General features: G+C 39.2%; 1 protein-coding gene across 9 annotated transcripts; it reads left to right on the top strand.

The window, feature by feature from the left end:
* The first annotated feature begins 60,564 nt into the window (after positions 1–60,564).
* Positions 60,565–69,985, top strand: LOC111905868 (uncharacterized). 9 transcript variants are annotated; one of them, XR_008227375.1, is made up of 6 exons: positions 60,565–60,739; positions 61,985–62,103; positions 66,583–66,703; positions 67,153–67,272; positions 67,360–67,405; positions 67,520–69,474. XR_008227375.1 is itself a non-coding variant. In XM_052767974.1 (4 exons), exons 1-4 carry the CDS (start codon positions 61,766–61,768, stop codon positions 69,925–69,927), a joined length of 321 nt encoding a protein of 106 aa, XP_052623934.1. In that variant the 5' UTR covers positions 60,746–61,765; the 3' UTR covers positions 69,928–69,985. The 9 variants fall into 9 exon arrangements, 1 of the variants encoding a protein (XP_052623934.1); XR_008227371.1 differs by having other exon boundaries at positions 67,156–67,272; positions 67,520–69,471; XR_008227372.1 differs by lacking the exons at positions 60,565–60,739; positions 61,985–62,103 and adding an exon at positions 65,378–66,344 and having other exon boundaries at positions 67,156–67,272; positions 67,520–69,471.
* The last annotated feature ends 2,104 nt before the right edge of the window (positions 69,986–72,089 follow it).

Here is a 72,089-nt window from a genome sequence, read left to right as displayed (position 1 = left end):
TTACGTAAACGACCAGTTTACAACTATACTAACGATCCCGTAGGCGTCGTCCGTACTATTCACGTAATCCAACCGCCCTGACTTCGAGTAATCCCACATCCGAAGAGAAAGAGGGCACGAAGACCTCGATAACTCCATTAGCCGGTTGAGGATAAAAAAAAAGAGTACGAGGGGCCTTTGACCCGCCTCGCATTAAAATAACCGACTTTACTAGCAGTACCAAAGGACCCTTGGGGACCAATAGTATAAAAGCCATTGAAAGTCCTTTTACGCTGTGTTAGATCATGTAAGACCCAACAACTCGTAAGGTAGAAGTCTTCGGGCCTAAAGATCAGGTCATTGGGCTAGCTAGGCCCAACAAACAAGATTTTACACTTTGGGGCCCAAAGATGGTGCGTAGACGTCTGTGCACTCTCACGTGTATATTAAATTCCCAAATGTTACTTGTGTGAATCGAGTTATCGTCGTGTTAGTAGTTTCGAGTTGTTATTGATTCGAGACCGAATCAATTCGTTTAACAACGATTTTTGGTATTGTTGTGTATTGTAGTTCGTCGGTAGTCGCGGTGCCAATATTTGATCACGTTGGGTGTATTGAATTAGCCTTGAAAATTTTCTGTTTTCAGCCCCTCTTTATTTTGTAAATTTACTTTTTCAACCCTTTAATTAAATAAATTTCCGGTTTGGTCCTTAAACCATTTTTCTTGACATTTTAACACCAAAACTTATTGAAATTGATATTTTTCAGCATATTTTAGGTTGAAAACAGTTTGAGTCCTTGAAAATACAGTTTTCTCGGTTATAACCCCTCTTTTTCGCAGTTTTTACAATTTTGGCCCAAATTGGAAATTTTTTGCAACTTTGGTCCTTTTTTAAATTTGAAAAGCATTTTAAACCTTAGAAAAGGTCTTGGAACACTAGTAGTCCACTGTTTTACAGAAAAACACAGTTTTGGCCCTTCAAAACAGAAAATTTCGCATATTGGGCCCTATTGGGCCGAAAATGTCATTTTTGGCCCATTAAGCTTGAAATTTATGTTTTTAATCCTCCAAAAGAGTATATTTTCAGAAAATACATTATGGAAACTGTTTTGACTCATCTCACCCATCAGAATTCGAAATATTTCATTTTGGGCCCTTTAACTTTATATTTTTAACATTTTATGTCCAAAAATTGAGTTTTTAGCCCAAAGAAAATGTTATTAAGCCATTTAGCTATTTTTCTTGGAACACTTTGTATGTAGAAATATATTTGATGCTAGTATCATTTAACATAAAGTATATCTCGATTTTTAGGGGTTTATGGCTAGATCCAACATTATGAACACACAAAAACACACATATAAGCATAGAAATCATACAAGGCATACAAAACACATATAGATCTACACTTTCACTTGTATTCCCCCCCCCCCCACTAAACTTATAAAACAGAAAAATAGGGAGTATGAAACTCACCTTAGGGTGTGGTTTCGGTTTTTGAAGAAAAGATGGAAGAAAGCTTGGTGATTTTTGGCCTTAGCACCCTTTTCTTGAAGATCTCGAGTTTGAGGTGATTCTAGGATGCAAGATCACGACTTTTGCATGGATTAGGAAGAGATTTTGATAAAACAAAGAGTCTAAGTCATAGATCCAAGCGTAACCTTACCTTAGATGAAGAGTTTGTGGAAATATCCTCTTGAAAGCCTCCTAATTTTCGAGATTTTTGAGTGGAGAGGAAGGATGTGTTCTTGAGTATTCTAGAGAGAATTTGTGAGAGATTTGTGTATGTGTGTGTTTGAAATGGCCGAGAGCAAGAGAGAGAGAAAGAAGAAATGATCTTTGAAGTGATGTGCATGGAAACATGGAATAACTTGCATGGAGATCCAAAAGACAATAATGAGGTGTCAATTGCAAGTCAACTCTCTTCATCTCTTCTTGGGTTTGGGCCTTGGGCCGAGAGTTTTGAAGGGAAAAGGAAAAATTTGGGCTTTTTGCCCCTAAGCCCAATATTAGAGTTTGTTTGGGTGAGTTTTAACCTAAAAGAAATATAACATGATTTTTACATTTTGTTGGACTAGTTTAGGTTATTCATGGATCAAAGCTTTTAATTCATTTCATTCTAGGCCCAATATGGCCCAAAATGTTGAAATAAATTAATGTGGGTCCAATTAGAGCCCAACTAGGGTTCTAAGCCCATGATAGTCAAATTGGAAGCTTATTGGTCCATTGAGTCCAATAAGGAAGTCCTAGTCCAAAATGGACCTAAACAAGAACTTCTAGGGTTTCCAATTGTTTGATGACCATTTGTAGTACTTGTATGATGTATTTAATTGAAGTTTTTGATGTCATAATAATAGGTATCACACATGCTCTTAAATTTTTGATTCAACATTTACTTGAGTGTATAGATTACATGACACAAAATTTCTAGTTGTGACATCATCCCCCCGTTAGAGGGAATTTCGTCCCGAAATTCTGATTGAAGCTAGGTTTGAGAAGGCTAGAATAGGTGAGGGTACTTTTGCTTCATTTGGTCTTCGCGTTCCCACGTGAATTCTGGCCCACGCTTTGCATTCCACCGTACTTTCACGATCGGGACGCGACTTTGCTTAGTACGCTTCACCTCCCTGTCCATGATTTCGATTGGTTCTTCAACGAACAGGAGATTCTCATTGATTTCGATCTCGTCAAGAGGAATGACGAGGGTTTCATCTGATAGGCACTTCTTCAGATTAGAGACATGAAACACGGGGTGTACACCGTTTAGCTCTGCGGGTAGTTGCAGTCTGTATGCTACCGGACCTATTCGGGCGACGATTTCAAAAGGTCCAATGTATCGTGGGTTTAGCTTTCCCCGTTTTCCGAAACGTATAACCCCTTTCCAGGGTGAGACTTTCAACAGTACTCGATCACCGACCTGAAATTCTAAGGGCTTTCGCCGTTTATCGGCGTAGCTCTTTTGTCGGTCACGCGATGCTTGCAATCGAGCTCTGATTTGAACGATCTTTTCCGTGGTTTCGCGAATGATCTCCGGTCCCGTTAGTGCCTTGTCCGACGTATGTGTTTTTGCTAGCTGGGTGTCACCTACTTCAGCCCAACATAACGGTGATCTACATTTACGCCCGTACAGTGCTTCGAAAGGAGCCACCTTGATGCTCGAATGATAACTATTGTTATATGAGAACTCGACCAGAGGTAGGTGGGTATCCCAAGACTTCCCAAAGTCTATCACGCATGCGCGGAGCATGTCTTCGAGCGTTTGGATGGTTCGTTCGCTTTGACCATCCGTTTGCGGATGATAAGCGGTGCTCATGTCGAGGTGAGTTCCCATTGCCTTGTGGAGTGATTGCCAAAAACGTGAAGTGAACCTACTGTCCCTATCCGAGATAATAGATTTTGGCACTCCATGGAGTCTCACGATTTCTCGTAGGTACAAACGCGTCAATCTCTCCATCTTGTAGGATTCCTTGATTGGTAGGAAATGGGCAGATTTCGTTAGTCGGTCGATTATTACCCATATGGTGTCTAGTCCGTCCGACGTCTTGGGTAGCTTGGTCACGAAATCCATAGAAATTCCCTCCCATTTCCACTCAGGGATTATTGGTTGCTGCAATAACCCTGAGGGCTTCTGGTATTCCACCTTTACCTTGGCACACGTAAGGCACTTACTAACGTAGGTAGCAATTTCTGCCTTCATGTTAGGCCACCAATAGTGTTGTTTAATATCCAAATACATCTTATCTGAACCAGGATGAATGGAGTATCGCGTCTTGTGGGCTTCCTTCATAACTACCTCCCTATATCCTCCGACCTTAGGGACCCAAATACAGTTCATGAAGTAGTATACCCCATTCTCCTTTGATTCTAGGTTCTTCTCCATCCCGCGCAATGCTTCGCTTGCCTTGTTTTCCGTTTTCATTGCCTCCGACTGGGCTACCGCAATTTGAGTGGCCAGATGAGTTTGAATGGTTATCGAGAGAGTTTTCGCGCGGCGATTAGAGTACTCCTTCCGACTTAACGCGTCAGCTACCACGTTGGCCTTGCCTGGGTGGTACTTGATCTCGCACTCATAATCGTTTAGCAATTCAACCCATCTTCGTTGCCTCATGTTCAGCTCCTTCTGGTTCAAGATGTGTTGGAGACTCTTGTGGTCCGTGAAGATGGTGCACTTCGTACCGTACAGGTAGTGCCTCCAAATTTTCAGAGCGAAGACCACGGCTCCTAATTCTAGGTCATGGGTCGTATAATTTACTTCGTGCGTCTTTAGTTGGCGGGATGCATATGCTATCACTCTTCCATGCTGCATGAGAATGCAACCTAAGCCCTGTTTTGACATGTCACAGTAGACTACAAAATCTTTCGTGTCTTCTGGTAGAGATAGTACAGGAGCACTACAGAGAGCTTGCTTCAAGGTCCGAAACGCAATCTCTTGTTTGTCTGTCCATTTGAATGGTACGCCCTTTTGCGTAAGCGAGGTAAGTGGCTTGGCGATCTTAGAGAAGTTTTGAATGAATCTCCTATAGTAGCCTGCCAGACCCAAGAATTGACGAATTTCAGTGAGCGTGGTCGGAGTTGCCCATCCTTCCACGGCTTTGACCTTAGAGGGATCCACATGAATTCCATCTTGGCTAACTACGTGACCTAGGAAGTTCACACTCCGGAGCCAGAACTCACACTTGGAGAGTTTGGCGTAAAGCTTTTCTGATCGCAGAGTTTCTAGGACTTGTCGGAGATGTTGGCCATGCTCTTCTTTGCTTCGAGAATAGACAAGGATGTCATCGATAAAAACAATGACGAAGTTGTTGGAATAGTGTCTAAGACTGCAACTATATTAGGCAAGTATTTGATCCGGTTGTGCATGGTCCTTTTGGGTTACCTTCACCATTGCAACTTGATAGGATGATTTATTAAGAGAGAGTAAATATTATTAATATATTATGGGAATAATATAATGAATAATATATTGTTATTTGATTAATATAAGTCATAAAATTAATTGGAATTAATTTGGTGACTTAAAGAGATTAATTAAATAAAGGGGTATAAACTGTCAATTGTTTGATAGTTAAGCTTTAGACTGTAAATCCATTAGGATATGCCTTGGACGAATTCTAAGAGCTTTAGGATAGCTAAAATCGTCCATATGCTTATCTATGGAATGGATTTGGATAGCCTTAAGAGAAGATTATCCAATTAGGGTTTAGGTTGTAACCCTTAAGGAGTCTACAAGTATAAATAGACCCCATGACATAGGGAATTCGACACCTCTGATAAAGTAAGGAACCTCTGGTCGAATTTCTCCCCTCTCCTCTCTCCTAAATCATTCTAATTGCTATTGGTGTTTGTAAGCCATTAGAGGAGTGACACTTGTGACTCTAGAAGCTCCAAGACCTCAAGATCAACAAGGAACTCAAAGGTATGATTCTAGATCTGCTTCAATGTTGTTATTTAACCTAATTAGTCATTAGAAGTCTTGGATTCAAAAGCATGTTTAGTAGAAAACCTAGATCCAAGCATTAGGGTTTTGCATGCGCACATAGGAAAGTTCTTATGGCTAAAACCCATCAGTGGTATCAGAGCCTAGCTTGGTTTTCTTTAAATTGTTGCTTGATTAACTGAAACAAACCTGCAAAATTCGATTTTTTGGTTTCTGAGTCACTGACTCGGCGAGTCCCAAGGTGGACTCGGCGAGTAGGCCTGACTCGGCGAGTTCCCTTGTGCACTCGGCGAGTCCAGGCGTCAGGAATGACCAGATTCGGGATTTCTTTGTGTTTATCTTATGGAAACTTACCTTAATGATAATAGATCAACCTAAATCCGATTTTATGATATATATGACTATTATCTTGATCTAGAAAAGGATATTTATCAACTAATTAAATATTTAATTATCTTATATGATAATTAATTAATTATTTAACTATTTTGGTAATTATCTTTCAAAGAAATCTTGAATAAATCAAATATAGATAATTAGGATATTAATTGTTAATTGGAATTATTTGTTATTTGATCCTCCATGTTTTAAATGTTTAAAACCTACCCTCATGTTTTGAAATTTACTTTTGTGATTAAAAGTTATAATTTAGACAACTTAAATTTCAAACCCTAGATTTTAAAAGTTTTAAAATACAACCCTATACTAATATGATATTACTAGAACAATATATATATATATATATATATATATATATATATATATATATATATGTATAACTAAATGCTAGTCTTACCGTTAGTAAGCCTCATTCACGAAGCCGATCTATAAGGTGGGTATAAGGCTGCGGCCTATAAAATGACGCTTAATGGGTGTACACTCACACCCACCGCTTGCTTGATTGGTGGAGGGTCGTTAGCCGAACGGGTAGGATAGGGCAACCTCATTCTCTCATTAAAAGTATAATAAGAAATACAAAGTAACTACACATATTTTCCAAAATTTCCCAATCCTAGTTACTTTAGGAAAAGTGAATTGATGCAATCCCATGAATTTACACTTTGCACCTTGCTAAGATGTTAGTGGAGCATGTGTGATTTACCGGCACACTAATTGGTTCTAAGCGAAGGTGGCAAAGGTTGATTCATTGTTTATCATAGTTCGATGGAGCGTGTGTGGTTTACCGGCACATCGAATAGGTGATTGTTACAATGAAGGCACCATGTGAATTTGCATGGTAATTCACACCCGCTTTGTGATCCTCGGCATCCCAGTCACAAACGAGAGGGGCATATCGAGATTTAAACATGCCATTGAATAGTTTCAATGAATCTCATCCGAACCTAGGAATTCTCAAAAAACACTTAGGACTAATAGTTTAAGTTTTGTGGTGGAGAATTAGTGAATCGTCATTCACTTACCTTCAATTTATTTGCATGTTAGATTACGGCATCCCTTTTCTAGTATGTAAATGTTATTGTTGGATCCTAGCCCTAATTTTCTTATTGGGTGATAATTAGGGATTCTTATTCTAATCTATCTTTGTCCTTTTCTAATTGTAGATGTCGAACGCAAACAACGCTGCTGCTAGTTCTTTCACGTTGATGAGCCTTTGCCAAAAGGTCACCTTCGATGGAACGAACTTTAGCGAATGGATTAGATACATTCGCACCATTGCTCGCTATGAGGATAAGGAGTATGTCCTCGATGAGAAGCTCGAGAAAATCAACCCCGAAATTGCTACTCCCGCCGAAATCACCGCCTTTGAAACTCATGCGCGAGATGCAACGAAGGTACATTGCATCATGATCGCCACCATGAACTCCGAATTCCAAAAGTCCTACGAGGACATGTACCCATACGAGATGCATCAAGACTTATTGGAGAGGTACCACCAAAACGCGAGACAAGAGAGGTACGAGATTTTCACTAACATGATTTCCGCGAAGATGGGTCATGGAGAATCTCTTACCGTGCACTTGCAAAAGATGCAAAGGTATGTCGACCGCCTTCGCAAGTTAAATGTTGACTTCGGTGAGGACTTGGCGATCGACATGGTGCTTCACTCTTTGCCTCCAATGTACAATCAATTTAGGATGACCTACCACATGAACAAAGAAGAGGTCACCCTAAGCAAGCTCCAAGGTCTCTTGAGGGTTGCTGAGAGCAACTTCAAAGACAAGTCTGTTGCACCTACTCCCAATCCGCCCGCTGCTCCTGTCTTGGCTATTGGACAAGGGAAGGGAAAGAAGAGGAAAGCTTCATCAAAGAACTATCGCAAGGTGAAAGCCCGAGATGGTGCCTCTTCTAGTGGGACCAAAGTTGATCCCGCTAAGCCCTGCTCTAACCCGAAGGAGGCAGAGTGCCACCACTGCCACAAGATAGGACATTGGAAGAGAAGCTGCCCGGATTACCTGCAAGCGATCAAAAAAGGAAAGATCAAGCCATCTTTCGCAGGTATATACACAATCAAATCTAACGATTCTAATCATGCTATTTCTTGGGTTCTTGATACCGGTTGTGGTTATCACATTTGTTCTAATGTGCAGGGACTAAGAAGAAGTAGGGATGTGAAGCAAGGAAGGATCAATCTAATCATGGGGAACAGAAGATCGTCGCCTGTGACCAAGATTGGAGTGTATTCTTTAGTGCTTAGAAATAGTTTAGTTTTGGATTTGAACAATTGTTGCTATTCGCCAGAAATGGCAAGAAACATCATTTCATTTCATGGTTTGTATAGACAAGGATTTAGATTTTCTTTTAATAATGAGAATGGTTCTATTTTGGCTTATCTAAATGGTGTCTTTTACTTTGAAGCTATACCATGCAATGGAATATATGAAACCGTTATGATTATTGATAACTTAGGAAATGATGTTTTGAATATTGATTCTTCCACTAGTATGGATAAAGCATCCTTGTGGCATTGTCGTCTTGGACATGTCAACAAGAAACGCATAGCCCAACTCCAAAAGGATGGAGTGTTGGAGTCATTCGACCTTAGGGAAGATGACACATGCGAGTCTTGTTTGCTTGGAAAGATGACTAAGTCGCCCTTCACGAGTACATGTGAAAGGGGCGAGGGTCTATTGGACCTAATACATACCGATGTGTGTGGACCGTTTAGATCAACCACGAAGGATGGGAACCGCTTCTATGTGACTTTTACCGATGACTATAGTAGATATGGGTATATCTACTTAATCAAGCAAAAGTCAGACACCTTTGAAAAGTTCAAAGAGTTCAAGAATGAAGTGGAGAATCAATTAGGCAGGAAAATCAAGATGCTTCGATCCGATCGAGGAGGAGAGTACCTAAGTCTTGAATTCCACGATTATCTCAAGGAGTGTGGAATAGTTTCACAATTGACGCCTCCTAGGACACCACAGTTGAATGGTGTGGCAGAAAGGCGTAATCGAACCTTATTGGATATGGTTCGCTCTATGATGAGTCGTGCTTCGCTATCAATCTCTTTTTGGGGGTATGCCTTAGAGACTGCCGCCCATATCCTTAACCGAGTCCCTACTAAGAAGGTTGCCAAAACACCTCACGAGATGTGGACAGGGAAAGCTCCTTCGTTGGCACATATCAAGGTTTGGGGTTGCGAGGCTTTCGTAAGACGAGATACTCACGACAAGCTTGAACCTCGAAGTGAGCGATGTATTTTCATTGGCTACCCGCAGACATCCTTTGGATATCTCTTCTATAGACCGAAGGACAATGTTGTCTTCGTTGCGAGGAGAGGAGTTTTCCGAGAGAGAGAACTCATAAGCCAAGGAGACAGTGGGAAACAGATCGAACTTGAAGAGATTCAAGAATCGATAGATGAAGGAACCTCTACCGCTGGCGTTCAACCCGAGGAGGAAACTCCGGTTGAACCGATTGACGAATCCTTACCTCTTAGACGTTCTGATAGAGTTAGAGTTCATCCCCAGTTTTATGGCTTTCATATAACTACCGAAGGGGACACGTATATTAGTGATGGTACACTAGTAAACCTTGATGAACCTAATAGCTATAAGGAAGCCATGGCAGGCCCGGAATCTGTAAAGTGGAAAGAGGCAATGGATAGCGAGATCCAATCCATGTATGATAACCAAGTTTGGAATTTGGTTGATTATGTGCCCGGACGTAAGACCGTTGGGTGCAAATGGATCTTCAAGAAGAAGACCGACGTGGATGGAAACGTGCACACATATAAAGCGCGATTGGTTGCGAAGGGCTTTACTCAAACTCCCGGAGTTGACTATGATGAGACCTTCTCACCAGTTGCGAAGATTAAATCTATAAGAGTGATGCTAGCAATTGCCGCGTTTCATGATTATGAGATTTGGCAAATGGATGTCAAGACCGCTTTCCTTAATGGAAAGTTGGCTGAGGATGTTTACATGGCTCAGCCAGAGGGGTTTGTGGATCCAAAGCATCCGGATAGAGTGTGTAAGCTTGAGAAGTCCATTTATGGACTTAAGCAAGCGTCTCGCAGATGGAATCTTTGCTTCGATGAGAAAGTCAAAGAGTTTGGATTTGTACGAAGCGAAGACGAATCTTGTGTATATGTCAAAGCCAGTGGGAGTATAGTAAGCTTCCTCGTTCTATATGTCGATGACATTTTACTCATGGGAAACGACGTCCCGACTCTGCAGGAAGTTAAGTCCTGGCTCGGGAAGTGCTTCGCTATGAAGGATCTCGGAGAGGCTTCTTACATTTTGGGAATAAGGATAGTAAGAGAAAGAAGTAAGAGATTAATTGGACTTAGTCAGAATACTTACTTAGAGAAAGTACTAAAACGCTTTAGTATGGAAAACTCAAAGAAGGGAGAACTACCAATACAAAGTAATGCCAAATTGAGTAAGACTCAAAGTCCGAGTACCGAAGCTGAAATAGCAGAAATGAGCCGAGTACCATACGCTTCCGCAGTTGGCTCAATCATGTACGCTATGAATTGTACTCGCCCTGATGTAGCCTTCGCTTTGAGCATGGTTAGCAGATATCAAGGGAATCCTGGCAAAGCACATTGGATAGCGGTGAAAAACATCCTTAAGTACCTTCGGAGGACGAAGGAATGGTTCTTAGTCCTCGGAGGGAGTGATGACTTGAAGGTGCGAGGGAATAGTGACGCCAGTTTTCAGACCGACAGGGACAACTACCGTTCGCAGTCGGGCTGGGTCTTTACCCTAAATGGAGGAGCGGTGACATGGAAAAGTTCTAAGCAGGAAACCGTAGCTGATTCAACGTGCGAATCAGAGTACATTGCAGCGAGCGAAGCGTCGAAGGAGGCAATATGGCTAAAGAACTTCATCGGTGATCTTGGAGTTGTACCCGCCATAAAGGAGCCAATGGAGATTTTCTGTGATAACGAAGGCGCGGTTGCCTTAACCAAGGAACCGAGGGATCATGGTAGATCAAGACATATCGACAGAAAGTATCACTTCATTAGACATCGTGTAGAAGAAGGACAACTCGTAGTGAAGAGGATATCATCAGAAGATAACCCAGCAGATCCGCTTACGAAGGGACTGAGTAGGGTTAAGCACTTGCAGCATGCTAGGAGTATTGGGCTGAAGGATGATATTAGCGTAGATTAGATAGTATTAGAAACGTGTAATAGATAAATGTAATTGACATTTGATGATTAAATAAAGGAGTTTTATTTATGAGTAATGTTACTATCTTATGTTAATCGTTTAGCTGTTGTTTCACTTTGCATGTTTTGACTTCCAGAATAATTGAGTTTATTAGGAATAATCGAATTGTTCAAATGGTCCACAATCGTTCATATGTTGGAGGTAGATATGAAAGAAGATTGTCATGAATTGGTGTGTAGAATGTCTAAATGGTGTTAGACATAGCAAAGGATTGCTGCAACGTTCATGAGTGCTTATGAACTAGTTTTGAGCATTGGAATAAACCCACGCTTGCTGGAATCACCTTATGGAATACGATATAAAAAGTGATCGCAAGACGATAATATCATATAGTCTTAAAACCTAGATATATGGTTTATTATTTTTTAATTGATTGTACATTGATAATACGAAAACGCATCAGTAACTTGGTGTTATAAAACGTATTGTTGTGTATAGTTGGTTAATGAATAAGTAAATGCATATAAGTCGAAGTTTATCTGTAACTTTTATCTAAGAAGGTAAAAGCGATATCTCGGCCGCTCGATGCTTTGATTTGACTTATGTGCCGGGCCCGATCAGAACTGAATTGATGTGTTCGATTAAGTTCTATGTCAAATAAATCAGAGATCGAGAAACCTAAATGCGTGACTAACCATTCCATAGGATTGTCAGCATGATATCTAACAGAGGACTGTACGTTCCCTTATCTAAAGGACAAGATTGATTAGATCAGAGTTGACAGCGTCTTTGAGAGCTATGATTGCAAACCGAATTGTACTTGTATAGTTACTAGACTTATCCAAGTGGGAGACTGTTGGAATAGTGTCTAAGACTGCAACTATATTAGGCAAGTATTTGATCCGGTTGTGCATGGTCCTTTTGGGTTGCCTTCACCATAGCAACTTGATAGGATGATTTATTAGGAGAGAGTAAATATTATTAATATATTATGGGAATAATATAATGAATAATATATTGTTATTTGATTAATATAAGTCATAGAATTAATTGGAATTAATTTGGTGACTTAAAGAGATTAATTAAATAAAGGGGTATAAACTGTCAATTGTTTGATAGTTAAGCTTTAGACTGTAAATCCATTAGAATATGCCTTGGACAAATTCTAAGAGCTTTAGGATAGCTAAAATCGTCCATATGCTTATCTATGGAATGGATTTGGATAGCCTTAAGAGAAGATTATCCAATTAGGGTTTAGGTTGTAACCCTTAAGGAGTCTACAAGTATAAATAGACCCCATGACATAGGGAATTCGACACCTCTGATAAAGTAAGGAACCTCTGGTCGAATTCCTCCCCTCTCCTCTCTCCTAAATCATTCTAATTGCTATTGGTGTTTGTAAGCCATTAGAGGAGTGACACTTGTGACTCTAGAAGCTCCAAGACCTCAAGATCAACAAGGAACTCAAAGATATGATTCTAGATCTGCTTCAATGTTGTTATTTAACCTAATTAGTCATTAGAAGTCTTGGATTCAAAAGCATGTTTAGTAGAAAACCTAGATCCAAGCATTAGGGTTTTGCATGCGCACATAGGAAAGTTCTTATGGCTAAAACCCATCAGAAGTTGTCGAGGAATGGTCGACAGATTCGGTTCATTAGGTCCATAAATGCGGCAGGAGCATTTGTCAGACCGAAGGGCATTACAACAAATTCATAATGTCCGTAGCGGGTTCGGAAAGCGGTTTTTGGAATGTCCTCTTCCCGGACTTTGAGTTGGTGGTATCCGGACCGTAGATCTATTTTAGAAAAATAACTAGCTCCTTGGAGCTGGTCAAATAGATCATCGATTCGTGGGAGTGGGTAGCGGTTCTTGACTGTGAGTTTATTTAACTCTCTGTAATCGATGCACATCCTAAAGGATCCGTCCTTCTTTTTGACAAAGAGTACTGGGGCTCCCCATGGCGAGTAACTAGGTCGGATAAATCCCTTGTCCAGAAGCTCACTAAGTTGGCTGGACGATTCCTGCATTTCAGCAGGAGCCAGCCGATAGGGTGATTTAGCGAGAGGAGTTGCTCCTGGAACGAGGTCGATTCGGAACTCAACCTGTCTCTCTGGGGGTACTCCCGGAAGATCTTCAGGAAACACGTCTGGAAATTCACACGCTACCGGGATATCTTGAATGTTAGTTTCTTCCTTTGTCTTATTCACTATGTGAGCCAGAAATGCCGAATCCTTCTTTCGTAGGTGCTTTTGTGCCTTAATGCACGAGATAAGGCGAAGGTTCATGCTGGGTTTGTCTCCGTAAATTACTAGGGTTTCGTGATTTGGAAGGCGAAGGCGAACAGCCTTCTCGTGACACATAATTTCAGCATGGTGGGGGCTTAACCAGTCCATGCCAATAATCACATCGAAACTCCTAATTGATACAGGCATCAAGTCTATTCGAAAGATGTGTTGATTGAGGGTTAGGGTACATCCGATGTAGATTTCCCCAGTGGATTCGGTTTTCCCATTGGCCATTTCCACCGTATAGATTTCATTTAGCTTTTGGGGTTGTTGTTTTAATAAATGTTTAAACTTATCGCTTACGAAACTTCGCTCCGCTCCGGTGTCAAATAAGATGTATGCATAAGTGTGGTTTAGGGGAAACGTACCGGTGACAACTGAGGGGTCCTGAATAGCCTCACCCTGACCCATGGTCAGCATCCTCCCTGTTCCTCCGTTTCCTAGATTGTTGTTGTTAGGGCAGTCTCGACGGAAATGCCCCGTCCTTCCACACCCTAGCAGGTGTGGCTAGGTCCTGCATTGTTGCCGCCGGTGATGATGTTGTTGTTGTTGCGATGGTTGTTATTGTTGTTTCCCTGATTTTGGTTCTGGGGAGGATAAGTCCTGCAGTACCTTGCAGTGTGTCCCCTTCGATTGCAACTGGTGCACTGAAAATCCCTGCATTCTCCGTTATGATGGAGACCGCACTTATTGCATTTGGGAAGATTACCAGAATAGGGTCTTGAAGCATTTGGAGCAGCTGAGGCTGGAACCGGTGCGGTGACAGCGTTACTGCCACTGTCTGCTGCTTTTTAGAGGTCTCGGGGCCCTGGCGCCCCTTCCTCTTATTATTCTTTCCCTTCTTGCCATCACCTTCCTTTTCAGCCTCCACTGGCTTCTCGCCCTTCTTGTTGTTATGGTCATACAGCCTCTTTGCCAATCTTTTTGCACTATCAAACGTTTCAGGTTTCGCAGCTATCACATTCCCTTGAATTGGTGCTCTTAGTCCCCAGATGAATCGCTCAATCTTCTTTCCTTCTGAGGTGATCATACCTAGGCACAGCAGAGATAGTTCACTAAATCTCGATATGTAGGCATCGATATTCGCATTCTGCACAGTGAGGTTCCATATCTCTTGCTCCATCTTCTGTATTTCGCCTCGCGGGCAGTATTCAGCCATTAACATTTCTTTCATCTCTGCCCACGGCATAGAGTTGGCTACAAGGAGCGTCATGGCTTCCACATGTCCATTCCACCAAGTGAGTGCTTGGTCCACAAAAGTGCAGGCCGCGAACTTCACCTTCATCTGCTCGGGGCATTCGCATATCTCGAATACCGATTCCACCTTCTCGATCCATCGCTTCAGAGTGATCACCCCTCCAGTGCCGTTAAAAGTTCGTGGTTTGGCGTTCGTGAATTCCTTGTAGGTACATGTTTTGGTAGGTCCTTGATTCATCCCGTTGTTCGAACTTCCGGCTCCTTGCCCATTGACACCTCCATTGTTCCCTTGATGAATTTGCGCAATCGCTGCAGTGACCGCAGCAGATACAGCTGCCTGGAACGCGGCTGAGTCAATTTCGGGTGGAGTTGGTCGTGGGTTTCCGCGAGTAGGTCGGAGAGGCATCTTTCTGTCACGAAACGGAAAAATGTTGAGTGTATGTGGTTTCTGTGAGGTTGTGATCCTACTAACTAGGTGCATGGTACGAACTTGAACACTACTACCCTTGAACATTCAATCATAATTTCTCAACACATAGCAATTTGTAATATCATAACAAAGCACATAAAAGTTTATTAGTATTATCCGCGTTTGATACAAGAAAATTTTGCTCGTAAGAGCATACATGAGTGACACTAATTCGACAGCATAACGGCTCTATGAGTAGTGTAGTCACTTAAACATAGAGTCGGGGTACATAACATAGTTCCTAACGATCTACTAAGATAAGTCTATCCCTAACCACGATGAGCTGCGTCCGGAGGTGGTGCCGAGGATGTGGATGCTCCCTGAAGACGAGCCAGCAAGCGTTATGCGTCCTGAAGTCGAGACTCCCACCTTACCTGCCTCATTTGAAACTCCCGAAGGACGTCACGCGTCTCCTGTTCCGCACGCTCGACCCTAGTCCACAGCTGGCGTACCTGATCAGCAGTGCCCTGAGCAAGGTCGCCGGTGTCCCGTAATCGTCTCACCATGAATGGTAGGGCTCGGTCGGCCGGTCCTCCGTCCCTCAGGTCAAAGAACTCACGTGACATGCCGAACGGAGGTCGCTGTCCCTGATGTCTGCTCCATCTCCAAAGATCAATGCCCCAAGGAGGGGTAGGACCAGTGGGGCCCACACGGTAAGCAGGCACCCTGATCGGGTAAGGGGGGTTAATGACCTCGGACTCTGTGTCCGAATCACCCCCTTCGCTGTCATCGGGTTCCTCTTCGAAGTTCTCTTCGTCTTCTTCGGGTTCGGCAGGCTCGCCCTCGACTTCTGCCTCTGGTTCCCCGTCAGATTCCTCTTCGGGGTCTTCCTCAGGTTCCTCTTCAGGCTCTTCCTCCTCTAGCCATCCGTTGTTTCCCTGGTGTGTGTACATACGCTAACGTTATTCCTAAGGCGCTACGGCTATTGCATAAGCTTAAACAGGCGTTCTCTTTTTGGTGCTAAAAGGGTATAGTTTTAGGTTCCCTAGCTATCCCGATCTCATCAGGACGTGTGTTAGTTTTACTTTGGAGAGAATGTAGTTGATCAGGCTACATCCACTCCTTGGTATCACTAAGAACAGTCCCGAATTAACCGAGATACTAGCATTATTGTGTTTGGTTCGGCGTTATGTTCCTATTCCTAATGCAAGCAAGGGTGTTTTATTTACTTGTTTTGTTCAGAGTTATGTTAGTCCCTCTTTTTGGTTTATAGTTGCATACCAATGTGTGGCTAGACATGCTAGTTCACTATAAACAAAGCTCTGATACCAACCTGTCACACCCCCGAACCAAACGGCGGAAACGTCCGAGGGCTGTTGTGACTTAATTGAATACCATAACATTGAATATATATGAAACATAACATCATTCGTCACCATGCATTAATATAGTACAACCGATAAAGTTTACATTGAGTACATTGTTTAAACATTACATTCCCAAAAATAAATTGTTCGATTCATAAATAAACGAACTGCAAGCCATCACTGAGTACATTTTCCTTTGGTTCACTTGTTACCTGAGAATACAAGTATTTTGAAAAACGTCAACATATGAAATGTTGGTGAGTTCATAAGCGGTATTTGAAAAGCAACGTTTTGTATTATTTTGAAAATCACCAGAAAATCCGATATTTTCTGAAAAGAGTTTTTGAGTAAAAAGAAGTTTGTGAAGATCCATAAGTATGCTTGTTTGTTTCTATAGTGGTAAAAAAATGTTCATTATGCTTGTGTACATTTCGAAACTATATGTATTGTAAAACCCTAGGAAAACCCGATGTTTTCCTAATTCTTTGAATTCCATGAAGTTGAAAATAAAACCATCATGGCGTGTGAAGTCATTAATTCCAGGCGACGTCGGATTATTGCGCATGGTGAATTGCTATAAACACGCGTTACGTAAACGACCAGTTTACAACTATACTAACGATCCCGTAGGCGTCGTCCGTACTATTCACGTAATCCAACCGCCCTGACTTCGAGTAATCCCACATCCGAAGAGAAAGAGGGCACGAAGACCTCGATAACTCCATTAGCCGGTTGGGGATAAAAAAAAGAGTACGAGGGGCCCTTGACCCGCCTCGCATTAAAATAACCGACTTTACTAGCAGTACCAAAGGACCCTTGGGGACCAATAGTATAAAAGCCATTGAAAGTCCTTTTACGCTGTGTGAGATCATGTAAGACCCAACAACTCGTAAGGTAGAAGTCTTCGGGCATAAAAGATCAGGTCATTGGGCTAGCTAGGCCCAACAAACAAGATTTTACACTTTGGGGCCCAAAGATGGTGCGTAGACGTCTGTGCACTCTCACGTGTGTATTAAATTCCCAAATGTTATTTGTGTGAATCGAGTTATCGTCGTGTTAGTAGTTTCGGGTTGTTATTGATTCGAGACCGAATCAATTCGTTTAACAACGATTTTTGGTATTGTTGTGTATTGTAGTTCGTCGGTAGTCGCGGTGCCAATATTTGATCACGTTGGGTGTATTGAATTAGCCTTGAAAATTTTCTGTTTTCAGCCCCTCTTTATTTTGTAAATTTACTTTTTCAACCCTTTAATTAAATAAGTTTCCGGTTTGGTCCTTAAACCATTTTTCTTGACATTTTAACACCAAAACTTATTGAAATTGATATTTTTCAGCATATTTTAGGTTGAAAACAGTTTGAGTCCCTGAAAATACAGTTTTCTCGGTTATAACCCCTCTTTTTCGCAGTTTTTACAATTTTGGCCCAAATTGGAAAATTTTTGCAACTTTGGTCCTTTTTTTAACTTGAAAAGCATTTTAAACCTTAGAAAAGGTCTTGGATCACTAGTATTCCACTGTTTTACAGAAAAACACAGTTTTGGCCCTTCAAAACAGAAAATTTCGCATATTGGGCCTTATTGGGCCGAAAATGTCATTTTTAGCCCATTAAGCTTGAAATTTATGTTTTTAATCCTCCAAAAGAGTATATTTTCAGAAAATACATTATGGAAACTGTTTTGACTCATCTCACCCATCAGAATTCGAAATATTTCATTTTGGGCCCTTTAACTTTATATTTTTAACATTTTATGTCCAAAAATTGAGTTTTTATCCCAAAGAAAATGTTATTAAGCCATTTAGCTATTTTTCTTGGAACACTTTGTATGTAGAAATATATTTGATGCTAGTATCATTTAACATAAAGTATATCTCGATTTTTAGGGGTTTATGGCTAGATCCAACATTATGAACACACAAAAACACACATATAAGCATAGAAATCATACAAGGCATACAAAACACATATAGATCTACACTTTCACTTGTATTCCCCCCCCCCCACAAAACTTATAAAACAGAAAAATAGGGAGTATGAAACTCACCTTAGGGTGTGGTTTCGGTTTTTGAAGAAAAGATGGAAGAAAGCTTGGTGATTTTTGGCCTTAGCACCCTTTTCTTGAAGATCTCGAGTTTGAGGTGATTCTAGGATGCAAGATCATGATTTTTGCATGGATTAGGAAGAGATTTTGATAAAACAAAGAGTCTAAGTCATAGATCCAAGCGTAACCTTACCTTAGATGAAGAGTTTGTGGAAATATCCTCTTGAAAGCCTCCTAATTTTCGAGATTTTTGAGTGGAGAGGAAGGATGTGTTCTTGAGTATTCTAGAGAGAATTTGTGAGAGATTTGTGTATGTGTGTGTTTGAAATGGCCGAGAGCAAGAGAGAGAGAAAGAAGAAATGATCTTTGAAGTGATGTGCATGGAAACATGGAATAACTTGCATGGAGATCCAAAAGACAATAATGAGGTGTCAATTGCAAGTCAACTCTCTTCATCTCTTCTTGGGTTTGGGCCTTGGGCCGAGAGTTTTGAAGGGAAAAGGAAAAATTTGGGCTTTTTGCCCCTAAGCCCAATATTAGAGTTTGTTTGGGTGAGTTTTAACCTAAAAGAAATATAACATGATTTTTACATTTTGTTGGACTAGTTTAGGTTATTCATGGATCAAAGCTTTTAATTCATTTCATTCTAGGCCCAATATGGCCCAAAATGTTGAAATAAATTAATGTGGGTCCAATTAGAGCCCAACTAGGGTTCTAAGCCCATGATAGTCAAATTGGAAGCTTATTGGTCCATTGAGTCCAATAAGGAAGTCCTAGTCCAAAATGGACCTAAACAAGAACTTCTAGAGTTTCCAATTGTTTGATGACCATTTGTAGTACTTGTATGATGTATTTAATTGAAGTTTTTGATGTCATAATAATAGGTATCACACATGCTCTTAAATTTTTGATTCAACATTTACTTGAGTGTATAGATTACATGACACAAAATTTCTAGTTGTGACATCATCCCCCCGTTAGAGGGAATTTCGTCCCGAAATTCTGATTGAAGCTAGGTTTGAGAAGGCTAGAATAGGTGAGGGTACTTTTGCTTCATTTGGTCTTCGCGTTCCCACGTGAATTCTGGCCCACGCTTTGCATTCCACCGTACTTTCACGATCGGGACGCGACTTTGCTTAGTACGCTTCACCTCCCTGTCCATGATTTCGATTGGTTCTTCAACGAACAGGAGATTCTCATTGATTTCGATCTCGTCAAGAGGAATGACGAGGGTTTCATCTGATAGGCACTTCTTCAGATTAGAGACATGAAACACGGGGTGTACACCGTTTAGCTCTGCGGGTAGTTGCAGTCTGTATGCTACCGGACCTATTCGGGCGACGATTTCAAAAGGTCCAATGTATCGTGGGTTTAGCTTTCCCCGTTTTCCGAAACGTATAACCCCTTTCCAGGGTGAGACTTTCAACAGTACTCGATCACCGACCTGAAATTCTAAGGGCTTTCGCCGTTTATCGGCGTAGCTCTTTTGTCGGTCACGCGATGCTTGCAATCGAGCTCTGATTTGAACGATCTTTTCCGTGGTTTCGCGAATGATCTCCGGTCCCGTTAGTGCCTTGTCCGACGTATGTGTTTTTGCTAGCTGGGTGTCACCTACTTCAGCCCAACATAACGGTGATCTACATTTACGCCCGTACAGTGCTTCGAAAGGAGCCACCTTGATGCTCGAATGATAACTATTGTTATATGAGAACTCGACCAGAGGTAGGTGGGTATCCCAAGACTTCCCAAAGTCTATCACGCATGTGCGGAGCATGTCTTCGAGCGTTTGGATGGTTCGTTTGCTTTGACCATCCGTTTGCGGATGATAAGCGGTGCTCATGTCGAGGTGAGTTCCCATTGCCTTGTGGAGTGATTGCCAAAAACGTGAAGTGAACCTACTGTCCCTATCCGAGATAATAGATTTTGGCACTCCATGGAGTCTCACGATTTCTCGTAGGTACAAACGCGTCAATCTCTCCATCTTGTAGGATTCCTTGATTGGTAGGAAATGGGCAGATTTCGTTAGTCGGTCGATTATTACCCATATGGTGTCTAGTCTGTCCGACGTCTTGGGTAGCTTGGTCACGAAATCCATAGAAATTTCCTCCCATTTCCACTCAGGGATTATTGGTTGCTGCAATAACCCTGAGGGCTTCTGGTATTCCACCTTTACCTTGGCACACGTAAGGCACTTACTAACGTAGGTAGCAATTTCTGCCTTCATGTTAGGCCACCAATAGTGTTGTTTAATATCCAAATACATCTTGTCTGAACCAGGATGAATGGAGTATCGCGTCTTGTGGGCTTCCTTCATAACTACCTCCCTTTATCCTCCGACCTTAGGGACCCAAATATGGTTCATGAATTAGTATACCCCATTCTCCTTTGCTTCTAGGTTCTTCTCCATCCCGCGCAATGCTTCGCTTGCCTTGTTTTCCGTTTTCATTGCCTCCGACTGGGCTACCGCAATTTGAGTGGCCAGATGAGTTTGAATGGTTATCAAGAGAGTTTTCGCGCGGCGATTAGAGTACTCCTTCCGACTTAACGCGTCAACTACCACGTTGGCCTTGCCTGGGTGGTACTTGATCTCGCACTCATAATCGTTTAGCAATTCAACCCATCTTCGTTGCCTCATGTTCAGCTCCTTCTGGTTCAAGATGTGTTGGAGACTCTTGTGGTCCGTGAAGATGGTGCACTTCGTACCGTACAGGTAGTGCCTCCAAATTTTCAGAGCGAAGACCACGGCTCCTAATTCTAGGTCATGGGTCATATAATTTACTTCGTGTGTCTTTAGTTGGCGGGATGCGTATGCTATCACTCTTCCACGCTGCATGAGAACGCAACCTAAGCCCTGATTTGACACGTCATAGTAGACTACAAAATCTTTCGTGCCTTCTGGTAGAGATAGTACAGGAGCACTACAGAGAGCTTGCTTCAAGGTCCGAAACGCAATCTCTTGCTTGTCTGTCCATTTGAATGGTACGCCCTTCTGCGTAAGCGAGGTAAGTGGCTTGGCGATCTTAGAGAAGTTTTGAATGAATCTCCTATAGTAGCCTGCCAGACCCAAGAATTGACGAATTTCAGTGAGCGTGGTCGGAGTTGCCCATCCTTCCACGGCTTTGACCTTAGAGGGATCCACATGAATTCCATCTTGGCTAACTACGTGACCTAGGAAGTTCACACTCCGGAGCCAGAAGTCACACTTGGAGAGTTTGGCGTAAAGCTTTTCTGATCGCAGAGTTTCTAGGACTTGTCGGAGATGTTGGCCATGCTCTTCTTTGCTTCGAGAATAGACAAGGATGTCATCGATAAAAACAATGACGAAGTTGTCGAGGAATGGTCGACAGATTCGGTTCATTAGGTCCATAAATGCAGCAGGAGCATTTGTCAGACCGAAGGGCATTACAACAAATTCATAATGTCCGTAGCGGGTTCGGAAAGCGGTTTTTGGAATGTCCTCTTCCCGGACTTTGAGTTGGTGGTATCCGGACCGTAGATCTATTTTAGAAAAATAACTAGCTCCTTGGAGCTGGTCAAATAGATCATCGATTCGTGGGAGTGGGTAGCGGTTCTTGACTGTGAGTTTATTTAACTCTCTGTAATCGATGCACATCCTAAAGGATCCGTCCTTCTTTTTGACAAAGAGTACTGGGGCTCCCCATGGCGAGTAACTAGGTCGGATAAATCCCTTGTCCAGAAGCTCACTAAGTTGGCTGGACGATTCCTGCATTTCAGCAGGAGCCAGCCGATAGGGTGATTTAGCGAGAGGAGTTGCTCCTGGAACGAGGTCGATTCGGAACTCAACTTGTCTCTCTGGGGGTACTCCCGGAAGATCTTCAGGAAACACGTCTGGAAATTCACACGCTACCGGGATATCTTGAATGTTAGTTTCTTCCTTGGTCTTATTCACTATGTGAGCCAGAAATGCCGAATCCTTCTTTCGTAGGTGCTTTTGTGCCTTAATGCACGAGATAAGGCGAAGGTTCATGCTGGGTTTGTCTCCGTAAATTACTAGGGTTTCGTGATTTGGAAGGCGAAGGCGAACAGCCTTCTCGTGACACATAATTTCAGCATGGTGGGGGCTTAACCAGTCCATGCCAATAATCACATCGAAACTCCTAATTGATACAGGCATCAAGTCTATTCGAAATATGTGTTGATTGAGGGTTGGGGTACATCCGATGTAGATTTCCCCAGTGGATTCGGTTTTCCCATTGGCCATTTCCACCGTATAGGTTTCATTTAGCTTTTGGGGTTGTTGTTTTAATAAATGTTTAAACTTATCGCTTACGAAACTTCGCTCCGCTCCGGTGTCAAATAAGATGCATGCATAAGAGGGTGTTTGGCTTAGCTTTTGTGGGGCAAAAGTCCTTTTTGTAAAAGGACTTTTTGGAAAAGAACTTTTTATAAAAGTTATTTTTTAAAATGTGTTTGGATTAGCTTTTGAAGGGAAAAGTCAAAAGTTAAAGTGTTTGGTTTAACTTTTACATGTAAAATGACAAAAAAGGACATGTTTTCATATCACAAAATTAATATCACAGATTGTTAATTCACAGCATATCATTAGCTTCATATTAATTTCACAGCATATCACAAAATTAATATGCAGTGATTTCATTAGCTTCATATCACAAAATTAATATCATCACCTTCATATTAATTTCACAGCATATCACAAAATTAAATGATTTCATTAATTTATCAAAATTCTAATCAAAACAAAACAAAAAAAGAATATCACAGCATATCATCAAGTTCAAAGAATTGTTAATTCATATTTCATCATGTTCACAGATTGTTAATTCACAGCATATCATCTTCATATTAATTATATCATCTTCATATTAATTTCACAGCATATCACAAAACTGTTTTTTTTTCACAGCATATTAATTTAGAAATCGGGAGGAACATCACTATTAGAGATGCTAGAAAATCACAAATAGACAGGAATATCAATTCAATCTGAAAATATTTCATCAATTTCACAGCACATCAATTTTACAGCATATCAATTTCATAAAATCGGGGTTCATATTTCATCAATTTCAGAAAATCGGAAAATATTTCATCAATTTCAGAACTAGGGAAATATTTCATCAATTTCACAGCATATCATTGCTACTGAAAATCGGAAATAGACAGGAGGTTTGAAATCGACTGAAAAAAAAAACTGATCGGAGATGGAGAAGGCCGGCGTTGCAGATCGTCGGTGTCTCTGGTGCTGCTGCAGGTCGCCGGTGTCGTCGGTGCTGCAAGTCGCCGATGTCGTCGGTTGATGTTGCAGATCTGGAGATGCGATGCGAGAGAGAAGAGGGTGAGCAGTGAACGAGAATGAGGGAATAGATAATGAATGGGAGATGGGGGTAAAATGGTAATTCAATATTTTTAGCTGTGAAAAGTTAAGAAAAGTCACGGAAGTGTGACTTTTTAAAAAGACTTAAATTACACTAAAGGAAAAGTCATTTTCAAAAGTTTTTTTTTTTCCATTCCCAAACATCTTTTTGACTTTTTGCAAAAGAAAAAGTCAAAAGTCATTTTAAAAGTTTATCCAAACACCCTCTAAGTGTGGTTTAGGGGAAACGTACCGGTGACAACTGAGGGGTCCTGAATAGCCTCACCCTGACCCATGGTCAGCATCCTCCCTGTTCCTCCGTTTCCTGAATTGTTGTTGTTAGGGCAGTCTCGGCGGAAATGCCTCGTCCTTCCACACCCGTAGCAGGTGTGGCTAGGTCCTGCATTGCTGCCGCCGCCGGTGATGATGTTGTTGTTGTTGCGATGGTTGTTATTGTTGTTTCCCTGATTTTGGTTCTGGGGAGGATAAGTCTTGCAGTACCTTGCAGTGTGTCCCCTTCGATTGCAACTGGTGCACTGAAAATCCCTGCATTCTCCGTTATGATGGAGACCGCACTTATTGCATTTGGGAAGATTACCGGAATAGGGTCTTGAAGCATTTGGAGCAGCTGAGGCTGGAGCATGTGGTGCGGCTAGAACCGGTGCGGTGACAGCGTTACTGCCACTGTCTGCTGCTTTTTAGAGGTCTCGGGGCCCTGGCGCCCCTTCCTCTTATTATTCTTTCCCTTCTTGCCATCACCTTCCTTCTTCTTCTCAGCCTCCACTGGCTTCTCGCCCTTCTTGTTGTTATGGTCATACAGCCTCTTTGCCAATCTTTTTGCACTATCAAACGTTTCAGGTTTCGCAGCTATCACATTCCCTTGAATTGGTGTTGTTAGTCCCCAGATGAATCACTCAATCTTCTTTCCTTCCTAGGTGATCATACCCGGGCACAGCAGAGATAGTTCACTAAATCTCGATATGTAGGCATCGATATTCGCATTCTACACAGTGAGGTTCCATAGCTCTTGCTCCATCTTCTGTATTTCGCCTCGCGGGCAGTATTCAGCCATTAACATTTATTTCATCTCTGCCCACGACATAGAGTTGGCTACAAGGAGCGTCATGGCTTCCACATGTCCATTCCACCAAGTGAGTGCTTGGTCCACAAAAGTGCAGGCCGCGAACTTCACCTTCATCTGCTCGGGGCATTCGCATATCTCGAATACCGATTCCACCTTCTCGATCCATCGCTTCAGAGTGATCACCCCTCCAGTGCCGTTAAAAGTTCGTGGTTTGGCGTTCGTGAAGTCCTTGTAGGTACATGTTTTGGTAGGTCCTTGATTCATCCCGTTGTTCGAACTTTCGACTCCTTGCCCACTGACTCCTCCATTGTTCCCTTGATGAATTTGCGCAATCGCTGCAGTGACCGCAGCAAATACAGCTGCCTGGAACGCGGCTGAGTCAATTTCGGGTGGAGTTGGTCCTGGGTTTCCGCGAGTAGGTCGGAGAGGCATCTTTCTGTCACGAAACGGAAAAATGTTGAGTGTATGTGGTTTTTGTGAGGTTGTGATCCTACTAACTAGGTGCATGGTACGAACTTGAACACTACTACCCTTGAACATTCAATCATAATTTCTCAACACATAGCAATTTGTAATATCATAACAAAGCACATAAAAGTTTATTAATATTATCCGTGTTTGATACAAGAAAATTTTGCTCGTAAGAGCATACATGAGTGACACTAATTCGACAGCATAACGGCTCTATGAGTAGTGTAGTCACTTAAACATAGAGTCGGGGTACATAGCATAGTTCCTAACGATCTACTAAGATAAGTCTATCCCTAACCGCGATGAGCTGCGTCCGGAGGTGGTGCCGAGGATGTGGATGCTCCCTGAAGACGAGCCACCAAGCGTTATGCGTCCTGAAGTCGAGACTCCCACCTTACCTGCCTCATGTGAAACTCCCGAAGGACGTCACGCGTCTCCTGTTCCGCACGCTCGACCCTAGTCCACAGCTGGCGTACCTGATCAACAGTGCCCTGAGCAAGGTCGCCGATGTCCCGTAATCGTCTCACCATGAACAGTAGGGCTCGGTCGGCCGGTCCTCCGTCCCTCAGGTCAAAGAACTCACGTGACATGCCGAACGGAGGTCGCTGTCCCTGATGTCTGCTCCATCTCCAAAGATCAATGCCCCAAGGAGGGGTAGGACCAGTGGGGCCCACACGGTAAGCAGGCACCCTGATCGGGTAAGGGGGGTTGATGACCTCGGACTCTGCGTCCGAATCACCCCCTTCGCTGTCATCGGGTTCCTCTTTGAAGTTCTCTTCGTCTTTTTCGGGTTCGGCAGGCTCGCCCTCGACTTCTGCCTCTGGTTCCCCGTCAGATTCCTCTTCGGGGTCTTCCTCAGGTTCCTCTTCAGGCTCTTCCTCCTCTAGCCATCCGTTGTTTCCCTGGTTAGGGAAGTAGGGATCCCCGGGTGTAACACCGTAATTTCCAAAAATAAAATTTTCATTTAAATAATCAATTTAATATTAAAACACTTGTTTAAAATCTTATTCGCATTCGAATTACAAAACATAGTTTCATTTTCGATTTAATAGAAGACCAGGATCCTCCAAGACACAACTCTTTCTTCGGTGTGTACAATCGAACCGTTGCCATCCCGCGTTACTGTAAGAACCTGAAACAACATAACATAAACAACGTAAGCACGAAGCTTAGTGAGTTCCCCAATATACCTTACGCACATACGCCTTCCGGCCCGAACCTTCCGGTCCACATAATATTGCCTTCCGGCCCGGACCTTTCGGTCCACATAATATTGCCTTCCGGCCCGGATCTTTCGATCCACATAACATTGCCTTCCGGCCCGGATCTTTCGATCCACATAATATTGCCTTCCGGCCCGGATCTTTCGATCCACATAATATTGCCTTCCGGCCCGGATCTTTCGATCCACATAATATTTGCCTTCCGGCCCATAACAGTATAAACATAACACATGTAACATAACGCACATAACACATAAGTCATACATCATACCGTTCTTCCTATCACATGAAGTCTCGCCTTCCGGCCCGTATAAGTATACATCATATATAAGCATACATCACATATAAAGCATCTATCTCTCTAGCCATAGCATAAAATAACACATACGACCTTCCGGTCTCACAATCAACCCTTCCGGGTGAGGTATAGTGAGAAGACTCACCTCGCAGACACTGGAAGATAGCAACTCCTGAAATCCCTTGCACTTGATCCTCCGAGCTACAAGCTCCCTGAAACATCATATATCCCTTATTAACTCTTCTATCTCCCACGTTAACTGACCCTAAGAAATCACATCGGTCAACTCTGGTCAACAGACCATTGTCAGCTCGACTGGACTCGGCGAGTTCCCTGGCGACTCGGCGAGTCTGGTCGTCCTTCAATCCTCTAAGAGTCCCCTTCTACTCGTCGAGTATCCTCTTTGACTCGACGAGTTACTCCTGGAAGAATCGCGGGGCCACCCCGACTCCACTCGCCGAGTCTGAAGAACAACTCGGCGAGTCCCAGTGAATCTTCAAGCTACTCGCCGAGTCTGATCATCCGACTCGGCGAGTCCACGCCATGCAGTCGATCAAACTGCTTCCTGAGATACATATTTTCCGAATATACAACCATAGGACCTTCTGAACCTCTAAGGGGTACTAATACAAGGTTATAAACATTAGGTAACGACACAACAATCCATCTAATCTCCAAATGGGTTTCATAAACCCTAAATTCGTGCACACTTCAATATAGCAGAAATGATCCGAAATATTACCTGAATAACACCCTCTCTGTGTCTCCAAACCTCAGAACTCGATCCCCTTGATATTCCTTTGGCCAAAACTCTTCTTCTTCTTGCCTAACAAATTCTTCAAGGTTCCAAAAGCTTCCTCTCCTGCTCTAGACGTCCACAACGATTAGGGTTCTTCTCCATCGGCCAAAAGACGGACAATGACGGCCTAAGAGGCATTATATACGATCCAAAACCAAACGGCTAGGGTTTCTGCTGAACAGCGTCGACTCGCCGAGTCCATAACTGGACTCGTCGAGTCCAGTCGCGAACCCGCGACCAAATCTGCGACCCTACTCGGCGAGTCTTGCTCCAACTCGCCGAGTCTCCCCTTTAAAACACCCCAAAATGCAATTTAACAATACTTGAGATTTTGGACTGTTACACCGGGATGATGAAAACCAGCCATGCTGTCTGCGAGAGTGTGTACATACGCTAACGTTATTCCTAAGGCGCTACGGTTATTGCATAAGCTTAAACAGGCGTTCTCTTTTTGGTGCTAAAAGGGTATAGTTTTAGGTTCCCTAGCTATCCCGATCTCATCAGGACGTGTGTTAGTTTTACTTTGGAGAGAATGTAGTTGATCAGGCTACATCCACTCCTTGGTATCACTAAGAACAGTCCCGAATTAACCGAGATACTAGCATTATTGTGTTTGGTTCGGCGTTATGTTCCTATTCCTAATGCAAGCAAGGGTGTTTTATTTACTTGTTTTGTTCATAGTTATGTTAGTCCCTCTTTTTGGTTTATAGTTGCATACCAATGTGTGGCTAGACATGCTAGTTCACTATAAACAAAGCTCTGATACCAACCTGTCACACCCCCGAACCAGACGGCGGAAACGTCCGAGGGCTGTTGTGACTTAATTGAATACCATAACATTGAATATATATGAAACATAACATCATTCGTCACCATGCATTAATATAGTACAACCGATAAAGTTTACATTGAGTACATTGTTTAAACATTACATTCCCAAAAATAAATTGTTCGATTCATAAATAAACGAACTGCAAGCCATCACTGAGTACATTTTCCTTTGGTTCACTTGTTACCTGAGAATAAACGTATTTTGAAAAACGTCAACATATGAAATGTTGGTGAGTTCATAAGCGGTATTTGAAAAGCAACGTTTTGTATTATTTTGAAAATCACCAGAAAATCCGATATTTCTGAAAAGAGTTTTTGAGTAAAAAGAAGTTTGTGAAGCTCCATAAGTATGCTTGTTTGTTTCTATAGTTGTAAAAAAAATGTTCATTATGCTTGTGTACATTTCGAAACTGTATGTATTGTAAAACCCTAGGAAAACCCGATGTTTTCCTAATTCTTTGAATTCCATGAAGTTGAAAATAAAACCATCGTGGCGTGTGAAGTCATTAATTCCAGGCGACGTCGGATTATTGCGCATGGTGAATTGCTATAAACACGCGTTACGTAAACGACCAGTTTACAACTATACTAACGATCCCGTAGGCGTCGTCCGTACTATTCACGTAATCCAACTGCCCTGACTTCGAGTAATCCCACATCCGAAGAGAAAGAGGGCACGAAGACCTCGATAACTCCATTAGCCGGTTGGGGATAAAAAAAAGAGTACGAGGGGCCCTTGACCCGCCTCGCATTAAAATAACCGACTTTACTAGCAGTACCAAAGGACCCTTGGGGACCAATAGTATAAAAGCCATTGAAAGTCCTTTTACGCTGTGTGAGATCATGTAAGACCCAACAACTCGTAAGGTAGAAGTCTTCGGGCATAAAAGATCAGGTCATTGGGCTAGCTAGGCCCAACAAACAAGATTTTACACTTTGGGGCCCAAAGATGGTGCGTAGACGTCTGTGCACTCTCACGTGTGTATTAAATTCCCAAATGTTACTTGTGTGAATCGAGTTATCGTCGTGTTAGTAGTTTCGGGTTGTTATTGATTCGAGACCGAATCAATTCGTTTAACAACGATTTTTGGTATTGTTGTGTATTGTAGTTCGTCGGTAGTCGCGGTGCCAATATTTGATCACGTTGGGTGTATTGAATTAGCCTTGAAAATTTTCTGTTTTCAGCCCCTCTTTATTTTGTAAATTTACTTTTTCAACCCTTTAATTAAATAAATTTCCGGTTTGGTCCTTAAACCATTTTTCTTGACATTTTAACACCAAAACTTATTGACATTGATATTTTTCAGCATATTTTAGGTTGAAAACAGTTTGAGTCCCTGAAAATACAGTTTTCTCGGTTATAACCCCTCTTTTTCGTAGTTTTTACAATTTTGGCCCAAATTGGAAAATTGTTGCAACTTTGGTCCTTTTTTAAATTTGAAAAGCATTTTAAACCTTAGAAAAGGTCTTGGAACACTAGTAGTCGACTATTTTACAGAAAAACACAGTTTTGGCCCTTCAAAACAGAAAATTTCGCATATTGGGCCCTATTGGGCCGAAAATGTCATTTTTGGCCCATTAAGCTTGAAATTTATGTTTTTAATCCTCCAAAAGAGTATATTTTCAGAAAATACATTATGGAAACTGTTTTGACTCATCTCACCCATCAGAATTTGAAATATTTAATTTTGGGCCCTTTAACTTTATATTTTTAACATTTTATGTCCAAAAATTGAGTTTTTAGCCCAAAGAAAATGTTATTAAGCCATTTAGCTATTTTTCTTGGAACACTTTGTATGTAGAAATATATTTGATGCTAGTATCATTTAACATAAAGTATATCTCGATTTTTAGGGGTTTATGGCTAGATCCAACATTATAAACACACAAAAACACACATATAAGCATAGAAATCATACAAGGCATACAAAACACATATAGATCTACACTTTCACTTGTATTCCCCCCCCCCCCAAAAAAAAACTTATAAAACAGAAAAATAGGGAGTATGAAACTCACCTTAGGGTGTGGTTTCGATTTTTGAAGAAAAGATGGAAGAAAGCTTGGTGATTTTTGGCCTTAGCACCCTTTTCTTGAAGATCTCGAGTTTGAGGTGATTCTAGGATGCAAGATCACGATTTTTGCATGGATTAGGAAGAGATTTTGATAAAACAAAGAGTCTAAGTCATAGATCCAAGCATAACCTTACCTTAGATGAAGAGTTTGTGGAAATATCCTCTTGAAAGCCTCCTAATTTTCGAGATTTTTGAGTGGAGAGGAAGGATGTGTTCTTGAGTATTCTAGAGAGAATTTGTGAGAGATTTGTGTATGTGTGTGTTTGAAATGGCCGAGAGCAAGAGAGAGAGAAAGAAGAAATGATCTTTGAAGTGATGTGCATGGAAACATGGAATAACTTGCATGAAGATCCAAAAGACAATAATGAGGTGTCAATTGCAAGTCAACTCTCTTCATCTCTTCTTGGGTTTGGGCCTTGGGCCGAGAGTTTTGAAGGGAAAAGGAAAAATTTGGGCTTTTTGCCCCTAAGCCCAATATTAGAGTTTGTTTGGGTGAGTTTTAACCCAAAAGAAATATAACATGATTTTTACATTTTGTTGGACTAGTTTAGGTTATTCATGGATCAAAGCTTTTAATTCATTTCATTCTAGGCCCAATATGGCCCAAAATGTTGAAATAAATTAATGTGGGTCCAATTAGAGCCCAACTAGGGTTCTAAGCCCATGATAGTCAAATTGGAAGCTTATTGGTCCATTGAGTCCAATAAGGAAGTCCTAGTCCAAAATGGACCTAAACAAGAACTTCTAGGGTTTCCAATTGTTTGATGACCATTTGTAGTACTTGTATGATGTAATTAATTGAAGTTTTTGATGTCATAATAATAGGTATCACACATGCTCTTAAATTTTTGATTCAACATTTACTTGAGTGTATAGATTACATGACACAAAATTTCTAGTTGTGACATTTTAAGACCCTAGTAACATATGAGATATATGTTTTACAAGTAATTAGTCACTTATACTTTTATTAAAACATTTACATATACTAAATTGATTAAAGGTCTTATGGATTAGAAGTGATTCTCGGGAATTATACAAAACCAAAAGGGGGTAACTAAGGGTCCAAGTGCTTACTCCCTTGGAGTTTACAGCCCAAAGGCCACTCCTTGGGAGTTTACGGTCGTAAGCCCCATGGCTTGGGCCGTGAACTCTTTTGTACTCCCCAAATTTTGATTTGAAGGTCCTTGTTTCAATCCCAATAATGTTTAGTGAAGGTATAGGGCCATTTAGGGGGCTTAAGCCCTCATTTGACAAGTTTTGGGAGAGTTTACGGTCTAAGCTTATGCTTGGGCCGTAAACTCTAGTTTACCCCTCAAATCATTTTGTATAATTGTCCCAAACTCGAAATGGAAATTCCCTAAGCGATATCTCAAGTCTAAACATGTTTTGGAAGGGTTTTTGGGGCATTTTGCATGGATAAGGGGTGTCTACGGCCTAAGCATGTGCTTGGGCCGTAAACCCTCTTTTATGCCCTCAAAATTATTGTTTTGATGCTTAAACACTCCTAGATAAATTCCCCAACTAGTATTTAAGCTCAAAGGAAGGAAAATCGGGACTTTTGGCACCCTTTTAGGTGTTTACGGCCTAAGGAGATTCTTTGGCCGTAAACTTCCTTTTGATGGCTATTTTGTCTAATTTTTGAGATAATGCAACAATAAATAATGTTTAGAATGAGTTAGGGCAGAAGATCTTACGTTTTGAAGGCGAAATTTGCGGTTTTTGGAGTCGGTTACGAGCTAGAGAGAGAAAGTAGTGAGAGAGAGGAGCTTGAGTGGTAAAAAGCTTCTAAGAGGTGTTCCACCTTCTTTTTATAGGTCTCGGGTGTTGCACCCGGTATACGACTACCCGATGCTAAAGCTTAACGGGGTTTAAACTTTTTACCCGGGTTAAATGGTTGAAAATAATATAACTTTATTTCGTTAAATGGAAATAACATTAACGAGTTATATTTATTTTACTAAGATAATAATCACTTGAAATATAAATAAATAAATAAATATTTATTTATTAGACGATTCGAAATTACGGAACTTTTTATGAAATGACATATTCCGTTAGCGGATAGGGATTTATATAACGGAATAAATGTTGGGTTGTCACATCATCCCCCCGTTAGGGGAATTTTGTCCAGAAATTTAGAATTCAAACAGTTAGGTTATTACAGTACTACCAAGCAAAGAGATGGGGATATTTGAGTTTCATTTGATCCTCGCGCTCCCAGGTGAATTCCGGTCCTCGCTTGGCGTTCCACCGAACCTTCACAATTGGGATGCGGCTCTGTTTCGTTCGTTTTACTTCTCGATCCATAATCTCCGCAGGCTCTTCCACGAAGTTGAGGCTCTCGTTGACCTCGATCTCATCAAGCGGAATCACAAGAGTCTCGTCGGACAGGCATTTCTTCAAGTTTGTGACATGGAAGGTAGGATGTATGTTACTTAGCTCGTGGGGTAGGTGGAGTTTGTAAGCTATAGAGCCGATTCTAGCGAGAATCTCAAAGGCCTTATATTCCTTGGGTTCAGCTTTCCACGCTTTCCGAAGCATATCGTGCCCTTCCAGGGCGAGACCTTCAAAAGGACTCGGTCTCCCACCTGGAATTCCAAGGGTTTTCTTCGTTTCTCGAATGATCTCCGGACCCGTGAGAGCGCTGCCAGGAACTCGTCCTTTAGCTAACCGAGTGTCACCCACCTCAGCCCAACACAGAGGGGATATGCACTTTCGGCCGTAGAGGGCTTCGAATGGAGCTGCCTTGATGCTCGTATGATAACTATTGTTGTAGGAAAACTCCACAAGGGGTAAGTGTGTATCCCACGATTTACCGAAGTCAATCACACAAGCTTGCGTCATATCTTCTAAGGTTTGGATCGTCCTCTCACTTTGTCTGTCAGTCTGCGGATGGTAGGCTGTACTCATGTCCAACCTCGTCCCTAATTTCTTTTGTACTAATTGCCAAAATCTCGAAGTAAACCTACTATCTCTATCTGAGATAATAGATATAGGGACGCCATGCAGCCGAACTATTTCCTTAATGTATGTTCTTGTGAGTTTCTCCATCTTGTCTGTTTCCTTGATGGGTAGGAAGTGTGCAGACTTGGTCAATCTGTCGACGATGACCCAAATTGTATCCAAACCGCTCGTTGTCTTGGACAGCTTGGTTATGAAATCCATTGTGATCCGCTCCCACTTCCATTTCGGTATCTCCGGTTGTTGGAGGAGACCCGGCGGCTTCTGGTATTCGACCTTGATCTTTGCGCAAGTAAGGCACTTACTCACGAAGGTAGCAATTTATGCTTTCATATTAGGCCACCAGTAAAGCTTTTTGAGATCCAGATACATCTTATCTGAACTAAGGTGAACGGAGTATCGAGTGTTGTGCGCTTCCTTCATGACTAGGTCTCTAAAACCTCCATGGAGCGGAGTCCAGATTCGGTCCATGAGATAATAGGCTCCGTCACCCTTGACCTCCAAACTCTTATCCATTCCACGCAGGGATTCTCCCATCACATTCTCAGGATTTAGGGCTTCAAGCTGAGCCTCCCTAATCTGTGCGGATAGATGCAAATGGATAGTCATTGTTAACGACTTGGTTCTTCGACCAGAATACTCTTTTCTACTTAGGGCGTCTGCTACCACGTTGGCTTTCCCCAGGTGATAACGAATTTCATAGTCGTAATCATTGAGTAGTTCGATCCACCGGCGTTGTCTCATGTTGAGCTCTTTCTGGTTCAATATGTGCTGGAGGCTTTTATGATCAGTGTACACTATGCTCTTCGTTCCATACAAGTAATGTCTCCAGATTTTTAGTGCGAACACGACCGCTCCTAACTTGAGGTCTTGAGTAGTGTAGTTTACCTCATGTGTCTTTAGCTGTCTTGAGGCATAGGCGATGGCCTTACCTCGTTGCATCAAGACACAACCGAGCCCCTGATTTGATGCATCGCAGTATACAACAAAATATTATGTTCCTTCGGGAAGGGATAACACCGGTGCGGTGCATAGGGCTCGCTTCAGGGTCTGGAATGCCTTCTCCTGCTTCTCTTCCCAATCGAATGTTACGCCCTTCTGTGTCAACATGGTGAGAGGTTTCGCAATCCAAGAGAAGTTTTGAATGAATCTGTGGTAGTAGCCAGCGAGGCCTAGAAATTGACGAATTTTTGTAGGCGTCTTTGGTGCTGACCAGTTCTCGATAGCTTTAATTTTGGAGGGATCCACGTGGATTCCTTCTTCACTAACCACGTGTCCTAAGAATTCAACTCTTCGGATCCAAAATTCGCACTTAGAGAACTTTGCATAGAACTTCTCTGATCGTAGGGTTTCTAGGACTCGTCGTAGATGATCCCTGTGTTCTTCCTCGCTCCGAGAGTAGACGAGTATATCGTCAATAAAGACGATGAAAAATTGATCCAAGTATGGACGACACACCCTATTCATCAGGTCCATGAACACTGCGGGTGCGTTAGTCGGTCCAAAGGGCATCACCACGAACTCGAAGTGCCCGTAACGGGTTCGGAAAGCTGTCTTCAGAACATCCTCCTCAAGAACCTGTAACTGGTGGTACCCGGACCTAAGATCGATCTTGGAAAAATAACTCGCCCCTTGTAGTTGATCGAATAGGTCGTCGATACGAGGGAGAGGGTAGCGATTTTTGACCGTGAGTTTGTTGAGTTCCCTATAATCGATGCACATACGGAACGATCTGTCCTTCTTCTTTATGAACAAGACTGGAGCTCCCCAAGGTGAGAAGCTCGGTATTATGAAGCCCTTGCTGAGCAGCTCGTTAAGTTGACCGGATAGTTCTTTCATCTCGGCAGGCGCTAAACGGTAGGGCGACTTAGCTACGGGGGTATCTCCTAGGACTAAGTCGATTCTGAACTCAACCTGATGTTTGGGAGGTAGACCTGGAAGATCCTCTGGAAAGACATCAGGGAAATCGCATACAACAGGGATGTCTTTTGGATCTTTCACTTTCTGACTTGTGTCAACGACGTGAGCAAGGAAGGCGTGATATTCTTTACGCAAGTATTTCTGGGCCTGAATACTGGAGATGATACGAAGGCTCGTACCTGGTTTATCTCCGTAGACGAATAGAGTTTCGTGGTTCGGAAGATTCAGGCGAATGGCTTTGTCGAAGCATAGGATATCGGCGCGATGCAGACTCAACCAGTCTATACCAATAATGACATCGAAACTCTTGATTGAGACTGGTATGAGGTCGATTGGAAATGAGTGATCGTCTAACGTGAGGGTACAACCTATGTAGATTTCATTAGAGCTTTCGGTCTTCCCATTAGCCATTTCTACGACGAATGTTTCTTTTAGTGGTTGCGGGGATTGTTTAAGTAAGTGTTTAAAGTTTTGGTTTATGAAGCTTCTTTTTGCACCATTATCGAATAAGACACAGGCATAAGAGTTGTTGAGAAGAAATGTACCTGTGACTACTGTGGGATCTGCCACTGCTTCGTTGTGACCAATAGCGAGTAGTCTTCCGGTTCCTCCTGTACTCCCAGCCTTCGGGCAGTTTTTCTTGAAATGGCCAGCTTCACCGCAGCCATAACAAGTCTGGGTCACTCCCGAACCGGGAACTTGCAAGATAGGTTTGGGTGGGGCCCTGCAAAACCAGACAGTATGGCCCTTCCGGCCGTAGTTAGAACACTGCAATTCATGGAAGGGGCCGTTGTGGTGGAAAGGGCACTTGGGACACTTGGGCAGGTTCCCAACATAAGCTTTTGGCGGTGCAGGAGTGGCTAGAGTGGTGGCAGCATGGACAGCCAAAATTTGTTGATCCTTGGAGGAGGTTTGAGTTTTCTTACCCTTTTTCTTATCCCAACGCTTTCTCTTTCTGTCAGTTGAATCAGGTGGTGCAGTGGCAATTGCAGTTGTTGTTGCTGGAGTAGAAGAGACTTCATGATTGATTAGACTCTGGGCCAACTCCTTGGCGCTGTCGAAGGTGGTAGGGCGTGAGGCTAGAATGTTTCCCCGATACGGAGGCATTAGACCCCAAATGTATCGTTCGATCTTCTTATTTTCAGAAGGGATCATGTTGGCACACATAGCCGCCAAGTCGTAGAACCTGGTCGTGTAAGCTGTTATGTCGGTCCCTTTCATCTTGAGGTTCCAGAGTTCCTCCTCAAGTTTTTGAATTTCGCCCCTAGGGCAGTACTCCCTTCTCATGAGGTCTTTCAGAGTGTCCCAACCCATGGCATTGGCTGTTACCAAGGAGAGTGCACTGACATGGCCGTTCCACCATGTCAAGGCCCTGTTAGTGCGGGTGGCAGTAGCGAACTTGATTTTGCTCTCTTCGGGGCAAGAGCACATTTCAAAGACAGCTTCGGTTCCTTCGAACCACTGAGACAACGCTAAAATTCCTCTGGTACCATAGAAGACGGTAGGCTTGCAGTTCATGAAGTCCTTATAAGTGCATCCCTACACTCTTTGATGGACTTCACCAAATCTAGAGTTGCCACCGCTCGCATCACCAGAGTTCATTTGAGCCATGGCTGCTGTCACAGCTGCAGTCACAGCCGTTTGGAACAGCACTGGATCGAACTGCAGAGGAAGAGGTGGTTGAGGAGGGGTTTGAGTTGCTGGTCTTCCTCTGCTTGGATGCTTTCGTGGAGGCATCTTTCACTGGAAGATCATAGAAATGATAGTAATAGTAAGAGTCTATTGCGAATATGAATAGAGTGTTTCATGGATTAAATCAACATAATCCAAAGATCATAATGAGAGTCATAGCAATAGAGTAGTTAACTGCCAATCTACTGGTATTAATGATGTGATACAAGTTCATGAAAAGTGACCTAATAGTAGGTCTTACATCAAACCATAAGGAAAATGTTGGCAGTCTATAGGCCTAATTAGAGTACTTTCAAAGCTAGGAATGTTTACAGACAAGTGATCTACGGAACATAGAAAGGAAAGGCTAGTCCTTTAAAAAAAGAGTGAGGTAATTAGACATCTTCTACGGGCAACGGTTACTTGTTGGGCGAACCCTTAGATCTGCTAGTCGACGCATAACTTCATGAAGATGTTGTTCATGGGCCCTTTGACGTGCTCGAAGTTCCCTACCTTCGGCTCGGGATGCAGCTAGCTGTTGCTATAGAGCCTCGTTGGTCCTCCTTGTCCTGTCCATGGCTTCTTCAAGTTGGCGGATGCGAACAGTGTTGAGATTCAAATTGGCATCCACTTCTACAACTCGACCAACAGCTGCTTGACCCTGCTCGACATTCCTAGCAATCCTTCGGACCATGATGGGCAGAACTCGGTCCGCTGATCCTCCTTTGCTTATGTTGTAGAAGCTTCGGTCTCCATTGTAAGGTAAAGGTTGGCCCTGCTCCTCGCTCCATCGGTTCAAGTATATTGCCCACATGGGAGTGGGACCCTGAAATGCCGGACGGGGGTTGGGGTTCGGAGCTTCAGGAGGTAGGTTGTTAACTTCTGGTTCAGATTCGGAGCTATCCGAAAAGCCTTCTGCTCGGTGATCGTCCAGAGGGATCTGGTGATCATCGTCCGAATCTTCGTCGAGCCATCCTTCATTGCCCTGGTTTGGGTAGTACGCATCGCCGGGAAGGTGGAAGCCAGCCATGCTATCTACGCGAGAAAGGGGAAAGGAGATTAATAGACGTACTAATCTAAAATACTTATAAGATGATCGTCACGAGTTAGACCAATACTTGCATAATGCATACTAATTACATGTGACCGAGGCAGGATAGTCCGTCGAATAAGTGACCCTAACTCTAAATCCACAACCAAACAAGGAACAGGAAGTAAAGCAAAGATCACATATTCTAAGCCTATAACACCCTAATCACAGGTAACTGGAAAGTATCCATTTAGCAACTATTACTCCACTAGTAACGACCCTTTTTAGTTCTCACATATGTATATTTTAGCGGCACATAATACTCCTATAGTATTCTTATTCTAACGTTATTGTGGTAGTGTTGGTAAGTTTTTGACTTGTTGCAACACCACAACCAAACTTAGGCACATGCTAGTCACTCCCAGGAAAAATGTAGTTGATCAGGCTACATCCCCCCCCCCCCCGATGTGACTATATGTCTCTAAGCCCAATTGTGTTGTCCAACAATCTTAATACTTTTATTCTGTTCTAGTGCGATACTGACTTCCGAATTTTATAGAGATGTGTATATACATACTTAGTTAAATATTTTAGTACTTAACAGTATATATTCTTGGTCAGAGTGTTTTAGTCCCGAAGTGTTTATAGTTCGTATATCTTTTATAGGTTGATATACTTGATTCACTATAAACAATGATCTGATACCAATCTGTCACACCCCAAAACCGATAACGGCGGAATACGTTTCGGGGTGGAGGACGTCATGTACAGTATCATCACAATTGCATAATAGTAAAAACAAGAAACATACAACCATTTCATTTCCATAGTGAGTTTAATTACAAACATGTTCTGTAAAGTTTCAATAGACACCAAAATATAACAAAAATAAGAGATGAATCTCGTATGCTCCATCTTCTCCAAAATGCGGCACCTGTACCTATCTATCTTTGACCTGAGGATACAAGTTATTTTAAAAACGAGTATCAGCATAAAGCTGGTGAGTTCATAAGAATTTAGTGTGGTTCATGTATAAAATGGGTTAAAACTTATAGTGTTAAAAGCTGCAATTTATTTTTATAAGTAGTAGAAAACCCTAGAAAATCCTATATTTTCCAGAAAATACATCGTAAGTGAAAACCTTTAAATTACATGTAAGTCTTATCATTGAAGACTGTTCGTTGTAAAAGTATAGTAGTAAATCTCCAGTAGGTAGTATAGATAAAGAAAAGTTATGCCTGATGACAGTAATAGTGGTGCGAACTTTCATTAGTAATAGATACTTACTTACTTCGGGATATTAGCTTAGACTTTAGTCTTAGTGTTTTAGTGTGAAATTAGTATATTCCTTTTATGTGACCAATAGTGTGAGAAATAGAGGGTCCGATGACCTTCCCGGTCATCCGTAGCGTAGTGAAGTAGTGCCATCCCTGGGCCTGCTCGGCTCGGAATGAAATTAACAGTCGGGATATAATAGTGTCTGCCCTGTATAGATCTATACATGTAGCGTCTCCTTCCTTCCGGAAAACCCTGGTTACAGTATGTAAGCGCGTAGAGTGTCTTGTAGAGGATTAGTGTGTTATACTCTGGATTAGTGCTTTCTCTTGTATTATAGTGTAGTAGTCTTTTGTATAGTTCATAGAGTGTTCTCTTATTCATGTATCATCTTGTAATAGTAAGAATTATAGAGTATATAGTAGTAGAAGTAACGAGTAGTAGTAGCCTTAACTATACCTATTATAGCTAACTTAGTGTGTACGGTTCTTGGCAATTATATGACAGGGATATCGAATGAGATGAAAATGTTCGTATCTAACACCAATATACATGATATATAACTAAGAAATCAACGACAGTCGGACGGATAACATATACCCTAAGCCCACATCAAACAAGAACAGGAAATAAGGCGAACTATCGGTCCTAAGTCCTTCAAGTCTTACTTATATAAATATATTAGTGTAGATACATTTTACAAGAAAAGTAATTTAATAAAAATCTTAACAAAAAGAATGCATTTAGAAAATAGTTTATTTTTCCAAAGTAGTTTTTAAAAAACGTAGAATTCTTTTATAAAGCATAGTGATAAATCACATGTGATTTGAACTATAGATGGTAAATCACATGTGATTGATTTCCATAAAATGTACATTTGAATTGTATCCCCCCACCCCCTAAAACATGTAAAAACAGTGAAAAAGGTTCATTATGGGGTATGAACTCACCTAAAATCGGGTAAATCGGGTGAAAGTGTCGGTTGAGCTTTGGTGTCAAAGTAAGGACTTGTACACCTTTTAAGACCCTAGTAACACATGAGATATATGTTTTACAAGTAATTAGTCACTTATACTTTTATTAAAGCATTTACATATCCTAAATTGATTAAAGGTCTTATGGATTAGAAGTGATTCTCGGGAATTATACAAAACCAAAAGGGGGTAACTAAGGGTCCAAGAGCTTACTCCCTTGGAGTTTACAACCCAAAGGCCACTCCTTGGGAGTTTACAGCCATAAGCCCCATGGCTTGGGCCGTGAACTCTTGTGTACTCCCCAAATTTTGATTTTAAGGTCCTTGTTTCAATCCCAATAATGTCTAGTAAAGGTATAGGGCCATTTAGGGGGCTTAAGCCCTCATTTGACAAGTTTTGGGGGAGTTTACGGTCTAAGCTTATGCTTGGGCCGTAAACTCTAGTTTACCCCTCAAATCATTATGTATAATTGTCCCAAACTCAAAATGGAAATTCCCTAAGCCATATATCACGTCTAAACATGTTTTGGAAGGGTTTTTGAGGCATTTTGCATGGATAAGGGATGTCTACGGCCTAAGCATGTGCTTGGGCTGTAAACCCTCTTTTATGCCCTCAAAATTATTGTTTTGATGCTTAAAGACTCCTAGATAAATTCCCCAACTAGTATTTAAGCTCAAAGGAAGGAAAATCGGGACTTTTGGCACCCTTTTAGGTGTTTACGGCCTAAGGAGATTCTTTGGCCGTAAACTTCCTTTTGATGGCTATTTTGTCTGATTTTTGAGATAATGCAACAATAAATAATGTTTAGAACGAGTTAGGGAAGAAGATCTTACGTTTTGAAGGCGGAATTTGCGGTTTTTGGAGTCGGTTATGAGCTAGAGAGAGAAAGTAGTGAGAGAGAGGAGCTTGAGTGGTAAAAAGCTTCTAAGAGGTGTTCCACCTTCTTTTTATAAGTCTCGGGTGTTGCACCCGGTATACGACTACCCGATGCTAAAGCTTAACGGGGTTTAAAATTTTTACCCAGGTTAAATGGTTGAAAATAATATAACTTTATTTCGTTAAATGGAAATAACATTAACGAGTTATATTTATTTTACTAAGATAATAATCACCTGAAATATAAATAAATAAATAAATATTTATTTATTAGATGATTCCAAATTACGGAACTTTTTATGAAATGACATATTCCGTTAGCGGATAGGGATTTATATAACGGAATAAACGTTGGGTTGTCACAGGCAGCCTTCGAGGCTCTTAGACAGCGGTTGTGCGAGGCACCGATTCTCACTCTGCCATAGGGTGTAGATGATTTTGTGGTTTACTGTGACGCTTTGATCACGGGAATGGGTGCGGTACTGATGCAGTGGGGTCACATGATAGCAGGTTTTGGGAACCAGGTTAGAGTTCCGGCTAGGACTCAAGTTCAGTGGTGTGTTAGGTCGAGTGCATGTTCGACCTGGGTTGGAAAGTGTTGTAAGACTGCGGGGGTAGCCGTAGCATTCACTGACGATCAGGTAGTATGGAAAGTGTTGTAAGACTATGGGGGTAGCCGTAGCATTTACTAGCGATCAGTTAGTATGGGAGGTGTTGTAAGACTGCGGGGGTATCCGTAGCATTCACCAGTAGGGGTAGCCGTAGCATTCACTAGCGGTCAGATAGTGATAGAGTGTCGTGAGACTGCGGGTGTAGCCGTAACATTCACTAGGTTGGTAGATGGCACGAGCGCGTTGTTAGAACGCGGAAGGAACAATAGTACCCACCAGTTCGGGTGCAGCAGTGAGGATACGGAAATCCACTGATTGGATTACGGATTTACCCAGATGGATTAGCTATGGTTGAGCCAGTGATAAGACTGTAGGAACGTCACTACAGGTATGAGATTAGGGAAGTAATGGACTGCTTAAGGGCGTTTTTGATGTAAGGCTACCATTAGTTAGGTGGCAATCACTTTTAGCCTTGGACTTGATGATGATAGGATTCGACGTATGGACCCGATCAGTTAGATCAAGTGGTTGTTAGAACCTCAGTGGCATGCTAACTAGTCGTAAGTAGTTTCAGAGAAGGATCACGTTTAGAAGTCATGTGAGACGACTAAGTGGGAGTCCTTTGGCCCCACAGCCGTGCAGAAACCCGATATTTTAGATGATGGGCGAGCGAATTGAGACCCAGGAGGCCTCGATAGATTTTGGGAAGCAGCTATGTAGCAACATACTGCTTCAGGCAGTTCAGTGTTTGAGCAGCTTTAGCGTTTGGGCAGTATTAGTATTTGTGTTTTGGGTTGCAAATACGAACGGAATAGTTGGTTGATTGAGAATTGACAAGTCACTCGCAACGGGATTAGCTGAGTCTTGGCCAAGTATAAATGACATGCAGAGATAATTAGGATTATGACCCTGAATTATAGTGGAAACCTCGAGTTATTGAAAGTTGAGTAGTCAGTTGAGGGATAAACAGACTAGATTCAACGATAATGATTCAATATGAGTGGTCTGTTAGGGATTCAGATCATCTCGAGACAGCAGACTTCAGACGGAGTAGACGAGATCTAGTTGCGAGGAATTCGTTCACCTACGGATTTAAGGCTATATGAGGATTGGTCATGGCTACCTTGGGAAGGCTAGGGTGTGCCCAGGTTGGTGACCACACTACTTGAGTAGCTGGGCGAGTAAGGAATGGTATGGAATTATTTCGGGGACGAAATATAATTTAAGCGGGGGAGAGTTGTAACACCCTGTTTATTTATTAAATAAATAAACAAATTAATGAACGAATGGACGCCCCAAAATAAATAATTATATATCAAATGATGGTCTCGTAGAACTATATCAAATGATGGTCACACTCTAAGAGATTGGAGGTTAAAGGTGTAAAATCCGGACTTAATTTGTAAGTATTATGGGAGGCAGGGACTAATTGGTAATATTGGGACTTCATTGAAGAGATTTTGGAGGTTTAGGGGCTGAATGGTAACATATGGAGCTAAATTGTAATGAATTCCGAAGTCAGGGGCTGTTTTGTAATATAATGGACGTAATTTGAAAGGAGTTTAGATGGCAGGGGTTAAAAAGGTAAAATTTGGATCTATTTTGAAGAAGTGGGGGCCAGAGGGACCATATTGGTCATTATGGAAAAGATGGAATGAAGGATGGGATATATAAACCCGTTAGCCTTTTTACCCTGACCCTAATGGTATGTTGCAGCCACCGTCTCACCCCCTTATACCTCCCTTCAGCCGCCACATTGCATGACACTCCCAACCGCACCATTTTCCTCATTCGTTTTCCGATCAGACCAGGTAGCCAAGCCGCTACTCCGCCATCGGATGCAACGCTGCTGCCGGAGACGTTGTGGGCAGCCGGCGAGTCGCCGAATCAGAGTGGAATTGGGTCATTGTGCGCGGGTCGTAAGCCGTCGAAGACACTCGGTAAGATAGCTACACTACAATTCTACTTCTCCTCCGTTTTGTTTAGCGGTTCGACGTCAGGGTATGTCGGTTGTGGCTGGCGCCGTCCATTGGCCGCCATTTCTGCTATACTCCGGCGACGTCAACCGCTTGGGAGGCCACCAGATGTTATATGCTTGAGTATTCATGTGTTGTTGTTGTGCTTGATGGTTGTAGTTCTTCTTAGTGATTTCGATGTGGATTCGCATGCGTTGGGCTCTCTGTCGAGTGAAGTTGTGAAGAACCACCATGGCAGCCGGCCATGGTGCCTATTGTCGTCACTGCCCACCGCAGGTGGAAGATTTGGGTCCGTTTCTCGAGCAAAGGAGTGTACTTCTGTTAAGTGTGTGTTTTGTGTGGGTGTATGGTTGGAGTCCTCGGAAAAGGCAATACCACCACCATAGGGTGGTGGCTGCCACTATCTGCCGCTGCCGGCCACCACAAGGTGGCTGCGTGTGTGTACTTGTTTTGTGTGTTTATTTTGATATTTAGCATTGTATAATGTAAATCACAGCATAGAATAATAAAAGAAATTGAAAACCACCACCTTAGGGTGGTGGCTGCCGCCTCCTGCCGCCACCAGCCGTCGTGTCGGGTGGCGGTGTGCTTACTTGGGTTGGGATTGCTAGATTGGGGATGTTTGGTCAAGGGACTAAAACCCTAATGGGCCTTGAAACCCTAATGGGCCCAATGAGGCTTAATGGGCATAAAAGCCCAAACATGTGTCTAATGGGCTTAATGGACCCTAATGGATCCAAGGACTTAACTAATGGGCCTATTGGGCTAAGATGGGTTAGAAAGCCTAATGAGGGTTTAGAAAACCCTAATATTGGATTTATGGGCTTGGACTTATTGAGACCCACTTGTGGGCTATAGGAATAATAGAATTGTGTGATTAAGCCCAATCACACCATATGAATTATTTAGAAGAATGATGGACTTAATGGCTTAAGTCCTTAATGGATTAAGTCCTTAATGGGTTAAGTGAGAAACACTTAACCCTAATCATCATTTTATGTGAAACCCTAATTTCACTTGGGTTTATTGTTGGGCCTTGATGATTGCGTTATTAATGGGCCATCCAAAGTCAAACAATTGGACTAGAATATTTAATGGGCCTAGTGCAAGGCCCATGTAAGGAGTTTGGCCCCAATTTGGAAATTTGGGCCATAGATGGGCCATTGTTTGGGCCTTAATGATTATATGATGTTGGGCCTTAGAATGAGACCATGCAAAGGTTTGGGCCCAATTTGGAAAATTAGGCCATATGTTGGGCTTTGAGCCATAATTAGACTTTTGGGCCTTTGGATTGGGCTTTGGGCTTAAATAAGCCAAGATAGGGGTAATGTAGTAATTACCCAAAGCATGTACTTATGGTTATGAAGTGGAACCCAATTATTAATTGGGTAATGTTTTGATATTGACAGACCGGGAATCTGTTATCCAGCAGCTGGGGTTGATTCTGCGGGACGCTAGCAGTGTGGGGTTGAGTCTTCGGGACTTCAGCAGTGCGAGGTGAGTTACCTTCCAGTAGGAGTGGGTCTACGGCCACAAGGCCAACCCACTAGTAGGAGTTATTTGTTAGATGATTGTCTTTGTGATAATTATCTAGTGTATTGTTATCTGATATGTTTTATGTGCTAGCATGCTATGACATATGTGTTAGTAGTGGTAGGGGTGATATAGCCCATAGTTACCGGTTGAAAGATATCGAATGGGTAGATAGTACTCATGCATGCCTCAATATGATCATGATATGTTATTATGTGATAGTGGTAGGGGTGAAGTAGTCCTCGGTTACCGGTTGAAAGATACCGAAGGCAGTTACCGGTTTCAAGATACCGAAAAGGTAGACAAAACCCATGTATGAAATGTTATTAAGTGACCAGTATGGTTATGATATGCCATTATGTGATTCAATATGTTTATGTTATGTTATCATGGAACCAATATGTTGATGACTTGTTGATAGGGGGTGAAATAGTCCCCGGTTACCAGTTGAAAGATACCGATGGCAATTACCGGTTGAAAGATACCAATGGCAGTTACCGGTTGAAAGATACCGATGACAGTTACCGGTTGAAAGATACCAAAGGGGTATACAGAACCCAGGCAATGCTTATCTATTTGTTTATGATATGTTGGTAGGTGATCATTATGTTATGATGTTAGTATGTGATCGATATGTTATGATGTTAGTATGTGATCAGTATGCTTATGATATATAATTATGTGATGGCGGTAGGGGTGAAATAGTCCCCGGTTACCGGTTGAAAGATACCGATGGCAGATACCGGTTGAAAGATACCGATGGTATTATGTGGTATGTGGTATAATGGAGGAACTCACTAAGCTTCGTGCTTACGGATTACAGTTTTGTTTTCAGGTGCTTTGTTTTCAAAGGAAAGGAGTCGGCTCGATCGCAGCGCATCATACTATGTTTTCCGCACATGAGATCTTTGGGATTACAGTCTAATATGCTTTTATGATCAAATGCTTTGATTATTGACACTTGGGTTTTATGTAATAACCTAACTAAAAACAAAATTTTTGGCCTTGAATTTTGGGTTGTTACATTTATGGCCTTACTTTTCATTAATTGCAAGGTCTACTCGAGAAGTTGCTTTCCCTGACTCGTCGAGTAGAAGCAGATTGGGCCACGTGTTTAAGTAACCTACTCGCCGAGTCCAAAATAGGTCTCAACGAGTAGGAGTTGGAGGATGAAACCCTAATTTCCGGGGTTTTGCACCCTATTTAAAGGATCATTTGCCTCATTTAGCTCCCTATAGCCTCTTGAGAGTCCAACAAACCCTAATCCATGTGTGTGCTCCATTATTGTGTGTGTTAAGCTTTGGAAGATGGATCTTAGTAAGAAGAGCTTGGAGAGCAAGTGACTAGAAGCAAGGAACGTGTGGGGATCTGAAATCTACCTCAGTTTGCATCTTTTGGAAGGTATCAAGTTGTTACCTTGACCTTCTTTCCTTCTAGATATCATTTTGTTGAAGATTAGGGCTTTTTCTAGCATGTTATGTAGCCTTTCTTGAGTATGGCTAGGATCTGAAGTCGCAACCTCAGATATGAGCTCACCCTGGTCTTTAAGTCCATAAAGTTCCAACTTTAGCAAGAATGAACCCTTCCTTATGAGTTAAACCCCATTTCAAGCTCGAATTTGGCATTCTATGTCTCTAGATCCTTGCATGCACGTAAAGTTTGCAACATTACGTGATAAACATGCCTTGGGAAGCTGGATCTGCAATATGGAGCCTTGAAATGGCTCACAAAGCATCTGAATGAAGAAAGGTCTGAAGGGACTCGGCGAGATGCATGGTCAGCTCGGCGAGTCCAATGAAGATTGTCGTGGACTCGGCGAGTTAGCTAGGGTTTTCCCAACTTTTGGCATGCATGAACTCGGCGAGTTGCAGGGAAACTCGACGAGTCAATAGAGGATTTCACGACTACTCGAGTTCTGGAAGGAGTCGACGAGTCAATGAACTGCCCTCGACGAGTCAGGTCAACATGGACTGTTGACCTTGACCGTTGACTTTGACTTTGACAAGGTTTGACTAGTTAACTTTTGGGGCATTTTGGGAAAATTGGAAACTTATGAATATGGTTCTATGGTGAATATAGGTGGTGGAGTTTGTAGCGGTGATCCGAGAGTTTGAGTTTATCATTTCGAGTCGACAGTTGAGAGGTGAGTTACCTCACTATACTAAGGGGTCTAAGGTACCAAGGGCGGCCCATTGGATATGATATCCTAGCAGTTGGTAGTATGTTGAGTATGAGTTAGTGTTGCATGCTAGTTGCTATGCCAGTTAGGTAGATATGTAGGACTACCTGTAGTATTATGTGATTATCTGTATGCGCATTAGTTGTGTTATATGTCGACATATTATGTGGGATGAGTTGAGGTGATACTGCTCCGTGCGGTAACCAACAAACCCGAGAGCAATCAAGATACGAGCTGAGGGCCACGTGGGGCATGGCAGACTCGTACTGTGGGCTCGGGAGCATTCCAGATACAAGTTGAGGGAGACTCGTACTGTGGGCTCGGTGGCAATCCAAATGTGAGTTGTGGGCCCGGAAGGCAATCCAAACTCACACTGTGGGCCCAGGGGTAATCTAGTCTGTAAAGTTGTGGACCAAGTACATGTTGTTATTTATGAATGCATTTATGTGCAATGTATCGGTATTTTGGGGGAACTCACTAAGCTTTCGGGCTTACAGTTTCAGTTTATTATTCCAGGTACATCAGGGGATCATGGCAAGGCAAATGCGTGATCGTACAACTTCTCATGTGTTGTTTATGTTTCTGGGTAAACTCTAATATTATACATTTTGGAAACAAGTTTGTAATGATTTAATGGTTTTGGAAATGTTTTTAAAAGTTCAAATTTGTCATGATTTTTTATGGGTGTTACAAATTTCTTCCCCAAAAACCCTTGACACAAAACGTATATCAGACATGCTCTCACATCATCATCACCATTAGCAACTAACAATGTATTATTTAATATGATACTTTTCAATTCAGATATTGTCATCGAACTATTTGTTTTGTTCGGAAAGAGATGTTCCCGCAATAAACACCTTTTTTTTTTTACTAAAAGTTTGCTTTTTGTTTTTCGGACACCTTTTTTCCTATTTGTTTTCGATACATGCCAAAAATAAATCCGGTGATCAGACAAAACTCTTTAGGGCCATAAACCATTTTCGTATCTCCCACTTTAAAATACAATCAGTTTATGCCATCTAGAGATAATACTGCATCTAGCCGTATCTGATAAATGAACATTTTGTGGAATAGCAAGCCTACCCTTTGTATTTTTTTTTGAAAGAGAAAATACTAAGCCGATCCTTTGTAATGAAGCGACATCCAACAAAATACTAAAAACGGTCCTGCTAAATGATTCATGTCGGGTAGCCGTCAAATGTTTAAAGACTTTCCATATATTACACCCCGATCCTTTCAGATTAACCACGAATTTAACATCGTCACACTTGTGCTAAAATATAAAAAATGTTGAAAGGGTATAATTTTTATTTTCAATAACACATTAATGATATTTCTAACTATACTAAAAATTCACAAAACTATAAAAAAAAAACATATACATATGACAATTCACTTGCAATAACATACTATGAAATGCTAAGTTACAACCTTAAGATGCATCGTAAATAAGTTTTATAACATAAATCATATTTATATCACAATTGTGTAACATATTCACATAATACTTGCACTTGCATCAAAAATCATTTGGCTACAAATATAAATTATGAAAACCAACTGTACAACCTTACAAATGGCAAATGTACAACTTGAAGATGCATTAGAAAATCTGTTTACTACAAATATAATGCATGAAAACCAAATATACAGCCTCAAAATGCACGATTTATGCATCATGTACTTGCACAATCACATATCTGCAATATACTAACAATACCAAGGCTACTGACGCATCAAAACCACAATGCTACTTATGAAATGCTCTAAATATCGGATATAACTTATACATCTACGAAAATAAGAAAGGCAACACCTTCGATTTATGTTTTTTTTCATACTTTTGATGAATAAGTCGTAAACAAACATACCCTAAACATGATAAATGATGATTATAACACCAAAATAGTAAAGATCCTACCATGTTTTCGGGAGAGTACATACGATCGTCTATAGCTTCCTCTGAGAGACTTGAGAGAGTTTCCCAAACAAAAGTGAAGAAAAATAAGGGTTCTAAATTTTTTTTAGGAATTTATATTCTTAAAAAGAGAAAATTGCAGATGGACAGGGTTAATCTACGAACATACAACTTACAATGCACGCCTATGCTTTAAGCGCTTATACATTCGCAGATGAGAAGACAAAATCGCATATTACCCTAATCCATCTGCGATTTTAGTGGCTATCTTACATACTTATAAAGCTTGCATTTTCCCTTGAATCTCATGCATTTGAAACCCCCCACAATAATTTGCTAAAACCTCATGCATTTGAAACCCCCAAACCTTTTCACCTTCTTAATAATTAATCACACATAATCAATGGTAATTCATATGAGATAATAATTTGCTAAAACCTCATGCATTTGTATGGTATTAGAACATGTTTGAGTTTTTGGGTTTTAGACTTTAGTAAATGGGTAATCCGTTTGATACGTTGGATTTGAATATATCTTATTCGAATTACCCAAACTCTTATTTTCCTTATTCAAATGTTACATCAATGCCAAACAAAAGATAAATTAATAATATATGCTCATGCATGTTTTGTACAAGCCCCAATCAAAATACAAAGTATCATGATCATACAATTAAGTGTGTCTTTTATTCCATTTTTGGCTTTATAACAAAAGTTTGTTTACCTGGCGAAGAAAGAAAACTTGAAGATGAATATTTAGGTTGGATGTTTATATAAGATTTGTTTTAAATATATAATAAGCAACGATTATAAATAATAAAATCAAATTACATGGATATGTCATATTATCCATGCAAGTCTTTTTTGAAATGCAAATTGTCTATCTTAGCACTTTATTATTTAGTGTATGTTTCAAATTTTAATAATAATATTAAGTGTTTCTTAAAAGTCTTATTTAACTTATTATTAATAATAAGTGGTTTAAAATTAATGAATAACAAATTTAAATGATAATAACATCAAATTATAAACTACATTTAGCTATAAATAAATTGTATTTTAAATGAACATCATTATTCAAATTAAAAAATGATCGCATAAGTAAAAATATAATTAATCAATAATAATAATTGTTAAAAATAATACTAAATAGATAATTATATTTAATTATATTAATAAGGAATGTAGGTTGATGTCAATTAATATTATTGTTCAATATATATATATATATATATATATATATATATATATATATATATTGTGACAACCCTATATTTTCCAACGCTTTGTAACTGTTGGGTCAAAAATATTGTTTATACTTTACTTTTCTAGGCAATTATTTTTATGTAATATTTTATTAATTTATGGTCTAGTTTACGGCTGAGTTTACGGCCGTAAACACCTTGCGGCCATAAACTCGTTTACGGCCCAATTGTTTCCGGCCCATGTTCCTTAGTATAAATAGAGGTGTTAGGGTGAGGAGAGCTTACGGCCAGAGAGAACTAGAAAGCATTGTATGTGATAATAATTTGCTAAAACCTCATGCATTTGTATGGTATTAGAACATGTTTGAGTTTTTGGGTTTTAGACTTTAGTAAATGGGTAATCCGTTTGATACGTTGGATTTGAATATATCTTATTCGAATTACCCAAACTCTTATTTTCCTTATTCAAATGTTACATCAATGCCAAACAAAAGATAAATTAATAATATATGCTCATGCATGTTTTGTACAAGCCCCAATCAAAATACAAAGTATCATGATCATACAATTAAGTGTGTCTTTTATTCCATTTTTGGCTTTATAACAAAAGTTTGTTTACCTGGCGAAGAAAGAAAACTTGAAGATGAATATTTAGGTTGGATGTTTATATAAGATTTGTTTTAAATATATAATAAGCAACGATTATAAATAATAAAATCAAATTACATGGATATGTCATATTATCCATGCAAGTCTTTTTTGAAATGCAAATTGTCTATCTTAGCACTTTATTATTTAGTGTATGTTTCAAATTTTAATAATAATATTAAGTGTTTCTTAAAAGTCTTATTTAACTTATTATTAATAATAAGTGGTTTAAAATTAATGAATAACAAATTTAAATGATAATAACATCAAATTATAAACTACATTTAGCTATAAATAAATTGTATTTTAAATGAACATCATTATTCAAATTAAAAAATGATCGCATAAGTAAAAATATAATTAATCAATAATAATAATTGTTAAAAATAATACTAAATAGATAATTATATTTAATTATATTAATAAGGAATGTAGGTTGATGTCAATTAATATTATTGTTCAATATATATATATATATATATATATATATATATATATATATATATATATATATATATATATATTGTGACAACCCTATATTTTCCAACGCTTTGTAACTGTTGGGTCAAAAATATTGTTTATACTTTACTTTTCTAGGCAATTATTTTTATGTAATATTTTATTAATTTATGGTCTAGTTTACGGCTGAGTTTACGGCCGTAAACACCTTGCGGCCATAAACTCGTTTACGGCCCAATTGTTTCCGGCCCATGTTCCTTAGTATAAATAGAGGTGTTAGGGTGAGGAGAGCTTACGGCCAGAGAGAACTAGAAAGCATTGTATGTGAATCTTTTGTATCCGGATCTTAATTCATATCAATTCATACGAAGATTCATATTATTCTTCTTCTCCTTCTCTTCTTATTTTATATGACATCATCCGTTTGATTGGGATTCCGCACCATCAAACGGATCTGACTGATACACGGGCAGATTAGAGACTTACAATTGGTATCAGAGTCAAGTTGTATCAGTCAAAAGGTTTATTGTTTCATCAAAATTTCGAATATTTTGTGTTTATGGTCCAAGCTTACGGCTGTAAACACCGAGTTCTTGGGCCGTAAACTCTATTTGGAGCATTATTTGATCTTGTTTTCGTAATATTTCTGCGTTTTTGGATAGATCTCGCAAAAATAAAGGGGGTTTGTTCTTTGTGTTTTTCATAAAAAAAAGGTTTTTGATTGAGTTTTGGAGCTTCAAAGTCGAATTTTCACGTAATCTTAAACTGTTTACGGCCGGAGCTTTCTGGCGGAGTTTACGGCCGGCGGCGCATTTGTGTTTACGGCTAGGGTTTCCGTAGATCTCGGCTCGGCAGCGGCTTGCGACTCGGACGTGGCGGCTCGGAGTTTGCGGCTCGGATTGGAAGTATACGGCTCGGCTACGGAAGCCAGCTAAAGTTGAATCTTTGAAAGGAAAGTTTGAAATTGCCAAACTTGATGTTAGAAAATATGATTTCTCAATTGAGGTGGTTGCAAATATGATAGACCAAAGCATGCAGTTTAAAAGGAATCAAAACAAGGGTCTAGGGTATGATAGTGTACCTCCTCCGTACAATCATAATTACACATTCATCCCTATGAAACAAGAAGAAATTGACAGGGAGACACATCTTAAATACGGAAAACCAGCTGGATTTGTGTCAGGAGGAGTTATTAATTTTGAAGATACTAATGTTGCTACTTCATGTGCAGGTAAAGTAGCAGAGGATGAGAACAAGGAGAGTTCTTTAGAACAAACAAACGACCCATTGAACTCTGAATCTGTTGCTTCTAACCAACCTCCCGTTTGTAAATACAGGCCACCATTTCAAGCTAAACAGAGTGCCTGTTGCAACTGTACGTGTGGGAAAAGCAAGAGACAAGGCAAGGATATGCCACCAGGGGCAGGAAGAGACAACTCCACAGTGAAGAAAAGGACATGTTTTCACTATGAAACACCTGGACACATTGCCAGAAATTGTCCTAATCGCGCATATGTTCTCTACTATGCACAAGGTTGGCAGAACGTGCCAAGAGGGAGATCTTTCAAAAGAAACCCCTCAAAGTCACGTTCAGACCATGATGATTGGAACGCGCAGGAGGCGAAGAATCAAACTCCAAAGGCCAAGAATCTGAATGCCAAGGGAAAGAAGGAAATGTCGGCCCAGAAGTCTAGTCCAAAAGATGCTCCCGTGAAGCCAAAATCAAAGTCATCTCAACGGCCGACATCAAGTTCAAAACCAAGTACTGAGCCACCCATCAGATTGAAAAAGGAATGGGTTAAACCCAACTACAAATGGGTTCCGAAGGCTCAATCTCCCAAATCAACTAACGATTCTAATATTTCTATGTCTTCTGTTTGTGATAAGCAGGACATGTCATGGGAGAGAGTATCGTGCGTTGATGACAAAGGTCGACCCAGTTTCAAAATGGACTGGGTTCCAAAGACCAACTAATCTCGCTCTGTGTTGGAGCAGCTATGGAGGCATATCATCAGACTTCGGTTTGTTGGTAGTGGTTGTTCCAGGCACATGATAGGGGACATCTCTCAACTGTACAACATTCAGATCTTTGTTTGAGAGTATGTGTCCTTTTGCGGGAAAGGAAGAAAAGAAGGGATCACATGGGGTTAGTGCTTAATGACATGAAGAATTTTCGGATCTGTTCTGAGTTTACGCGTGCTATTCTCAGACCTTCTGGATGCAGATTCAATCAGTGAATTACGGTTTGCGTTTTCTTCTCTATAGTCCTAAGTTTTTCTTAACCTGATTCGCTTTAAAGACTAATTTTTGTTTTAGGATAGTTTAAATTTGCGCATTAATTTTTGTTTCTCTCCTATGCACAAATTTAGGGGGAGAAATAAAAACAAAACAAAAATTAGAAAATTTTCAAAAAATCCAAAAACATCAGAAAATCAGAAAAAAAAAATATATTGGTTATGAAATGTGTTTGAGGGAGATGTTTTGGGAAGTGATATTATCAAGTGATAACAGACAATCCGCGTCTGCGTAACGTACCCAAAGTTGAAGGGTCTATGCTCTGACTTGATGCGTCGGTAGGCACAAAAAATTTTAAATAGACTTGACTAGGAAGAATTGAACTTAGGAAATTTATAGACTTGACAAATCTTGACCTAGTTAGATACGTTTAGCCTGACAATACGACGCTCAGATAGGTTGAGCAGGGAGATATATATGGGAATCTACTCGTCACATTAAATGAACCCGTACTTGGAACCGTGGCTTAACTTTTCCTTGATGTGCGGATTCTGTCCTTAATTCCGGTTGGATGGGGCGACTGGTAAATTCCGATAAATTAGGTCTGTAGAAAATCGTTTTCTTTCTTTCTGTCTGTTAGTCATATGTTGTCTCCTTTGCGTGACTTATAATCCGACCTGGTACACAACATATGCAACTCTATTTCTCTGCAGGATATATATGTGTGTGAAATATATGTGTGAAATACTTCTCATTTGTTAGCCATATGCTGTCTCCTTTGCGTGACTTCTAATCCGACCTGGTACACAGCATATGTAACCTTCTTCTTCTCAACCCCTCTGAAGTAGTTAGCAACAGAATTCTGAATCTATTCTCTCTCTGAATGGTTGTCTGCTCACCCGGTGTAAGGAGTACTCTGGAAGTTCTTGATGGCTGGGGCATATCAGGAAGCGGGAAACACGTTCCAGTACACTTAAAATTGAACACTCAAAGATTGTCTATAGATCTCGCTGCTCAATTTAGGTGGACAACAATATCCCTGGTCGTCGTCAGATGAATGGACCTTAAGATATAGTATCTAAGAAATTAGGATCAGATATAATTTTTAGGAACTTAAGTTCACTTTGTCTTGTAACAAATAGTATGTCCTAAATTTGTCACAATTTTTCGTGTTAAAGTGGACAACAATACCGACGATTGACCAGACAAAGATGTGAATATGGAAGGTACCGACAAGTGGATAAAGGTTGTCTAAAAACTTTGATACCAAATCACTCTTAAAGTTATATATCATTTTTATTTTTGTTAAATTTATTATAGTTTCTTCTAATTTAAATATTAGGGGAGAATTAAAAATTAAAAAATAAAAAAAAATCAGAAAAATTAAAAAAATCCAAACATAGTGTTATTTTTGTTTTATTTCTTGTTCAGAAAATAAAAAAAATCCAAAAATATTTTTGTTTCCGTTTTAATTTGTGTGTTAAGTTTCTTTAGTTTTGTTTTGTCTTGAAAAGTGATTTCAGGTATAGATAAGACTCATGGAGTTTGTGTTGAAGATTTCTGAGCAAAAGCTTCGTCCGTGAGCATCGAAGAATTCTCATTCAAAGGAGCAAGAAATGAAGGTTATTCTTTCAAATTCAATCTTTCAACCCCGGAAGCAAGGTGAAGCTGCTGAAATTGAAGATTATGTGACGGATTGCATTGAAGCCTCCTCAATCAGTCTGCTGCTATCTTTGTACCTGCTGAAGTGATCCAGAAGATTTTGTTCTCTCTAAAGATTCTCAAGCTAAATGCGCCATCTTTCAAGAATCAGTACGTCAAGCCTCCTTACTCAATGTGCGATCAATGCCAAATTCAGAAGAAAACCTCAAGTGCTCAAGATGAAGTCATTCATTGAAGATTCATATGTTCATCCTGATGCTGTGAAGAAATCGAAGGTTAAAGCTGAAGCCAAGTTCCCGATGAAGATTAACAAGCAAAACCAGCTACTTTTTAGAGGGAGCTTGTTGGGTCAATTAAGAAAAGAAAGCTATAAACCAAGGGGGAGATTGTTGGGTCAAAAATATGGTTTATACTTTACTTTTCTAGGCAATTATTTTTATGTAATATTTTATTAATTTATGGTCTAGTTTACGGCTGAGTTTACGGCCGTAAACACCTTACGGCCGTAAACTCGTTTACGGCCCAATTGTTTCCGGCCCATGTTCCCTAGTATAAATAGAGGTGTTAGGGTGAGGAGTAGAGGATTGATGAACTAGAGAGCTTACGGCCAGAGAGAACTAGAAAGCATTGTATGTGAATCTTTTGTATCCGGATCTTAATTCATATCAATTCATACGAAGATTCATATTATTCTTCTTCTCCTTCTCTTCTTATTTTATATGACATCATCCGTTTGATTGGGATTCCGCACCATCAAATGGATCTGACTGATACACGGGCAGATTAGAGACTTACAGTAATGCTTAAAAGTCAAATACAACGAAACCATTTGGAATTAGCAGAATTAACCCCAAACATAAAGTATTCAAAAATCTAAATATGGGATGCATCAAATATTAGATATCATGACAAGAATCCTGAAAACATAAAGAACATTCAAAACCAAGTTATATTGAAGAAATTATAACCACTTGAATATTTACGACACACCGTTTAAAACGTCATTTAACGTAAAAAAAAGTGAAATTGTAATAAAATGCATTTTAGCCTTAAGTATCTAAACAAAAGTTGTAGAGTTCGTTAAGCCATAAACATGAATAAAAGGATCGCCCAAATTGGACCTCGTATGAAGAAGTTACGAATTTTCTAAGTTTCGTAACAGTAGTAGAGGACTAAAAACTCGAATTGAAGATCGAGCGTTATTTAGCTATTGCAACCTAAACGAAAGTTGAAGGTCTCCACAATAGGAGTAAAATGGTAAAAAGTCAAACAAAAACCGACGTCGAATAAAGAAACTATGAATTTTTAACGGACTTTAGCAGTCCCGGCCTATTAAAAACATATCATTAAAAATAAAGTCAAAACTAGCTGACGAAGTCTAAATGAAAGTTGTAGAGCATAGTCTCACCTACGCGGAGATATAAAGAACGCGAAAAACGAGCTCGTACGCGAAAGTTACGGAATTTCGAAGATGACAGACTGGATTACGCCCCGCGTAATCCAATATTACGCCCAGCGTAATAGGCCCAGTGTCGAGTCCCATCGGCTCGAGTGCTCTACGCTAGCTAGCCTGGAGTCGTAAGTCATGACGCATTGTTACGCCCAGCGTGACCAAGGTACGCTCAGCGTACGCGAGTACGCCCAACGTACTCCAAGATTACGCCCCGCGTACTCCAAGTTTTCACCCTATAAATAGATGGCATGAACTACGGGTTTTAGGCACACCTTCTCAAACTCCCACTTACTCCCACACACTTTCAAGCACCAGAAGCCATCCCGACACTCTCGATTTCCGCACCCGAACCTCCGACGAAGTTGCTACGCTACCGAGAGTCACGAGAAGCTTGAAAACGCAACTTTACGCAGTTGAAGTTCTGCTCGACTCTAATCTCATTTTCATCAACCCAAGCAGGTGAGTTTCATACCCCTATCTTTCAAGTCTTTTCATGTTTTAGGGGGGAAATACAAGTACAATACAAATAAAAGTATCGTTTTATAAACAAGTGTAACATCTATCTAATTTGATATTCGATACCAAACAACTTACTTTATAGGGCTAGTATATCATCAAGCTATTTTCACTCAAATGGAATATACTTTCTGAAAAACTATAATGCATGTAGTTAGCAAGTTATTCATACAGTCTTACGTATACATCTTGAAAAACGATATACTTTCAAACACAATGAAGTAGAGTCTTTCTTATCGTAAATCTATTTATACTAAGTAATCTGAGATATTCAAACTTCAACGTACTCTTATGTATGCATTTCAAGTCCTATATTATATACCAAAATCTCTTGGAGGGAGAGCGTGATACTTGTGTATAGATCTATACGAGATTGACAACCCCGCACCTAAACTGTTAGCTACAGTTAAACCGGCAGGTCTGGGGTGACAAATGTCATAACACTACAACACCTAAAGAATGTTGTTACAAGCAGTTAGTGTCAATAGTATGGTTATAAGGCTCACATAAAAGTATAAAAACAAGTTTGATTTACGAGATTCATATATGCATTCTATTTTCTACACTATTTTTGAGTACAAAGTTATCTTTACCAGTTAAGTACGAGAAATACTAGTGCACTCCAACTTTGGGAAAATTTCAAACTCTTTATAGAAAATATTGGATTTTTTGAAAACCACATTCATTAAAGTACTACCAACGGGACATTTTTCAATACAAAAACACTTATGAACTCACCAACTTAATTGTTGACACTTTTTCGAAACCACTTGTATTTCTCAGGGAATTAGTGATACAAGTAACCACTAACTTTTGAAGAAGGCACGTTGAGGACATTTATTATTAAAACATTTATATCATCATATTGTAATATTCTTTTGGAAATATGTATAACGCAACAATATACGTTTTTATTATATATATATATGATGGTTGTGTTACTTTATTTATAATATTCAATTGTTGTGATACTACGTGAAGTCATCGACCCCCGAATGTTTCCGCCATTCTGGTTTGGGGGTGTGATATATATATATATATATATATATATATATATATATATATATATATATATATATATTAATGTAAAAATATTATCTCAAAGTTAATGTCAATAACATAACCATTTTAAACATATATCTTTTAATATTTTAACAATATATTTTTAATTTTCGATGCGCAACGCACAAGAATTCTGTCTAGTTTTTATAATTATAGGTTATTTTTAGCTATTTTCTGCAAAGGGATTAGAAAATTTGTTATATCTATAATTCAAAACCACCGTTTAATTTTAACATAGCCCATTTTAGCAATTTTGTCTTTAATAAAAGACAAAACTTTAAAAATGGTCCCTGTGGTTTTCGAAAATATCAAGTTTAGTCCTTAAGTTCAAAAAACCTCACAGATGGTCCCTGTGGTTTCAAAACTTTTAACGTTTGGTCCTTTTCGCTAACTCCGTTAGCTTTTGGCCGTTAAGTGAAGGGCAATTCTGTCATTTCACTTCCACAGGGACCATTTATGAAGTTTTAACTTATTTTTTTTAAAAAGAAAAAAATATAATTATTTAATATTAAAGGGTCCCATCTCTCTCTCTCTCTCTCTCTCTCTCTCTCTCTGTTGCATCTTCTATTCCACTGTAGCCCCATTTTCCTTATTTTACATGGTCCAAATCAACAAAAAGAGTTTTCTCGATTTTACTCAATTTGTCCCGGAGTCGGCTGATCTTGAATCATATATAAGGTGTTTGTGTGAAAGTAAAATGATTGAGGATGCACTCCAAGTGTTCGATGAAATGAAGAAAGTTGGAGTTTGCCCTTCATTAGAAACATGGAACTGTCTTTTACTTTCTTCCATTCAAGAAGGGTATACGAATCTTGTATGGGAATTATATGGTGAAATGATGCAATCTGGCATTGTTGCAGATCTTGATACTGCCAGTTGCTTGATCCAAGCCTTTTGTTTGGACAGAAATGTCACAGAAGGGTATCATCTTCTTCAACTATTTTTAAACAAAGGGTATGTTCCTCACAAATTTGCTTTTGACAAATTGTTATTTGAATTTATACTGGATCAAAAGTATGACAGAGTACCCGCTCTTCTTCGCCGGAAGGTATGTTAGATGTTAAATTGTTAATTGTGTCTTTTTTCTCCGATTAGATTTACTTTCCACATGTCAAGGATTTCAATAACCTATTGATTAACAGAGACCAAGTCTACATGAATGGTGGGAGGGTTTTTTGGGTGAGAGGATGGAAGGTGATAAGCCGATATTAGCTTGAAGATATCTTCGATCATCAGAAAGTCAAACATGACGGTGGGAATGTTCGGCGATCGTTCAGAGGAGTATCATATCGAAGGACGCTTCTCTCAGAGGAACTGCACGATATATGATTCAACGAAGGAAACAATGGCGGAGATCAAACGCAAAGTGAATGCTTCCACTAATGTGATGCTTGGGAAAGATGTATTCTCGCTTATACTGAAACCTGGTTGGGGAAGAAGAAGCGGGGGTGGGGTATGTTTTTGATCGATCTCTCCGGAGGTAAATTAAACCCGAGGGTCGTCGGAGATTGATCTCTCCGCCCCTCCTTAGTGATTCGATCAATCATCACCGGACCATTTTTTTTCTGCTTGTTCGTCTTCTTCGATCTGAGTTAGTGAAAAAAGTCCTTTCCCCTTATTTGTTTTGGAGAGAGAGAGAGAGAGAGAGAGAGAGAGAGAGGGGGGGTGGGACCCTTTAATATTAAATAATTATATTTTTTTCTTTAAAAAAAAATAATAAGTTAAAACTTCATAAATGGTCTCTGTGGAAGTGAAATGACAGAATTGCCCTTCACTTAACGGCCAAAAACTAACGGAGTTAGTGAAAAGGACCAAATATTAAAAGTTTTGAAACCACAAGGACCATCTGTGAGGTTTTTTGAACTTAGGGACTAAACTTGATATTTTTAAAAACCACAGGGACCATTTTTGAAGTTTTGTCTTAATAAAAAAATAAAAGGGTTATTTCGAGAAAAGAGATAGACAAGCAGGAAAAAAAAACGCAAGGCAGCAGCAAATAGCTGCTGTTGGGATCAATGGAGCCAACAGCGCCGCCGTGGGTGGCTGCAGATGGCAGTGGTTGCGGCGGCGGCCGGCAGAGGTCATTGGTGGCCGGGATGATCAGAAACGACCGCATAACTCTCCAATTTCAGTTTTGAAACCAAATTGTGAAGGTAACATCTAAACCCTAGTAAAGATTGTGAAATTGTTGGAGTTATTGTGATGCATTCACAGCTTGGTATAGATTTGTATCTTAAAACGTCACTAGAAACTTGAATCATTGGAAGAATATTATATACGGCATTGACTTAATATTTAAATTGACAGATTTGACTTTTCTGTGGTCAAGCTTTAATTTGGATTTTTTTTACGTTGTGTTAAAGTAATGGTTGTAAGATGATCATTTGTTGGGGTTTTAGCTAAAACAAGACATAGAACTAAGTTAGAAGAAAGCTGAGTTGAGACTTGAGATAGTGTTTAGGGACCTAATTTTGTCAATTCTGGGTTAAATTGGGAAATGGTGATTAAATTGAATTAGATAATGTTGGTGTTTGGATTAGATTTTTAGCTTCTTGCTTATAGCTTATTTGTGGTGGGAATAAGCAATAAGCAATAAGCATAGGGATGAATGCTTATTAAAATTAGCTTATTTAGCCTAATAAGCTGGATTTTATCCAAACGCTTAAATTAGCTTATTGTGAGAATAAGCAATAAGAAGTTTTTTTTTTTTTTTTTCCTATCCAAACACCCCTAATAAAAATGAAAATATTATATCAATTACCTATATACGAGATCCTTCTTTAGACAGTAAGACTATGCACGTCACCTGCTTGCCTGCTGCTTTCCTCATCCAATAAGAAGTCTGGCGGTCATTCTTTAACTTATGTGGAGTCGGTTTGCTTTCCTTCTCCACACCGCCTCAATTAGTTGTGTCAAGCCGAGTCACTGTCTATTTTCTCATGTTTTTCCGTTTTCCCGCCACCTCCTACTTGGTTTTGCGCACCGACCACTGGGTTCAATAAACGGCGTCGTTTGGCTATTGATGAAGGTCACCTAGACGTCACGATGAGGTAGAAGACTTAGCGGTGGGTTTTCCTTCTTGGCGGCCACGTTCCCCCCAAAGCTGCATACCTTTTGGATCCCTTTTTACCGCCACCTCCCATTGATTGCTGCTGAGTCACCCTTTTGACTTCCTCTTCATGCCGCTCCATGTTTATTCTGTATTTAAGGTTCGCATAATTTCACATGTTTGTTGTTGGTTGTTTTTTTGCGATTTAATATTTGATTCTTCTTTCCCCATTTCCATAATCGGTTTGCTGTTGTTTCTGTCTTAAAGATTTTGCTTCGTACTCGCATCTTCTTCTTGTCGTAATGTTTCTCCCTCCTCAATACATCTCAATTCCTCTTTCTCTCTCTAGGGTTTTGTTGCTTCACGATTGATGTTGAAGAGGACGAAAGGGAAGGGCCTGATGAAGAGACGATTTAGCCTAAAGACCGTTACTAATGACAAATCGATGACATGGAACCTTAAATTAAGGTAATCTATTTTTCTCATTTTCTCTTTCTCGATTACTTATTGACGTGCACAGTATCCACCACCATGACCAGCTTGTATTCTTACTCTCATCTTTTGTTGACTGTTAGATAAAACTAATTTTCCTTTTTTTTTAATAGTTTAACATATACAATGACTTTCTTGATTCTCTTTTGATTTTAGTAATCGTACGGAAAAAACCATCATCACTACAAGAAAAGGGACCTATAGAGACGAAAATTGTCGTCCCTGTAGGTTCAAAAGTTGTCTCTATAGGTGTTTGGGACGACAAGTCGTCCCTATAGCTTTTGTCTCCATAGCCCTGTCGCAACAGATCCTTTCGGTCGTCACTAAAAATATCGTCGCAATAAGTTGCCTTTATAGACGACATGTCGTCCGATTCTGGTTCGTCGCTACAAGTTGCTGGTCTCTATAGTTGTATCTATAGAGACGACAAGTCGTCTCTATAGCTTCATCTATTAAAACAACATGTTGTCGCCATGGATACAACTATAGAGACAACATGTCGTTCCCATAGATATAGCTATAGAGACAACAGGTGGTTTCTATAGATAGAGATGCAATCGACAGTTCTTACCCTATAGCGACAGCAGCTCGTCGTGGTTGATGCACCTATAGAGACGACATGTCGTCTCTATAGGTATGCCCATACAGCTGCTATTTCCCTCTTTAATTTCCCTGTTTTTGCATCACAAAATTGCTAAATAGGAAATAGTAATCTGAATTCTAAATGCAAACATTAATAAGCCATAACACCATTAGTTCAATTATCCCCTGAATGAGAGAGAAGGTATGAAAAGCATCTCAAAATGAAGACAAACATAAGTAACCAAAACCATATGAGCTTCAAAAATATTCCCAAAAACACATGCTTGCAGAAAAGATTTTTTGAGTTTCAAGTATCAGATTTATGAACAAAATGATATTGTTGAGACAAAAAAAAGTAGAGCCCATATAATACGTTCAGAATATTCCAGCCGATAGCTGATAGGTCGGAATTGGAATTGAACTTGATTACCAGAGTTGCTTTATTTTCTTCTTTCCATTCCAACTTGGTTCTCTCTAAAACCTCAACAACCTACAATTCCATTCCATCCGATATAATAATAATAATAATAATAATAATAATATTAAATATTAAATGATTAATAATATCAAATATAGTTTCATCATAATTCATACCGTGTGTTTAAGTTATGAAGTCCCTCCAAATCCAGTGACAACATTCAATTCCCCCAGAACTGTACAACATCATAATAAATCCATTATTTAAAATATAATTATGTTTATGTATGTATGGATATCATGAAATAGATGATTATTATTATTATTATTATTATGCTTACATCCGCCACATGCATAACAGAAGGTGATAACTGATAATTAAAAATTTTGTTATTAAGAGGGAAGATAGAAAACTTCAATTTTAATTTTAATAGATGTGAATGTGATGCAAACCTCCTTTGAAGTTAGAAGAACATCACTAAACCTCAGCAACTTAGCAAGTGCTTCTTGTTCTTCAAGTGTCCCAATAGCAAGAGACTTCCCCTTTGGTCAAAAAAAGACTGATGTTCCAACTTCAACAGCATACTCAAGGGCATGAGTAATCAAATTTGCAGGAAGCTCATGAAATCATAGCCATTACAGAAAAGGGCTTTTGACTTTTGTATACTCCTCTTTGCTTCATTAGATAATGTTCTCATCTAAGTAAATGCAGGTTCCTTGCTAAAATCTGCTCGACTATAACAAAATCTAGGTCAAATATTGATGAATTATGATCTGTAAAGTTGGTATAAGCTACAATACACTTGAACGAACTTTCAATTAATCACGTATACCTGCAAAACATGTGTCTTTGTAAAGGATCCACCAAGACCAAACATAAAATTGTCTCGTATGCACTACCGGAAAATTTCCATATATGATAATGACAGGAGCCCCATCTCTTCTTTCTAGTGTTAAGATAATAAGATGATCGTGAAGGAGAAAACACAGAAACCTAGATAAAAAAATAAGCCGGTGTAAATTTATAAATTTAAAAAGATTCCCAAAACTAGGATTTGATGTTGTACAAGTATGAAGATATGGATAACTATAAACACAACATACCTTATGGAGTATCAAAAATACCCTTCCCAAGTTCACCCTCGGTTAGCACTTTATGATGAATAGTACCAGAAACTGCATATGTAACTAAAATTTAACTTACATAAACATAATTTGGCATATTAAGTACAGGACTTGATAACAGCAACAACCTGTTATATACCAAATAATAGATGAAAGAATGGACAACAATTTGAGCTTTCAATCAAACCATAGTCACAACAATTTGAGGTTACAATCCAGTAAAACATAACAGTGAAAGTTATAATTCGAGACTAAAACCGGAAATTAATTTATGGAGTTGCAGATAGGATCATAAGAATTTGAAGAATAAGTAAATCAACAAAACAAAATTAACAAAATGAAGTACCAAATTGACAACCCTACCAACAAGAACAAGTTAACTTAAACAAATTTAGTCATGATTCCAGTTAGAGTATTAGTTATAATTCCAATATCACAAGCACCAATTAAGAAATTTATAAATGTCTACTCTTACATAGAGTTGAGAGCAACCTGATTAATCGCAGATGTTGCTTAAACAGATGCCAATTCTATTCAGGACCTTGATGTGGCTCAATATCTCGATATTCTTCCTCAACATCAAAATGAGGTTGTCAGTCATTAGAAATCAAATTTCCTTTTAATCGCAAAAGCTATGGTGAGGAACGAGAAAAGGAGATGGTGATTTGCTTATCGAAGTGAGCAAATGGTCTCATGTGAGAGAAACTGTGAAACTATAGAAAATCACAAGTTAGGGACGAAGAAGAAGGAACAAAAAACATAGAAAAATTAGAGATGCGCATGAGCTTGAACGAATCAGTAAAGAAGAATGGAGATTTGCTTGAGCTCTAAAAACCTTGAACGAATGAGAAATGGAGATGATTCAAGTGTTGACAAATGATGTGAGCAAATAACTTCCTGAGAGAGAAACAAAGAAGATCGGAGACCACCAAGGGAAAGGGATTCTCTTAACTGAACCCTATGGGGACGATAAGTCGTCCGCATAGCCTCAACTAAACGACGCCGTTTTCCATTTTCTAGTTAAATCGATAATATATATATATATATATATATATATATATATATATATATATATATATATATATATATATATATATATATATATATATGGCATGGGGATGACAAATCGTGTCAATAGTTATCCACAAGTGAACAAGAACGCGCCAAACCCATTTTTTTCCCGCTTTAACATATTGAAACGATTAGTTGTCGCTGTAGCTTCAAAAGTCAAAAAAAGATGGTCGAACTCTATTGGGACGACATGTCGTCCCTATAGGGAGCCTATAGCAACGACAATTGTCGTCCCTACAGATCTCGTCCCTATAAGTACTTATTCTTGTAGTGCATGACCACCTTCAGAATATAGTTCTTTTAGTGCCTGGGTTTGCTGGATCTATTCTCAATGCTAATGATGTTGAAACAGGGAAAGAAGAGATGGTTTGGGGTTCAAATTTGGGAATTTGATTGTCAATTTTTGTGGGAAACTTTGCTGTCAGTTTGTACTGATTGAACAAAGTATGTTCTTATCTAACACTAAATTTATTAATCAGATTTCTAATATATCTACATGCCCTTCCAGATCATCTTTCTTGATGTTTTTTTATAATCGTCATACCCAGGGTATTTGTAGTCTTGTCATGGTTCTACTTAATTAGGATTTAGAATATACGTGTAAGACGCATTTGTGAATCAAGGTAATGGTTTCAATTTCGGTATGTCCTTTAAAAGCGGAGTTGTTCTTGATCAAAAAATAAGATATCTCAATTACCCTTTAACAACAGTGTCATCCAAAAATATACAGCAATAGTAGAATATCATTCCATCTTAATGTTTAATGACTATTGAGTATTGATTGCATGTCTATCATCCGAATATAAACGTCAATGATGTGCTAGAAATTGAAAATTTATAATGACTAACAATTCTTGGAGGCTCTTGAAACCTTTTTAATTGTGTGGTTTGAAAGTTTCCATTGTGATTACTTTGTTATCTCAAGTTTAGTGTGCTAGAATATGGAGATTTGGCAGGAGACATGTTTCTGAACCTTTGGATACCACTCGATAAATTTGTCGAGGATGAAAATGTACTTGCAGGTAAGGATACATTATCTGTCAGATTAGTAATATGGTTTTTGTTGGTTACATAGATTGTAATTAATTCATATGAGATATAATAAGGTTAGGATGAGGACTTATTTGTGTTGAGAATTTAGTAGCATTTTCCCCAGATGTTGGTAGACTAGCTACAAGCTCGAGAGTTTCATGATCTTTTAATATTTTTCTTAGGTTAAAACTAACAGTTTATTTGTTATTTTCATACAAAAAATGAAAGGGATTATTTCATTAAATCCTTTTGCGGAATTGAGAAACCTAGATTGCAAGTCAACCTCAGACCCTGTGGACTCATCAAACACTTTCACCACTCCATTCCGAAACAAAATACTTCTATGGAGGTTAGTTTCCAAAAAACAATTTGATTCAACTTTGTGGGTTTTGGAATTTGACTTACTATTATCTGATATGGGACGGAATCAAGGAATATAAATAAGAGTACATAACATTAAATTTCTTGAATTTAAAAAGAATGGATCTTGGTACTAGCATAAAAAGATATGAAAGTTAAAGTTGAATCCTACTTTAAAGTTTAAAAAAATGGCAACCAAGATTAATAAGATGCTATTTTCAAATTTAAAGTTTGAATTTATGTCTAATTGGAACCTGAAATAACAACCTATTTAATGTTATTAAAGATTTGAAATGATTGTAATTGACATTATACATTTAGAGCTTTTCCTTCAACTTGCATCTCAAACAATGGCCCATGTTTCTTCATTTCTTCATTAATGCTCTAGGTGCTCAACCAAGGTTGTTGAGATCTTATAACCTTAAAAACTAATGTTAGCAGGTAATCGTGATAGGGGAATGAGCATGGTATTTCCAAAGGTTTTTGGATTCAAGTTGTTGGGGAAATAAAATAATGGTGCAAAAGCTACTGATTGCGCTTTTTGACAGTCGCCCAAAGGTTGGGCTTTATACACCAATAAATATAATTATTATATAATTTACTTTATAAATCAATATCTTATCTTATATGTTGGAGTTCTTTTAGGTATGCAGCAACAAAAACATGCTAAAATCCCCTTCCTCAATAGATGGTACGGCAATTTAATAGCAACCTCATGCTTCCCTGATTTCAAAAGGATATTTGAATCATCATTGACACATTAAAAATTTAATTTTTTTCTGAATATTTTCTAACTGGCAACCAGGAACAAAGTCTCAGCAGAAACACATGACACCATTAGTTGATGCAAGAGTTTTATATAGCTGGAAAAATAAATCCTTTATGAGGATATCAAACCCTGAGCATAATGTATATATAATAAGTAGTACTACATGAATCATAAATGCATATATTATATCCAACGCATACCAACTGTTCGATACAATGCTCATGACAATTCTCTTTCCTTATGATCTCAATTTTAATAAACTTATACATGTACTTTGCAAAAAAGGAAATGTTTAGGAGAGTGAGTTTTTTCCACAAGTTATCGAAGTATTTATGAATATTATTTGTGTTTATTTAGCCAACTGTTGGTTGTCTTCATTTGACAGAAGTGTGTCGGGTGTAATTTTGATACCTATAAAAAGTTTACATTTTGATTCTTTTTTTTTTTTTACCTTAAACTTTACTGCTCAAAGAACATACAAACCCATCTCATTTAGAGCTTCAAAAAAACTGCAAATCGAGGAAGAAGATGCACATGGGAGAAACTTTCAGCCATTAAAGGCAACTGTGGAAACTGACTTGTTCTTGATGAATTTGTTGTAATTTTAAACCACATGGATACTTAGAACTATCAGGCTCGTTCTGCTGGTTTTAATGTTTTTCTTTTGACTTTGGCCCAATATCCACCCCTTGACAGTGGTTTTTCATAGCAGATACCAAGTTGGTATATAGAAATTTAGATATTTGTTATTTGTATTTACAGTTTATTTTTTGTATTTGATCATTCTTTAGATCAAATAAATCCGATGGTAACTGACAGCAAATTCGAGTTTCGTCTAATATCTCACCCTCAGCCAATGCACCTTCGCAAAATTGTCATTAACATCAAATTTAAAAGTATCTATATACCCACATTACCATTATGCCCTTGTAACCTACCTATATGGCCTTTTTATAATAATACAATGAAAGCATTTTACCTCATGCTATTTCAAGATTTGGTGTTCAAATACAGATCCATAAACACACTCCAAATTACCAAAATTGTCCCTCAACCACACTAAAACCCTATATCAAATCAAGTCTCATGCCATATAATCACCATAGCCCTCCATATAATAAGTCTTGAAAGCATAGATTACATTTTCAAACTACAATGCATAAACAAGAAAAACAATCCATAAACAAAATACCATATATCTCTATTTTACACACATCTATCCCAAAATTATTAAAACATAACTTTCGAAATTCCCAAATTACCCTTCGTGGGCTGTGCTCAGCACGGCCCTCCTAACTTCACTAGTATATACATATGCTAAAACTATGGAATGATGTTAAATCAAGTAAAAAATCAACCAAATGATAGCTGGAACAAGGTTTTGATTACATAGGGAACATATTGGAGGGGCTATACGACCTTGTAATATATTATTATCAGATATTGATGACTGTTGATAGGAAAGTGGGTTGAGGCATACTTGTTGGGTATTTTATAAACTGATATATAATTAATTAATTAATATTGATGTTACATATTACTTATATATACATCCCGATTACTAGACAAAATGTTTATTTTGATGACTATAAATATAATTCAAGAATGATCTAATCTCTTCTCCAATCTCTCTATATGTAGTCAGACTAGTAACTGTATGGCTGTGTAACTAACCCATGAGCTACATTCTAACAACTTACTTCTGTTGACTTTGGACTCCAGCTTTGACTTTTGTTTGACTAATTTGTTTACTTTTCTTCTGGTATATGTATATACTATATAGTAGAGTATTGTTAAAAACAACCAACTTAGTATTGAATTGTGGAATATTATGCAAATTTAGGATATATGGTATACTACTTCTAGCTTAATTAAGAAGGACAACTGGGGATTGTTTATACTTTATACTTTATAGTTATGGCAAGAGTGTATGTACTATGTAGTGAGGGGTATATATGTTTGAAATTGAACTTGCTTATATAGTTTTGTCTTGACTTCAAAGTTGCTGAATGAAAACTTTCAAGGTAGCTCTTCATTCAATGTTGTATTCCTATAACACTATTAGTTACCAAAATGTAAACATATCTAGAATGTAAGACAAGAGAATAAAAAGAATAGCATCAATTAGTAGAAATGCCGTATATAATTATAATGTTGTTGCTTGAGATGAGATTGAATTCAATACCCAGACAATGCCTCTGTAGTACATACATTAAGTTTCAATTTGTTTTAGGAAAGGGATCGGGCTTGAATTGAGATACACTTTCAGATGGATTAGTCTACAATCATAAGTCTTTATTGGAATGTCTTTGAGTATTCTTTTTGTTTTATTAATTAAGTAGCTTATATTATAAAACAGAGCAACAAATTAAATTTGTCAATTAATTTATCAGGTGAAAACATTGCAAATAGGCATCTGGCGAATGTCAAAGATTTGGTCATAGCTTCAAGAATGCAAAATCCATTTTAATTGGAAAGGTAATTTCTTGCAAGATATTATTACTCTTTTTAAATCTGCTGACTAGTGGGCTTTCAAAAGTTCTACATGTCGTTAATTACTTACTTTAATGTAGGTTATACATGCATTTTAGCTATCCAAAACATTCTCATTTTGTAGGTTTTTTTTTTTATCATTATATTAATGTTGGTTGAACCCACAGAGCATGAAAAAGATTTTATGTATTCATTACCTCTTGTGTTATGATGCTTTCCTTGTTTCTTTAATTTTACTTTTTTCTTGCAGGGTAACCCCTTTTTAATTTTATTATGTGTTTTGAGGGTTTTATTGTATATATAGATAAGGACTAACCTTGCCCTTTACTTTATTTGATTTGTTTCTTTAGGTCATTGAAGATGCATCATATATTATACTCATAACCATGTTACAGGTCAGTTTTTTCTAACTCGAGTGGGTGAGTTATCTATGTGAACCTTGTAATAGTTGAAAAACACCATGTCTTGTATACACCACACTTTAATAAAATAATCAATTAAACAAACCGAATGTTTCCTGTAATTTAGGGAACCCAAGTGTCAGAGATATAACATAAACTTTGGGGGCTACTTTGTGGACTTTAAGAATCATATGTGAGGTCTACCGTGAAACTATTTAGAACTATTATGTACTATTGGCCTGCTAACATATTCACAAGTTCGTGTATCATTTCCCACTTAAATATGTTGAAATAATAATGTAGTTTTTTAAACTCACAAGTTCATGTATCATTCTTGACTTCAATACATAAAAATAATAATAAAGTTTTTAAATAATGTGATTCAGGAGATTGTAAGTATTAGATTACACTTTGAATAAGTTTTAAAATAAAAAAAATATATTTTAGGTATTTCTGTAAATCATTAAATTTCAAAATCAAGTTTATAATCTTTAATTATGATAACTCTTAAAACCATCATATATATCGTTTTTGTGGGCAAATGCATTTACGTGTGACATGGGGAATAGATTTAGCCAAAAATCACTTTCATTGACTGAGAGAATTAAAAAGAAAAATAGTCCATGTCCAAAGTAATACAATTTTGTGGATCAAGTAATACAATTTTGTGGATACAAATCAAACATTGATTTCCATGTCTTGTTTTGGTCAAAGGAAAAGTAAATATAGATAGACCATAAGCATGCAGTCTTGTCTTGTGGATACAAATTTTTAATTGACTTCCAAGTCTCCCATGACAATAACTTGTTTGACACATCACATGCATGGGCTACATAGTCATCATATTTGTAACTTGTAAATTTTCTGTTATAAATTAAAATTTATTTTCATATAAACTCCACAAAATGCAATGTCAAGTCTTGTACCCTTCTCCAGCATACTATTAAGAAAATAAAAAAAAAAAAAATGTAAAACCTCCATAAAGACATCACCTGACAAGGAAAATAAGAATCACATGGCAAGACTCTGCCTGAACATTGTAATTTATATAACATGGTGTTTTATCAGGTTTTATATATATATATATATATATATATATATATATATATATATATATATATATATATATATATATATTGATCTCAAAGGATTACCCAGAAGGGTATAAATACAATAAACAAGGAAAGCTATAAAAAAGCAGACAATCATGCTATACAGAATGTAGATAAGCATAAAAGATATTATCCGAATGTAAATAGATTTCCTTTACTTGACACATTAACCTTGTTACATCAAATAATAATAAAAAGAACTTATTCTGCTATATCTAGTTTTTTAAATCGTTAAACCTAAAAGTCAACTTTATAATTTAGAACAATAATTTACAAAATTTTATAAACTATTTTCGATTTCTCAAACACATAAATGCTTGTTTGTCAATACTGTGTTAAGACTTGTGACCAAATAATTACATGTGCTATGCGGAATATACTTTGGACCAAAACCACTTATTTTGATTAAGAGAAAATTAAAAATGAACCAGACCCAAAAGAATACAATTTCGTGGATACAAATTGTCCATTGACTTCCATGTTGGCTTCAAAGTATGCGTATCATTTCCGACTTAAATATATTAAAACAATACTATAGTTTTTAAACTCACAAGTTCGTGTATTTTAATATATAAAAATAATGATATATTTTTTTTAATA

This window comes from Lactuca sativa, unplaced genomic scaffold, assembly GCF_002870075.4.
Source record: "Lactuca sativa cultivar Salinas unplaced genomic scaffold, Lsat_Salinas_v11 Lsat_1_v11_unplaced_04, whole genome shotgun sequence".
Classification (NCBI taxonomy): domain Eukaryota; kingdom Viridiplantae; phylum Streptophyta; class Magnoliopsida; order Asterales; family Asteraceae; genus Lactuca; species Lactuca sativa.
The sequence above is the reverse complement of the archived record's forward strand: the minus strand, read 5'-3'. Positions and strand labels throughout refer to the sequence as shown.

Bases quoted from the DNA above. Each gene is read 5' to 3' on its own strand.
- LOC111905868 (XM_052767974.1), top strand. From the start codon at position 61,766: ATGCCGCTCCATGTTTATTCTGTATTTAAG. The intron at 61,796-61,984 runs GTTCGCATAATT...TTCTCTCTCTAG, and splicing joins ATGTTTATTCTGTATTTAAG to GGTTTTGTTGCTTCACGATT. The intron at 62,104-66,582 runs GTAATCTATTTT...AAAAAATGAAAG, and splicing joins ACATGGAACCTTAAATTAAG to GGATTATTTCATTAAATCCT.